Here is a 55,249-nt window from a genome sequence, read left to right on the forward strand (position 1 = left end):
AAGAGAATAACAAAAGGTCACTGCTGGCTCTACACTCAGGAATCACTCCTAGCGGTGCCCAGGGGACCATATGGGATGCTGGGAATCGAACCCGGGTCGGCCGCGAGCGAAGGCAAACGCCCTCCCCGCTGTGCTGTCACTCCAGCCCCGAAGGCGGAAAGGAATGACGCTGGCACGTGAGCGGCTGCCTTCTCCCCAGCCCTGCTCCCGCAGGCTGACGCACACGGGCACCTTGGACTCTGTCTCCACCCTGGGGGCCCTTCAAGCACCCCCCACGGTTGGCAGGTGCCCCCCGAGAGCCGCGCCCAGCGCACGGGGCCCATTGCGACATCCCCCACGTTCGTCTGGGAGTATCCATGGTGAGTGACCAGCGGCCAGTTATCTCCTGGCTGGCAGGCGGCTCGGCTTTCCTGGGCTGGGGGACTGCCGTGGTCAGCGGCCAGCGGCAGCGCCCGAGTGTCCTCCAGGACGAGGAGGAGGAGTCAGAGGGTGTTTAAAGGGAGGGAGTGACAGTTTCTGCAGAGAGAGAGACAGAGACAGAGACAGAGACGGGGCTGGGAGGAAGCCCGCTCCTCCTCCCCTCTCCCGGCCTCACCCCAGGGGCGAGGCTGGACCCCCCCTGATTCTTTCCTCTCCGTTTCCCCGGGCCCGTGGATACACCCCAACAGTCACGGTGAACCCTGCCCTGGGCCGACTCGGAAACTGTGAACGTTTGTGCTGAGGGTGGCGGGAATTCCTGGCTTCCACCGAAGCCTGATAAAACGAATCTTGCCGGGAGGGTCCCTCGCAGGCAGCCCCTGATGGGCCTTGGGGCGCTGGCCCCGCGGCCCTGAGGGCAGAATGCTCCAGCCAGGCCCGGCCCGACGCTCATCTGGCCCGGCCTCGGCTCCCGCCGGCAAAGCCAGGTTATTTTTGGCCGGGAGTCCGCAGCCACCAGCATGGCGTGGCTCTCGCTCATCCTGTGGTTGGCGGCTCTGCAGTTCTGTTGGGTTCATCCCTCGGCTCCGGCTGGACCGAACTGCCACGACGGCTCAGCCCCGGGAAGCGGGAACTCCCGCGTGGGTAAGTAACCCCGCTGGAAGGGACTGGCCGCTTTCTAGAAAACGCTCTCCGCTAGATCCCCGTTCTAGCAGAGATCCCCGCTAGATCTCCGCTAGGTCCCCGTTCCTCCGCGCGGGGCTCGGCTGAGAGCTGGGCGTTCCGTTCCGATCTCTCTGGTCTGTGCGCTTGACCGGTTTCTAGCCGGCCGCCGTGCCTCCCGGCTGCTGGAGAGAAAGCGGCTCCTGTCACCTGCAGGAGGCCTCGGCCCGGGACCCGCCCTTCACACACACCTGGCTGACTCGGCTGAGCTGGGCCCCGGCAGCGGGTGGGCCTGCTGTTAGCCACGGGGAAACAGCTTTTGGGCCACACCCCCAGGGTGCTCAGGGTTCACTCCTGGCTCTGGGCTTGGGTCGCTCAGGGTGGCGCCAGGGAACTGAACCGTGGTTAGAGGTCGCAGAGCCTGTACTCTCTCTCCACCCCAGAGATGTTTTCCAAAAAATGTACTTAGGGTGTTTTTTTTTTTCATAATGTACATGAAGGAAAAAATGCTCTCAGGTAAGTTCGTGCATGAAGTTAGGAGGGGCTGATGTATATTGGAGAATGGGCAGAGAACTGGAACATGTGTGTAACGTGACGCTGAGTTTTCAGAGAAAGCCCTTCCCCCGCCCCGACACCGTCCAGTTCTCAGGAAGCAGGGCCAGGGAAACGGGCGCAACCGCTTGGAGAGCAACCTGCCAACCTGCCACGGGCTGGGCCGCGCTGAAGACACAGGAAGTGAGCGTTTCTCTGGGGCCAACCACAGCTGCCAAGGCCCGCGCCCCACTGTCTCTCTCTGACTTGGTGCTTTGTGGTTCTGTTACGGGCTGTGCAAGCAGGAAGGTCAGCGGCAGCCTCCGGAGGCCACCGCCTGCCCTGGCTGGCTTCTCCTCTCTCCCTGTCCTTTGTGGAGGGGGCGTGGGGGGAGGAAGGGCCGTGGGGGCAGGGGAGGTGTCAGGTGCTGCCACTCAGCAGCGGGCCCACACCTGGGACACCCAGTTAGGCAGCAGAGGGGCCTCCGGGGACCCCTGTTGACTGACCAAGAGCAACCAAAGGGGGAGGGGCGACCCTGGCAGAGGCTGGACACAGCCCGGAGCCAGCTGGGAGGGCAGGGAGGGCAGGGGGTGGCCAGAGACTCGGCAGGGAGCAGTGGCAGCAGAGAGGGGCAGCGATGTCCCGGGAACCGTACAGAGGACCCCGGGAGGTGCCTGCAAGCCAGCGGGCCTGGGCCCACTCCTGGCTGAGAAGCCCCTTCCCAGGGAGCCCGGGACAAGCCGGCCCCATGGAGGTGTGAGGTGGGGCTGGGGGCTGCCACCAGCAAGAGGAACCCAGCCTTGGACGCTGCATGCGGCCCACCCCAGGGGTGACTCGGCCACGGCTGCCCCCTGTGGCCACCTCTTGGCCACGTGGGGGTCCTTTGCAAGTCGCTGGTGGGGACCCCCTGTTTGCGGGGGCCGGGGGCTACTTGGAAGCAGCAGAGCAGACGCCTCCCGGGTCGGGCCAGCCAGGGACAGCGGAGAAGCTGCAGTGGGGAGGAGAGGGGGGCCCATGGACACGGCGGCCACCAGCACCCCCACGTCAGCCCGCCGGCCTCCACCCTGGGCCCTGGCGCTGCAGGGGCGGGACGAGCGAGCGCTGTCTGTTCTGCAAGACTGACACGCACGTGACACCCAGCCACGCGACACACACGTGACTCAGACCCACCGGCCTGCCCTCGGAGTGACCCTAGGGCCACTTTCCCCCAGCTGCGGGCTCCTTAGCTCGTGGCTGCTCCGTTGGGGGTTTCTGTGCTCCGTGAACGGTTATTTGCATTTGGAAAATGCTTGAAAAAAAATAATAATAAAGTGCAACTTCTAGGTTCGGGGGCATTTTCCCGGGACCCTTTGCTTTCAACTGGCAGGGGGAAGCTTGGTCCGCAGTCTGCCAGAAATCCAAATTTAACTGGGGGAGTCCCAGCTTTTTTATCTGGGAAAGCAGGGTGAGGGGCGTCACAGAGTGGCTCTTTTCTCTCTCCTCTCTCGCTCTCCCCTGTTTTTGGAGAGTGTTTCGTCCATGCAGTCTACATGCAACTCAGAGGTGGCTCCCGCCTGTGTTTGATGCTGCAGTGGAAACAGGGGCGCATACCCCCAGCCTCCTTGGAACAGCCTCCGCCTTTTCTCCTGTATCATTGACCCCCAAGGCCCGTTCAGGGAGCGAGACCACAGGGACCCTGGCGCCATTCCCAAAGTGATGACGTCGTTCATTTTATTTCCGCTCAGCATAATTAGAGCCTCCTTCTGTGGAAAGCCTTCCCACCGGGGCCAGAGTGGGGGGCTTCTCCAGGAACCCAAGGGGACATTTCACACATGAGAGTAGAAAGTGCTTTTCTTTTTCCTCCTTCAAGTAGTTTTGTTCCCCCTCCCTAACTTGCAATACTGATTGCTGGCAGCTTATTTTGTGTCGGTGAGTTTCCAAACTCCCACTGGATGCTGCATCCACAGCCCCAGGTTTGATACCGCTCCCGCAAATCCTGCTCTTCTGAGCAGCCTGAAAACAAAATACAAACAAAATCTCGGTCCTTTTTATTGCCAATCTCTGTGTTCTTTATATCGCTGTCACCGTAGCACTGTCATCCCGTTGCTCATCGATTTGCTCGAGCGGGCACCAGTAACGTCTCCACTGTGAGACTTGTTACTGTTTTTGGCATATCGAATACACCATGGGTAGCTTGCCAGGCTCTGCTGTGCAGGCGGGATACTCTCGGTAGCTTGCCGAACTCTCCGAGAGGGGTGGAGGAATCGAACCCGGGTCGGCTGTGTGCAAGGCAAACACCCTACCTGCTGTAGTGTGAAGGAGGGGCCAGACTGATAGTACAGGAGGGGTCAAGGCCTTTGCTTAGATGCCTTTGACCCTGGTTTGATTTATTTCCAGCACAGTGTGAGCCCTGAGCACCAGCGGGCATGGCCCAAAGTCCTTCACAAATATGAAAGGCAATTAAAAAGTAACGCTGCTCATAGGGGCGGGCGTGGGGCAGTTACTTTGACTAACTTGAGTGAAATATCACTGAAAACCGCTTGGTTTGGTTTCTTTGTTCTTATTCAGGTCCTGCCCCCTTCTTAATTTTCTCCCACGGAAATAGCATCTTCAGAATTGACCCGGAAGGAACCAATTATAAGAAACTGGTGGCCGACGCTGGCGTCTCACCCATCCTGGACTTTCACTACAAGGAGCAAAGACTCTACTGGGTCCATTTAGAACGTCGGCTGCTGCAAAGGGTTTTCCTGAATGGAACTGGGCAGGAGGTAAAGGACCGTTTCTCCGTGGTGCTTGAGGGATGTTTGAACAGGGTGAATTAGGAACACGCAGACCAATGAAAATTGCGTTGCCATTCCAATGTGTGTCCGGCCCTGATTAGTATTTCTTTAGTCTGCATCTGGAATGCCGCTCATTGAACAAGTCCAGGAATGTGGTGTTGATCTTTAGAAGCCCCCACGGGGCAGCTGGCCCGGTAGGGCATCGATGCCATCTTGAAGACAGGTACACAGCTTAGTAAGAGCATCATTTTACAGTTCAAACAGGTTTCTTATTCCGTATTTTCTACTTCAGTGGGAGCAAACTTTTGTTCTGCTTGCTTTGCTGGTTTGGGGGCCACGCCAGGTGGTACTCAGGACTTACTCCTGGCTCTAGACTCAGGGATTCCTTGTGGCCGTCCTCAGGGGACCCTATGGGCTGCCGGGGGTTGAACCTGGTCAGCTGCATGCAAGGCAGGCACCCGGTGCTCTTAACTATTGCTCTGGCCTCTAGGAGAAAGATTTTGTTCCCCAGGGGACAGTGGGTGGCAATTTGTGGACACACTTTTGGTTGTCACGATGGTGGTGGGGAGGAAGCTTCCAGTGAGCAGAGCCCAACGAGGGTGGTCAGCACCTGCTGAACACAGGACCCCTCCATGACGGAGAGGAAATGGGTTCCACTGTCAGCAGTGCTGAGCTGGGGAGACGTGACTTCAGCCTTCCGCCAAGTAGCATCTGTTGACACCAGGGAGGGGTGGGGGGAATCTTCTTTTTCAGTTTCATGGTGTTTGTATGCAAGGGGGGAAATGAAAGAAGATAACAGGTGTCAATGAGTTTTCTTCAAGTTCATCAAATGATCTTTCCTTTTTCTTTCTTTCTTCTTTTTTTAACGGGTCAAACACTAAATGAGCCTCAGAAGAAACACACTCTCAGTTCTGGGAGGTTGGTTAGGAGCCCGTGATGAGGGAACCCCTCCAGCGTTCATGCTCAGCACAAAGCATTCACTGTGGATTTTTCTGTTTAACAAACCTCTCTCCAATTCTTAAAAAGCTTTAACAAGATGCTAATCTGTCTGATCACGGCTCTCGTCCTTGCTAATCTCACTTTTAACAAGGATGGCTGCTCCTTGTTCTCCTGCCATCTGTACAATAGTCGCAAAATCTTGAACCTAAGAAGGTGGGGGGTTTCTTGTCACAAAATGAAACCTTACATAGCTGTGAATTTACTTTTAAATCATTAGGAAGGGTCAGCTTGATGCCTGAAATCTACTTTGGTCTTCCTTTGGGTGATAGCATTGTTTATAAAGAACAACCGTTAGGACCCAAACAGTTTACCTGGGTGAGCCAACGTGGATATATGAGCCATCAGGAAACGGATTGGCTGGATCCCTCCCTATGCACTGGGGGGCTAGAACAGGCTCCCGATGTATCACATTGGCAGCTGGAAATGGCGATTGTGGGAATATTTGCCCCAGAAAATTCTAGTCTAGTAGCTGCCCTGCACACATGAGGCCCCAGGTTTGATCCTAGCACCATCCCCAGAAGGGAAAAAGCAAAGCATCCTTGCTTTGGGGGAGAGGTGGAGACCCCGAGGAGTTGGACAGAAGAGGGAACCAGTAAGGAAAAGGGGGGACCAGAAGGAAAACAGGCCTGAAATCTGCCTGGAGGCTCAAGGGGATCGGGTCCTGGTGAGAACCTGGGAAAATTCCACCGACAAATTAAACTGAATGTACCTGTCTTTAAAGAAATTCTTCTTTCTTTAAAGAAATTGCCGAGTTCTACTAAGCGTAGAATTATTTCCTGCTACAAAGTGATATGCCAAATACTACGCCCAGGTATATTCACAATGAGATGTCAGTGCCGCTAGGCTGAGTGTCACAGAGTCTAAACTATCACAGCATGTCCGTGACTATTTTATCACTTAATTTGGGAACCAGGCAAGGGTTTGAGAGAATAGACTTTTGTATGTGTGAGAGTAGAAGCAATTTTGCTTGAATGGGGACCTATTGATAACCATTTAAAATTTTGATTTTACAGACACTATGTGTTATACAGAAAAATGTCTCGGGAATGGCAATAAATTGGATAAATGAAGAAATCATTTGGTCAAATCAGCAGGAAGGAATCATCACCGTGACAGATATGAAGGGAAACAACTCTCGGATCCTCTTAAGCTCCTTAGAATACCCTGCAAACATAGCCGTTGATCCAATAGAAAGGTAACTTCTGGTGGTTTGGAACACTGAAATAGCTTTCGGGGGCTGGCACAATAGTAGAGCAAACAGGGCACTTGCCTGGCACGGGGCCAACCCAGGCTCAGTCCCCGGCATCCTTTATGCCCCCTGAGCACCTTCAGGAGTAATTCCTGAGTGCAGAGCCAGGAGTAACCCCTGAGCATCACCAGGTGTGGCCCCAAAACAAAACAAAAAGAAATGCTTTTGAAATCTGTAGAAAACATAACAGAGGCGTTGACACATTAGGGTCCAGGCCTGTGGTCTAGGAGCATTTTGGGGGGCAGCGATTCCCCAAGCAGCGCCTAGGCGACCTAGCGGCTATTCCAGCTGGGTAGAGCCCACCCACAGGAGTGCTCAGAGACTTCCAGGGCCAGCCCTGAGTGGTGAGGGTGAAGGGGGGACCTCCAGGGCTACACCCCCTGATGCTTGGGAAGCCACAGCATGCTAGAGATCAAGCCGGGGTCAGCCGTGCGCTCACCCCGTGCCCTAACCCCTGGGCCATCTCTTTGGCCCACAGACACCGTTCCCAACGGGAAGGCTGCTTGCGAGAGCCTAGACAGACTTTCCTTCTGAATGCCCCGGGACCTGGCTCCCAGCCGCAGTCGCAGAATTCTCCTTCCAGCTCGAAGCCACCCAAATTCCCTTAAAACGCCCATCCTTGCACCTGTAAAATGGCATTTCCAGACCTACCCCACCGAGCAGATGGCCTCCTGGTGCTGCGTCCAGCATCTCAGCGACCTCTCTGTGTGCCCACGGTGCGTTGTCTGCCCTCAGGTTCCTGTTTTGGTCCGCGGAGGAGGCAGGAGGCAGCCTGCACCGGGCAGATCTCCAGGGCACAGGCGTGAAGACGCTGCTCCGGGGGGCAGAGAAAATAGCAGCCGTGTCTCTGGACGTGGCCGAGAAGCGGCTCTTCTGGAGCCAGGAGCCGAGGGGAGGCGGCGGCCCTCACGTTTGCTCCTGCGGCTACGACGGGCGTTCCACGCAGTGCAGCGGACCTCTCCGGCCGTAAGTTCTGCTCTCAGTGTGAAATGAACCGAGGCTGGGACCCGTAGAGTTTCCTCTGTCGGCTAGTTGCTGTCTTGGTTTAGCACAGGGAGGTTGGCGCCCAGACTCGAAGTTAAGCAGCCAAGGGGACAATGCAACGTGTTGGGCTCGTGTAAGAGGCCCAGGTTGGGTCCCTGGCACACTGCGTGGCAGGCCTGGGCCCCACCGGGCATGACCCCCCCAGCTTAGAGCCAGGAGTAACCCCCAGAGCATCACCCGGGGTGGCCCCCCAAACCCCCTCAAAATAATTTTTAGAACCTGTAGGTCCAGTGCCAGGCTTACCATGTGTATTAGGGAAGTGGTTTGGGGCAGATTGCATGAGTTCTACCCTCACTTCTTGGCGGGAGTAAATTAATTATTAGATATATTATTTGCTATCGTAAAGAGTGAATAAATACAGAAGAGTACTGGGCATATAACAGCTTTCACCTATGATTCATCATGCTTAATCTCTTTGTAGTGCTGATGTTGTATATTTGGGGAAGTTAGAGTGATAGTACAGTGGGTAGGGGGGTAGGGCGTTTGCCTTGCACACAGCAGACCCGGGTTCAATTCCCAGCATCCCATATGGTCCCTTGAGTACCACCATAGTTATTTCTGAGTGCAAAGCCAGGAGTAACCTCTGTGCAGTGCTAGGTATGATACCCCCCCCAAAAAAAAGAAAGAAACCTACTCTCTACTCTCTAACTTATGGCAAGAGACAGAAATGAGTTGTGCAAGGGGCCAGAAAGATAGTACAGTGGGTAGAGCACTGCCTTGCGTGCTGCTGACCGAGTTCAATTCCCAGCATCCCACCTGGTCTCTCGAGTACCACCAGGAGTGATTCCTGAGTGCAGAGCCAGGATTAACCCCTGAGCACCACTGGTGTGCGCCCTCCTCCCCCACCCAATATGAGTCTTATGAAATTTTTTTTCCTTTTGGGTCACACCCGGTGATGCACAGGGGTTACTCCTGGCTCTGCAATCAGGAATCACCCCTGGCGGTGCCCTGGGGACCATGTGGGATGCTGGGATTTGAACCTGGGTTGGCCGAGTGCAAGGCAAACTCCCTACCTGCTGTGCTATTGCTCCAGCCCTGAGTCTTATGAAATTGACAGAACCAGAAATCCCCTCTTATACAAAAACCAGAAATCCCCTCTTATTCTAATTTTTTTCCTATTTTTTTTATGCTACTTTGTGCTGACTAGCAAAATAAAATAAGAGAGGGGGTAGATGTGGAGCCTAGGAGTGCGGTCCTATTAAGTCAGATCTTAATACGTCATGAAAAGCATTTTAAACTTAATTTTTTTAAGCTTCTAAGCTTAAGCCAGAAGCAGTAGAAAGCCAGGCAACAAATTCTGGGCAATTTATTGAAACGAAATGAAACCTCCAGAATTCCAGAAAGGTTCTGTTCTTCCTTACGGGCTTTTTCATTCTTTCTCTTTTCAGGAACCCTTTGTTCTCTATGTCCCTTTTTGGTGATCGCATCTTCTATTCTACGAGGGAGAAGACCATTTGCGTCGCCAGCAAGCACACGGGGAGGGGGCTGGTCCATCTCAGCCTCCCGCCACCACTTCTGCCCCCTGGGGGAATTAGAGTGGTACATCCGGGGCTCCAGCCCCCTGCAGAGGGTGCCACGTGCGGGTCCGGTAAGTCCTCTTGGACCTGGGACGGGGACGGGGTCCCGCTTCTGTGCCTCCACTCGCTCGTGCCACTTTGGGGTCACCCTTGGTCTTGCAGGTCATAGTGAACACAAACCCCTGTTTTCCGTCAGGTCACTTCAAGCCTTGAAGCCACGTCAGGCTCCGATGATCTTGCTAGAAAACTTTCTAGGTGGTTCCACAGGTGGACTTGTGTGCCGGGGGTCAGGGACATGACAGAAATGGGTACAAAGCAAGGAACAATGATGGCTCCAGGGCCTTTGCTGAGAGTAACAAGCACCTGTTTGTGTATGTATTTGGCAGGAGGGGGAGTTATTATTTATTTCTGAGCACACCGGGTTGTACTCAGAACTTGCTCCTGGTTCTGTGCTCTGGGATCACTCCTGACGGTGCTCCAGGGACAATATGTGGTGCCCGGAATCGAACCTGGGTCTCTGTTGCCGATCAGGTTCCTGGAGGGAGTGCCCCGAGAAGGTGCTGAGTGACCGAGTGAGGGTTAAGTGGCGGGTGTTACTGTCCTTTGGAATTCAGTGACCACCCTTGTCTTTTCTTCCTGGTTATTTTCTGTTAACAAAGAAGAATGAACTTCTGAATTATGCCATCTGGGAAGCTCTTTGAGGAAGTTGAGTCAATCAGTTATTTGGAGAACTCACTAATGAGAAAGACAGTAAACAAATGAAACAAAAGTACAGCTGGATTTGCATAGGGAAAAGAAGCATTAAATTATATTTATATTAGCACAGCGGGTAGGGCGTTTGCCTTGCACGAGGCCAATCCGGGATCGATTCCTCCGTCCCTCTCGGAGAGCCCGGCAAGCTACCGAGAGTATCCCGCCCACACAGCAGAGCCTGGCAAGCTCCCCTTGGCGTATTCGATATGCCAAAAACAGTAACAACAAGTCTCACAATGGAGACGTTACTGGTGCCCGCTCGAGCAAATCGATGAGCAACGGGATTGACAGTGACAGTGAAGAATATGATCATTTCACATATTTCATAAAATCAACTATATGTATGTCACTATAAACATATTTTACATACAGGGGGCTGGAGAGATAGCACAGCGGGTAGGACGTTTGCCTTGCACGCGGCCGACCCGGGTTCAAATCCAAGCATCCCATATGGTCCCCTGAGCACTGCCAGGGGTAATTCCTGAGTGCAGAGCCAGGAGTAACCCCTGTGCATCCCCAGGTGTGACCCAAAAAGCAAAAAAAAAAAACAAACAAACATATTTTACATACATATTTGTGTATATGCTTGTATTTGCATGTGTATGTTATACACGTATTTATATCCATATGCATCACATATGTTTGACATTTACAGTTAAGTACATATTTCTGTGAAAGGCCAGCCAGGGCCAGAGAGAGCACAAGGCCTGAGGCACCTGCCTTGCAGTGCAGCTGAGGCTGGCTGGGTCCTGCCAGGCATATGGTCCCGAAACCACCGGCTCCCTCCGAGCACAGAGCCAGGAGTAGCGCCTGGCTGCCGGGCGGAGCCCAGCCCCGGCAGCCCCGCTCTGTGCGGCGGTCAGCGCCGTGAGAGGCGGCGGGGACGGGGTTCACGCCTTTGTTCCCATGTGCCAACTCTGACTGTGGACCAGGGCGGGGTCTGCCGTCAGGGCCTCTGCTGCTCGCTGCCTCGGTGTCCTTGGTCACTCCCTGCTGACCCGTGAAATGAACGAACAGTGCTCGTGTCACCAAAGCGAAAGGTGGCCTTGTACACGCTTTACAGGGGGGCTCAGATTTCTGGGGGGGTTTTGTTTGTTTTTGTTTTTTTGCTTTTAGGGTCACACCCGGCGATGCTCAGGGGTTACTCCTGGCTCTGCACTCAGGAATCACCCCTGGTGGTGCTCAGGGGACAATATGGGATGCTGGGAATCAAACCCGGGTCGGCCGCATGTAAGGCAAACGCCCTCCCCGCTGTGCTATCGCTCCAGCCCCTCAGATTTCTGGTTGTGTGGGCCCAGCGTTGGGGGTGCACAGCGCCTGGGCGGAGAACGGTGAGGGCGGGCGGGTGAAGGGACGCTGCTACAAAGGCCGGAGCAGGGCCGAGCTCCCGGGGCCCCCTGGTTACTGGGCTGCAGCGTGGGGGCCGTGCGGGGGGCTCGGGTGCAACCCTAGCCTCTCCCCACTAACACAGCCCCGAGGTGGGGGTTTCCTGAGGTGAGCGGCGGCGCCCCAGTGCTCGTGAGCTCTGGCCTATTTTTGCAGCTAAAGAACCCCGCAGCCGATTAGGAGATTAAGAGGGAACACCCTGGCCTCCCCGGGGCCCTGCTTGGCCCGAAGGCGCTTAGCGTCTGCATTCAGGGCACGTCGCCAGCCGGAGCTGGGCCGGCTGGGCAGGCTGTGGGCGCGGGGGTGGCTAAGGCACAGCAGCTGTCCCCAGGGAAGCGACGAGGGGGCCCCCGCACAGTGACCCCGCGCGGCTCTCGTGGGTGCCCGCACGGGGAGTGTCCTGTGGAATGGCCCCCGGGGGCCGCTGGGGCTGGCAGTGCACACGTCCCCTATGCCCAGGGCTCGCCGATGAAGGAAGCCAAAGAGGCTCTTGAATGATCTGAGCCGAGAAGTAGCCGGGGCGGGGTGAGGGGCGTGGGGGGATCTTCTTAGGGCCGAGGCCTTTCGGCTTCTGAAGCAGACATGGCTCTCCGGCATTCGGCGTGCTTTGCTGGTCTCCTTGACTCTAGAAATCAGAATGAGATCACAGACAGGGCGTGTTTCACGCCTGGCACACCAAGGCGGGCATGGGCTGCGGGTGAAGGGGTCTTCGCCCCGAGCACTGGCGGGGGAAGACACGGTGGAGTGTGTGGGCAGGTGGAAAGCGCCAGCCCCGAGCCCACTGGACAGGAGGTCAGACTTCTTAAGGGGTGTGAGGTGGGCGGGGGGTGGCAGGCGAGACGGGGCAGGGGGGTGGCAGGAGAGACGGGGCAGGGGGGCGGCAGGAGAGATGGGGCAGGGTCACCACACTCGCCTTGCAGCGCCACCAGCTCTGGTTCGAGCCTCGCCGGCCGTGTCCACAGAGCACCACCAGAGTTCAGGCCTTCGCTTGGCCCGCGGCAGACGTGGGTTCGACCCCAGGCCCCGCGTCCAGCCTCCCGGGCACTGTGGATGTGTTCCCCGGGCACAGAGCCTGCAGTGGGCTCCAAGCCCAGACCCGCGCACCACCGGTGTGGCCCCGCGTCCAAACCAACAAACGAGGGAGGGAGGGAGGGAGGGAGGGAGGGAGGGAGGGGGCTCGTACGGCGAACAAGGCAGCTGCCGTGCATGTGGCCAGCCCGGGTGCAGCCCCCTTGCTCGAGTACGGTCCCCTGAGCCTCGCCACGCGTGACCTCTGAGCCCTGAGCACCGCAAGGTGTGGCCAGGGGAGCAGTAGGGATGCAGCCCCCTCCCCAGATGGAGCAGCGCGTCTCCAATCAACCGTCTTCCCCTCCAGCTCAGAGGAGCCGCGAGCCGTGGGCGGGCAGAGACGGAGACTGCGCCCGGGGCCAGGAGCCCGCAGCCCTGCTGTGCCCCTGCGCCCGGGGCTTCGCGCTCAGCCAGGATGGAAAGTCCTGTGAAGGTAACGGCACCACGGGGCCCCCTGCCCCGGCCAGACGCCCCGCAGAGCCTCTGTGCAAACTTGCAGTGTCCCCCAGCCCCAGAGAGGCATCGGCCCCCCCCCCCCACAGTGCCTGGAGGACCCCTAGTCCGTTCAGGCTTTGACCTTGGGCTGAGCTCCGAGGGAGGCCACTGGGGCTTGACAGCAGACAGGTGGCTGCACAAGTACAGAAACTTCCAGATTTTTCATTGATTTTCCAGGACTCCGTAGCAAGTGCCTAACTGGGCTTTAGGCCCCCAGAGAGGGGGACAGGGTGATGGAGCCCCGGGCTAGGGGAGTGACGCGGGGGACATTCGCACCCTTTGCTCCTGGAAGCCCAGGAGGTTGTGGCGAGAAGAACCCAGAGGCTCCACCACAGCCCTGGGCTGCACGCGACGAGGCCTCCGTTGGCTCCCAGACCTGCCTGCTGCGGGCCAGGCGGGCCAGGGAGGTGGCCGTGGTGGGGGCTGGGCCTTAGCCCCGGCCAGGGGGCCTGTTGGGGCGACCAGGCCGAGGAGCAGAGCAGAAGGGGGCCCGCCCCTGCCCAGGGCCCGCTAGGTCGGGGCTGGACCGAGAGCACAGCAGGGAGGGGGCTTGCCTGGCACGTGGCCGACCCGGGTTCGACCCCCAGCACTCCACGGGGTCCCCCGAGCTCACCAGGAGTGACCCCCGAGTGCAGAGCCAGGAGTGAGCCCTGAGCACTGTCGGGCATGGCCCCAAACCCAAAACACCCCGAAACGAGCCTCCTGGATTTCCTGCCTGGGAAGGTCGTGTCTTTCCCAGAAACTTTTCCCAAAGCAGGTTCTGGGGCGGGACGCTGTTTGAGAGCAGGAACCGTGGGCTTCCGTGACCCTGACACCCTGCCCAGCGCCGTGGGACTCGGCCGCGGCACGACTCAGTTTCCCCGTCACGCTCACTGTGGGTGTCGTTGTCGCCATGTAGACGTTGACGAGTGTGCCCTCCAGAGCCACGGCTGCACGCTGGGCTGCGAGAACACCCCCGGCTCCTACCACTGCACGTGTCCTGCGGGGTTCGTGCTGCTGCCGGACGGGAAACAGTGCCAGCGTAAGTGGACACGGGTGTGGACGGTGCGGCCACCTCCCCCTCCAATGACAGCTGGGCGGCAGGGTGCCCGGGAACTCACATTTGTTGCTCTTCAGAACTCGAGTGCATGACTGAATTCTAGTCCAGATGCAGTGAATCAAAACCACTAAGCTGGGAGATGTGTGAGTGTGTGTGTGTGTGTGTGTGTGTGTGTGTGTGTGTGTTTGTATAGAGAGAGGCGGATTCTCTGAATGACAAGCATGCAGAAGACATAGTCATGATACGTATAATCTATAAAATGGCTTAAATTTCCTACCAGTTCTAGACTATTCATTGGGAAATCTTGATGAAGATAACTTTCTTCATCAAGCCCCTTAACCGCTGTCCTGTCTCTCCAGCTTCTCACTAGCAGGCTTTCTTTTTATATTTTTAAAGTATTTTGTTTGTTTGGTTGGTTGGGGGGTTACACCCCAAAGTGCTCAGGGCCTACTCCTGGCTCTGCATTCGGGGGTCCCTCCTGATGAGCTTGGCAGACCCCGTGGGATGCTGGGGATCACACCTGGGCCAGCCGTGTGCAAGGCAAGCACCCTGCGTGCTGTACGACCGCTCCGGCCCCGCAATCATTTCTCATTCCGTTTAACGAGAAGTTGCACTCAGAGTAACAGCACCTGCTCCTCAACGCTCCCTGCGTTTCCCTGGGAGGGTCAGCAGTGCGTTGGAGTTTCTGGGGAGACTCCCAGTTCAAATGGAGACTGACGGGCTCAGCCCATCCCCTCGGTGTCTTAACTGCGTCTGCCATGTGGCTAAGCAGAGACGGGGTTAGGGTCCTGCTCGGAGCTGGGCACCAAGTCGTCCATGCGATGAGACAAGCACACGAGGGACCACCTTAGACCACCCGGCTCCCGGGCGAGTGACAGCCCAGTTCCAGTTCCTGCACCCCAGGTGGTCCCCTGAGCGCCTCCAGGAGCGAGCCGTGAGCACTCCCGGGGTGGTGCCCGGGAGCAAACAGCAAAGCCAACCCCCCGCCTCCCTCGGGCCTGTCTGTGTCCGTGCTGGGGCCCTGGGCGGTTTGCCTGCCTCCGCGCTGCCCGCTGCACGGTTTGAACCTCCTCGGAGTGTCAGGAGCGACTCCAGGGCTTCGCTGGCACACCGTTACGTGTCAGTCTCTTATTCCCGTGGAGTCTACTTCGAGGTTTGGTATAAGATGGGGATGCAACTCTCAGCACAAATCACTACTCATTGCTTCTTTCCCACTGACCGGGTGGCCATTTTATTAAAAAATTATTATGATTTTAATGAAGCACGGTGAGATGCAGTTACAGACTTACAAACTTTCACGATGTGTCCCAGTCAAACAATGTTCAAGTACCCACCCCTCCACCAGTGCCCATTCTCCACCCCCAATGTTCCCAGTATCCCTCCCCACCCCCCTTCCCACCCGCCCCCCGCCTCTGTGGCAGACACATTCCCTCTCACTCTCTCTCTCCCCCTTTGGGTGTTATGGTTTGCAATATGGTAACAAGCAGCCATCGTGTTTGGTCCACGGTCTACTTTCAGCACGCATCTCCCACCCCGAGCGAGCCCTCCGAGCATCATTTACTTAGTGCTCCTCTCTCCCTCCCAGCTGCCTTTCCCGCCAGCACACAAGATCGGCTTCCAAGCCGTGGGGCAGTCCTCTTGACCCTTGTTTCTACTGTCCTTAGGTGTCAGTCTCCCGTTACCACTGTATCACTATCATCCCTCTGTCGATTTACTCGAGCAAGCACCAGTAACGTCTCTGTTACACTCAGCCCTGAGATGTTAGCAGCCTCTCCTTACTCATCTTTCCCAATGATTGGAGGCTCTTTCAGGGTCAGGGGAATGAGACCTGTCGTTACTGTTTTTGGCATATCGAATAGGCCACGGGTAGCTTGCCAGGCTCTGCCGTGTGGGCAGGATACTTTTGGTAGCTTGCTGGACTCTCCGAGAGGTACGTATGTATCTTTTGCTGTATTTGGGGTATGAATACACCAGGGGGAGCTTGCAAGGCTCTCCCAAACGGGCAATAGACTCTTGGCAGCTTATCAGGTTCTCCAAGAGGGAGAACAAGGCTGTTAGATATCGCAATGATCTCCTATTATGTTACTTTATATTCCACAAATGAGTGCAGTCATTCTGTGTCTGTCCCGCTCTTTCTGACTCATTTCACTTATCATGATACTCTCCATGTTGATCTACTTATATGCAAATTTCAAATTTCATCTCTGTTAACAGCTGCATAGTATTCCACTGTGTTGTTGTACCTAAGTTTCTTTAACCAGTTGTCTGTTCTCGGGCACTCGGGTGTTTTCCAGATTCTGGCTGGCTATTGTAAATCGTGCTGCAGATGGCCATTTTAAAGCTTGGTGGATTAAAATGTCTTTATCCCACTCCACAGTCTTTTCTAGCACGAACTTTCTGTCTGCTTTCCTTTTCTTCTCCCGTGTTCTTTTTCCAGTTTGTTGGGGTGGAGTCTCCCTCAGCAGTTGGGGCGGCTGATGGCCCTTCCGTGAGGGTCCGTGTCTGGGCCAGGGCGCAGTGCTCAGACCCCACACCCGCTCTCCCACCTCTATCCCTGCATCCATGCTCAGTTGATTTTTTCTTGGGAAAGGGGGGAGGCACAGCTGGCCGTGTCCTGGGGGGCGACTCTGGCTCTGTGCTGGGGGACTCTGGGTGGGGGGTCAGACCTGATTCCCACATGCAAACCAGCCTGTGGGCCTCCTCTATGCTCCTTAGCCAAGGCCTTAACTGTCGCACATTTAAGATGCATTTGGAGGGGCTGGAGCAATAGCACAGCGGGTAGGGCATTTGCCTTGCACACGGCTGACTCAGGTTTGATTCCCAGCATCCCATATGGTCCCCCGAGTACTGCCAGTGGTGATTCCTGAGTGCATGAGCCAGGAGTAACCCCTGAGCATCGCCGGGTGTGACGCAAAATATAAAACATAAGAATTAATTAACTCATTGATTAAAATTAGAGCCATTATTTCTAAAACCAGAAATCTTCATTTTTCCCTTTAGATTTGCAAGTTTTCTTCGTGGCTGTGTTTGTCTCCCTCTTTCCGGGCTGGCTGAGTCTTGGGCGAGCGGCTGCTCTGGCCGAGTGTCCACTCGCCTAACACGCCCTCCCCTCTCTCCTTCCAATCAGGCTTTGTGCCCTGCCCCCGAGGCGCGCGGGGCTGCAGCCACGGCTGTGTCCTCACGCCCCGGGGCCCCACGTGCTTCTGTCCTGAGGGCTCCGTGCTTGGGGCGGACGGAAGAACCTGTTCCGGTAAGTTGACTTGCCCTTTCGGCTTGTTTGTCTGGGGCAGAAATGAAAATTCCATTCTGACTGGCACCTAAAGATCGGGCTTATTGACAAAGAGATTTTCTTCCGCTCATATTTATGGCAGCTGTTTCTGTGACCGGGGCGCAGCTTGGGTCTGACAGCACAGCGTAGAGGCTGGAAGCAGAGCATCTATGTTTTAATTGAAAACTTTTTTTTTTTAGTTTTTTGGGGGCACACCTGGCGATGCTCAGGGGTTGCTCCCGGCTCTGCACTCAGGGATCACTCCTGGCGGTGCTCGGGGACCACATGGGATGCTGGGTCTGGCATGTGCAAGGCAAACGCCCTCCCCGCTTGCGATTGCTCCAGCCTAAGAAGCGAGCGCTCTGGGAAGGGCCGTGGGCCGTGTCAGTGCCCCGAACAGCGTCCGTGGTGACCGTCACCGGCTCTCAGCCCTCCTCTGGAGGGGACGAGTTCCTGAGGCGCCTCCCCTTTCATTCCAAAGACACGGAAGCAGAGAGAGGGCTGGGCGGCTCCCACGGGCAGCACAGCGTCTTGCGTGGTGTGTTTGGGGCTGGTGCGACAGAGCAGTGGGTAGGGTGCCAGCCTTGCTCGTAGCCCCCCCTCCCCCAGCCTCGGTCCCCAGCATCCCACACGCTTTCCTGAGCACTTACAGGGCTGATCCCTGAGTGCAGAGCCAGGAAGAAGCCCTGAGCATCACCGGGTGCGGCCTCCAAACAAAAACAAACCAACCCCACAAAAAAAGAAAGCTAAAGAAGTTTAGAGACCCCAAAGTGTGAGCAAGGATTTTTTTTTAAAGTGTTATTTGTTATTTGAGTAAGAACAGATGCCAAACTCATCAAATAGATTTATTTTTTTTTCTTTTTGGGTCACACCCGGCGATGCACAAGGGTTATTCCTGGCTCATGCACTCAGGAATTACTCCTGGCGGTGCTCAGGGGACCATATGGGATGCTGGGATTCGAACCCGGGTCGGCCGCGTGCAAGGCAAATGCCCTACCTGCTGTGCTATCGCTCCAGCCCCCTAAAATAGATTTCTTATTCCAACCAACACCCAGGACCCCTAGTTTGGATCTCAGGAAATTAAAAAAGAAGCGGGGAGGTGAGGGGCCAGTTTATTGGGTTGGGGGGCATGGTTTGTACGCAGGCGCCCAAAGGCCAAGGGAGGGGAAAAGGGAGGGAGGGGGCGGGGAGAGGGAGAGGGGGGAGGGGCAGGACAGACGAAAGGCATCACGGGCACTCGAAGGGTTACTGCGCAGTGCCAGGCTACGGGGACATGGCCCCAAGTGGCCTTTGCTCCTACTCTGTGGAGAATAAACAGGACTGCAGCGGTCCGGGGGGTGGAAGTGGGTAACCACCAACAGAGCGTTGGCACGCCTTGGTGCCGGGGACACGCGGTCATGGCTCTGAATGACTCGGCACCAGGCTGCTCGTCCCCTGACCACGGCGGGTGCAGTCACCTCTGCCTCCAGCACGGCCCCGGCGCCTGGCGATGTGGCTGCTTCCCCGGCTACGACCTCCACCAGGACGGAAAGCACTGCGTGGCCTCAGGTGAGGGGAGGGCGAGGGAGGGGGGTGGGACGCGAGAGCGCCAGGCCCAGGCAGACTTCCTGGAAGAAGAGTCTTCTGCCAGCCCTGACCCACGCTGTGCTGCGGGAGCCTGAGCAAACACGGGGCCAGGAAGGAAGAGAGGACCAGGGCACGGAAGAGTCCCAAGTGCCTCAAGTCGCTATTGATGGAACGCAGTCGCCTCACGGGGAGTCGGGTGGGGGGGGCTCGTGCACCCACCCGGCTCCCTGCCCCTCTCCAGGCCTAGCCCAAGGGCAGCCATGTTAGAAACTGGTTTTGGGGGCCTCAGCAGAACAGAGAGGGCGCTTGCCTTGAGCGCGGCCCAGTGGGGTTCGGTTCCCACCACCCCACAGGGTCCCCCGAGCACTGCCAGGAGGAAGCCCCGGGCACAGCCAGGTTTGGCCGCAAAGCCACCAACCAGCCAATGAACACACCGGTTTCAGGCCCCGCGCCCTTTCTGCTGTTCACCAACGCTCACGACATCCGCCGCGTGCGTTTTGATGGAGCGGACTACAGCCGCGTGCTCGGGCAGCAGATGGGCGCCGTCCAGGCCCTGGACTACGACCCCGTGGAGAACAAGGTGCCCGTGGTGCCCCGCACGGCCCCGAGGGGCCAGCCGGCCCTCCCACACGGGCTCAGGCCGTGGCCCGGCCCCACAGGAGGGGCTTTCCTGCCCCCCGCCCCCGTCCTGGCCCGAATCCTGCTGCCTTGGGTGGGCGGGGGGTGCCTGAGCAGGGTCCACCCTGTCCACCGCAGGTCAAGGCTGCCCACAGGCCACGGAAGCCGCAGGGCTAGCGGGCCTTGGCCGGACCGGAAGTGCCTGTCACAGCAGAGCACAGGGCACGGAGCCTTTATAGACATTGCACGCAGGTGCCGGGGACATCTGCCCCCTCTCCCCAGGAGGAGACTCACGCCTGCCTCAGTTTACCCATCTGGGAGGCAGCCGGGGTGCAGCTGAGCGGCCCGTGACTGTTTCTGCCGTCCTGCCCCCCTGAAGGCTCCAGCCCCTGCCCTGCCCCGCCCGGGTCGGGTTGTGACGGGCGGCGGGGCTCCCGTCTCTCCTCCGCAGATGTACTTTGCCCACGCCACCCCCGGTGGGATCGAAAGGGCCGACCTGGACGGGTCCCGGCGAGAGAGGCTCATCGAGGAAGACGCGGGGGCGCCCGAGGGCCTCGCGGTGGACTGGCTGGGCCGTAAGCTCTACTGGACGGACAGAGGGTGCGGCTCTGCCTTCGCTCCGCCCGGGGTCGATTTGGCTCTGCAGAAGCTCGAACCCAGGGTCTCACACGTGCAAACATGACTCCTGTTCCCTGGCCGTTCCCACCCCGTCCCCCACAGTGGGGTGTGTGAGTGTGAGTGTGTGAGTGTGTGTGTGAGTGTGTGAGTGTGTGTGAGTGTGTGTGTGAGTGTGTGTGTGAGTGTGTGTGTGAGTAGGGGAGTCACACCCAGCGTTGCTCGGGGGCTCCCAACTCTGCTCTCCAAGGGTCGTGCTGGGGAGCAAGGCCCAGGCATTTCGGGGGTCGAACCCGAGCTTCCTGCGTGCAGAGCACTGATCTTAGAGCCCTCTCGGCCCCCTCCTGCGACCTCCATCCCTGTGGAGGGGGGCTGCACCCCTGCTGGCTCTGCCCCCGCACCCCGTAAGCTCAGGGGGATTGCTGGGTGCCTGTCAATACACTGGAGGGGAGACGGGGTGGGCACAGACGCCCCCATGTGAGCCTCGTGCCCCCCACACCCCTGCGCGGGGGCCGTCCTCTTTCCCGGCGTCCGGGGAGAGCTTTGAGGCCCTGGGGGTGCAGGTGAGCCTGAGTGGATGTCGTGCCGTCTGCTCTTCGGGGCGAGCCCAGCCGTGCTCTGGGGACCGTGTGGTGCTGGGCCCTCATGCTGGTGTCGTGGCCCTCGCTGCTTTCTGGGCACCCGGGGGTGTTTCTGCCGGCTGCACAGACGGACGCGCACGTGGGGGGCGTGTGAACCCCCGGGGACCCTCGAGGAGTGAGTCAGGTCGGGGCGCTACGGGGATCTCGGGGGTAGAGCGTGAGACGGCGAGGCAGCTCTGCTCTTTGTCCCTGTGCTTGTTCTGCGGCCACTTCCCGCCACTCCGAGCGGGCAAGAGGGAGCCCAGGGGCAGGAGAGCAGGCCTGGCACTCCGGGCCCGTCCCGCAGCTGGTCTGGCGGCCGAGCGGGGGTGGGTGAGGTGAGGGCGCGGCTCGAGCCGTGTGAGGGGACGTCAGGCTGCAGCCGGGCCTCCTCTCCCCCCGCGTCTAGGAAAGCCCGCATCGAACGGAGTGACTTAAACGGGAGCCAGCGCGAGACCGTCCTGAAGGCGGGTGTCACCCAGCCCCTGGGGATCGCCGTGCACCCGGCGGCCAAGTAGGTGTCCGTGAGAATCACACGCCCTGCTCCTGAGGCCGTGTGTGTGTGTGTGTGTGTGTGTGTGTGTGTGTGTGTGTGTGAGTGTGTGTAGGGACATGGGTGCATGCATGGGTGTATATGTATTTGTGTATATGGATGTGTGTGTGCATGTGTGTGTGCATGGGTGTATATGTGTGTATACATGATGTGTGTGCATGGGTATATATGTGTGTGTACATGGATGTGTACGCATGGGTGTGTGCATGGGTATATATGTGTGTGTACATGGATGTGCTTGTGCATGGGTGTATATGTGTGTGCATGGGTGTATATGTGTGTATACATGGATTTGTGTGCATGGGTATATATGTGTGTGTACATGGATGTGTCTGTGCATGTATATGTGTGTGCATGGGTGTATGTGTGTGTGCATAAATGTGTGTGTGCATGGGTGTGTGTGTATGTGTGTGTGCATACTGTTGTGTGCATGTGTTCCTGTGTGTGCTGACACGCCCAGTCTGTCTCAGGCCTTGGGTGTCACTGGAACGAGGAACCAAGATGCCTTTATTCAAGGAAACGGGCCAGCCAACATCCTTATCCTCGCAGTGGCTTTGGAGCTTCTGTTCCTGCATAAAAATTTTATTGTTTAGGTGTTCTTTCAATCTGAGCAAATTTCCTTCTGCCCTTTCTGCCTCCCTCTGCCTCCCTCTCTCTTTCTCCCTCCCTCTCTCTCTCTTAGCAGTGCTGGGGACAGAACCCTATGCTCCCACACATGTGCTCCAGCCCCTTGAAACATCTCTCTGGCCCCTCAATTTCTTGAAAGAAAGGAAGAAAGAGAGAGAGAGAGAGAGAGAAAGAAAGAAAGAGAGAGAGAGAAAGAAAGAAAGAAAGAAAGAAAGAAAGAAAGAAAGAAAGAAAGAAAGAAAGAAAGAGAGAAGGGAAGAGAAAGAAACAAAGAAAGAAAGAAAGAGAAGGGAAGAGAAAGAAAGAAACAAAGAGAGAGAGAAAGGAAGAAAGAAAGAAAGAAAGAAAGAAAGAAAGAAAGAAAGAAAGAAAGAAAGAAAGAAAGAAAGAAAGAAAGAAAGAAAGAAAGAAAAGAAAGAAAAGAAAAGAAAGAAGCTGAAACTTGATTACACATTCAATTGCTTTCTTTTAAAGAACTGACATCACTTTCTCGAGCAGAGACTGTTTGGGTTCTCTCTCTGGGGCATTCTCCTTTTTTAATCACAGGGGCAGGTAGGTGCTGGTGTCGAGCGTGTGCCTCTAGTGTGAGGCCCTTGGGGCACACACAGTGACGGGACAGAATCACCAGTTAAACCCCAGGGTGGGTTCAGACCACACCGGGTTCCTCCACCCGGGAGGAAAGAGGTTTGCCCCAACGGAGACTGATCTTCTCCTGCCCTGATCCTCTACTTGAAAAAGATCTCGTCTTCGGCCTTTGCAAACGATCCATCCACTTCCCACCGATGCGCCCTTCCCGCCTCCCTCCTTCCCGCCTCACTCTAGCTTACCCTGACGTGGTTCATATTTCCTGTGGCTTTTCCCGCACACGTTCCGTGCGGCCCCCCTTTTCTGATTCCAGGCGGTTATTCTGGACCGACACGGGGACGCAGCCCCGAATTGAGAGTTCTTCCCTCCAAGGCACTGACCGGCGGGTGGTCGCCAGCTCCGGTCTGGCCTGGCCCAGCGGCGTAGCCATTGACTACCTAGCGGACACGCTCTACTGGTGTGACATGGAGCGGGCGGTGATCGAGATGGCCAATCTGGATGGTTCCAAACGCCGGACGCTGGCCCAGAACGATGTAGGTGAGGTTGCTTCACCCCCGCTGAGCGTTGAGAACTTAGTGGTCAGTGTGTTGAGAGGACAGGCAGACTGGCAGGCCGGCCGACTCCTCTAGGGTCTTATGATCCCAGTGCGGGGAAGAGTCGCGGTGTGGAATGAGCTCTCCAAGGCAGGATGGAAATTGGGGTTCCGGTGAAGTCACAGCGTAGGGGAGGTGTACATCATAAAAAAAAATATGTATAAAATATGGGGCTGGAGCGATAGCACAGCGGTTAGGGCGTTTGCCTTGCACGCGGCCTGACCCGGGTTCGATTCCTAGCATCCCATATGGTTCCCCGAGCACTGCCAGGAGTGATTCCTGAGTAATTGATCCAGGAGTAACCCCTGTGCCTGCCCGTGTGTGACCCAAAAACCAAAAAAAAAAAAAATTATGGGGCCGGAGCGATAGCACAGCGGGTAGGGTGTTTGCCTTGCACATGGCCAACCCGGTTCAATCCCCAGCATCCCATATGGTCCCCCAAGCACTGCCAGGAGCAATTCCTGAGTGCAAAGCCAGGAGTAACCCCTGAGCATTGCTAGGTGTGACCCAAAAAGCAAAAAAAAAAAAATATATATGTCTAAAATATATATAATATATCTCCCCTAGATGAAAATTAGAGCTCTGATATATGAAGTATAAGGGGCACGAGCCAAACTTTCTCAGCAACATGTAAAGGTGCCTGGTCCAAACCCCAAGGCATGGCGTATATTTTGTTTGGTTTTTGGCATTTCGCACTGCGCCTGGCAGTGCTCTCAGGGGTCAGTCTGGCAGGGTTCAGGGAGCCACACGGGGTGCCAGGGGTCAGCAGCGCCTTGCCCACGGTGCTGTCTCCCCAGACCCTTCCGTGGGTGCTGTGTGTCGCTGGTCTGTGGCCCATGCAAGTTCTCCTTCAAGGTTCAAGGCCAGAACCGGTTCCATCGTCACAGCGCCACCTGCTGGTACACATGGGTGGTGTGTTAAGGCAAAGATGGAAGGAATTCCTTTCATGTAAAGACAGTTCCAGCTCTTATAGAAACAAAATACCGATGAGGAGGATGTCTAGGGTGGGCTCTTTCAGCTTTCTCTTTTTTTGGGGGGTGGTCACACCGGCGATGCTCAGGACTGACTCCTGGCTATGCACTCAGGCATCAGGGGACCATATGGGATGCAGAGGCTTGAACCTGGGTCGGCCGTGTGCAAGGCAAATGCCCTACCCGCTGGACTATCACTTTGGCCCCTAGCGTGGGCCCTTTTATTGAAAAAAAAATTTTTTTTAATGGCTAATTCTGCCCCACGTTACACAGCAGGCGAATGTAGGGGATTCTGCTGAGCAAGAGAACACAGATGAGGGTAAATATTGTGGGGATCACTTCCGTGCCCTCTCAGGAAGGGAAGCCTGTGGGAACAGAAAGTAGAACAGTCGGGGCTGGAGTGATAGCCCAGCGGGTAGGGCGTTTGCCTTGCACGCGGCTGACCCAGGTTCGAATCCCAGCATCCCATATGGTCCCCTGAGTACCGCCAGGGGTAATTCCTGAGTGCATGAGCCAGGAATGACCCCTGTGCATTGCCAGGTGTGACCCAAAAAGCAAAAAAAAAAAAAAGTAGAACAGGGATCGGGCCACCGAGTGGTAGTTTGACCAGTGTGACTCTACTTCAGTGCGAGTGTAAGCCACAGGACTGGGCCATTCGCTCAGGGGACGGTGGCAACTCCATCAGGAATATTCAGACTCCGGCCTGGAGCGTTAGGACAGCGGGCAGGGCACTGGCCTTGCATGTGGCTGACCCAGGCTCTATCCTCGGCATCCCACATGGTTCCCCGAGCACTGCCAGGAGGGATCTCTGAGTGCAGAGCTAGGAGCAAGCCCTCACATCGCCAGGTGTGACCCAACCAGCAACCAACAATAAATTCCCTCACTGCTTTATTTATTGGGGGGGTGTTGTCTGTTTGTTCTGCCTTTCATAGTCTCTTGCTGCCTCCATTTCTTTCTTTCCTTTCCTTTCCTTTCCTTTCCTTTCCTTTCCTTTCCTTTCCTTTCCTTTCCTTTCCTTTCCTTTCCTTTCCTTTCCTTTCCTTTCCTTTCCTTTCCTTTCCTTTCCTTTCCTTTCCTTTTCTTTCCTTTCCTTTCCTTTCGTTTTCTTTTCTTTTCTCTTCTCTTCTTTTCTTTTGTTTTCTTTTCTCTTCTCTTCTCTTTTCTTTTCTCTTCTTTTTTTCTTTTCTTCTCTTTTCTCTTCTTTTCTTTTCTTTTCTTTTCTTTTCTTTTCTTTTCTTTTCTTTTCTTTGCCTTTAATCACCTTGAGGTTCAGTTGCAAAGCTTTCATGATTGAGTGTCAGTCATACAACGATCAAATCTCACTGCTTTTATGGGTTTTAACTTGGCACCAAGGCCCAGAGGCAAAAATGCTCCTGGCCGGCTGTGGTCGATGACTGGGGGCGTGGGGCCCCGAGGAGGAGACGGCCTTCGGTCAGAGGAGGGAGGCCAGCGCAGGGGCCAACACTGGCCGGGGGAGCTGTGGGTGCGGGTCGAGTCTCCACACTTGCACCTAACCCGGGTCCAACCCCCGAGTGAATGATCCTGAGCCCTGAGCACAGCTGTGTATGCACAGTCCCAAGGAATACACAGAACTCGCCTGCCTCCCCGGCCCGGGGCGGTGTCATCTCCTCGGCCCGCTGTGCCCCGGGGCTCCAAATTCCGGGTGTCCGTGCCCACGTCTGGAGCTCGAGCCTCCCCCAGGCTCCTGGTGCAAGACGAGGCGCCGTGTCCCGGGGCTGGGACGGGTGGGGGCGCTGCCTGGCTGGTCGCGCCATTCAGGAACTGCGTCCCGTGAGATCGAGGGCTGGGGGGGACCCGCCCCCACCTTGGGGAACCTTCCTCACGGCTCTGGACCACCCGCAGGGCGCCCGTTTGCCGTAGCCGTGTTCGAGGACCTTCTGTGGGTGTCGGACTGGGCGCGGCCCTCGCTCAGCAGGATGGACAAGAGGACCGGTGGCCAGCGGGTGTGGCTGCGGGCCGGCATGCAGAGACCCTCGGCCCTGGTCGTGGTGCACCCGCTGGCAAAGCCAGGTACCCGGGCAGGACGGCGGCGGGCACTCAGTGTTGTGGGGGGAGGCGGGGGGGGCACTCGGTCCCTCTCCCGTCTCTGGGCGGGAGGTGTTAGGGTTTCCTGAGGTTCGGAGTCACTCTGGCGGCACAGGTGGCCTTCGCGCCTCCAGCTCGCCTCTGCTCCTCAGAACCAATGACCCGCTGCGTGGTCCCAAGGCGGCGTCGGGGGCTGCTGGCAGCTTCTTTCGACTTAGTTTTGTTGCTGCCGGGGCAGGTGGGCGAGGAGAAGCGCCCGGGGCCTCGCAGGAGCTTGGCGTGCACAGGGCCGCGTCCCGGCGTGCGCCGAGCAGGGCGGGCACCGTCTAAAGACCCGCGGGGGTGGTGGTCTCTGCCGGAAGTCAGACCACCTGCCCCTCGGGACAGCCAGGGGCCCAGGGGGCCAGCAGGGCTGCAGCTCAGAGATGCGGGGACCCGCACCCAGCCGGGAACCTCCCCCACAGGAGCCGACCCCTGTGTCCAGCCCAACGGCCGCTGTGAGCAGCTTTGCAGAGAGGGGTCTGGAGCTGCCCAGTGCTCGTGCCCGGAAGGCTCCGAGAGAACCCCAGACGGCAAGAGGGGTCAGCCTGCGAAGGGGCACCCGGCAGGTAAGGGGAGCTCAGGCGCCTCAGCCAGGGACGGTCTCGCCAAGCCCTAAACAACAACAACAACAACAACAACAACAACAACAACAACAACAGGCTAGGGGGCAGAGCATGCTGGCAACCCTGGGTTTGATCCCCGGCATCCCATAGGGTCCCCCGAGCACTGCCAGGAGTAACTCCTGAGTGCAGAGCCAGGAACAACCCCTGAGCATCGCTGGGTGTGTCCCAAAACAAAACCAATCAGGCTTAAGTTAAAGTTAAAAAGGCTAAAGGGTGTCTCTGGAGGCGGGGTGGAGGGTCTCACTGGCCTGCCTTTGGGGACCACTGTCTGCCATCGTGAGCTGGTTGTACTCTCAGTGTCCTGCCAATTACACCTTTAAAACAATTTTTAAGAAGGTCTCTCCTCATACACACATACACACACACTCGCACACAGACTCACACACATACACTAGCACACATACATTTGTGCACACACGCACACTGGCACAATACACACACACACATGCACACACACATTTGCACTCACCCACACCACACACATTCACATACACACACTCGTGCATATACATACTCACACATACACACACACTCGTGCACACACACACTTGTGCATATACTCACACACATACACACTCGCTCATACACACACACGCACACACTTCCATTCCTTGGTCGTCTATTGTTGCAGTGATGTGAGTTGTGCTCACACACGTACCTGCTGTGTGTGAGACCACACACTCGTGTTGTCATCCCAGAGTGTGCCTCACGCCTGCAGGCGGCCTCTTCCCCGGGTCTACAAGTTGCTTTTCTTTTTCTTCGTTTTCTATTTTGTATTATAACTTATTTATTTTATTTTTAACTGAATCATTGTGAAATACACAGTTTCAGAGCTGTTTGAGATCAGGTTTCAGTAATGCCCGTCCCTCCACCAGTGTACATTTCCCACCACCCGTGTCCCGTCTCCCTCCCCCACCCCCCACGTGGTTTGCAGTACAGATACTGACAGGTTACCATGTCTATTCCTCTACCGGCTTTCAACACTCAGTTCCGTTCAGAGTGATCATTCCCAACTATCATTGTCATACTGGTCCCTTCTCTATCCTAACTGCCCTCCACCCCTGACACTTGTGGTAGCTTCCAACCATTGACCAATCCTCCTGGCCCCTGTTTTCCCTGGCCTTGGATAATAGTCGCATACTATTTATTTTTTGTGTCCCACAAATGGATGCAGCCATTCTGTATCTGTCCCTCTCTTTCTGACTCATTTCACTCAGCATGACACTCCCCCGGTCCATTCATTTGTTAGCAAATTTCATAAATTCATTTTTCCTAACAGCTGCGTAGTATTCCACTGTGTAGATGCACCCTAGTTTCTTTATCCAGTCGTCTGTTCTCAGGCACTCGGGTTGTTTCCAGATTCTGGCTATTGTGAATAGTGTTGCATGGAAGAAAATCTAGGCAAAACCCTTCATGACATTGAAGTTAACAGCATCTTCAATGATGAAATACCACTGACCAAGCAAGTGTAAACAAACATAAACAAATGGGACTCCATTAAACTCAGAAGCTTCTGCACCTCTAAAGAAACAGTGACCAAGATGAAAAGACAGCCCACAGAATGGGAAAAATGATTCACCCAATACCCGTCTGATGAGGGGTTAATATCAAAGATACACAAGACATTGGTAGAAATTGACAAGAAAAATCATTCAAGTCCATCAAAAAATGGGGAGAAGAAATAAACAGAAATGTCCTCAATGAAGAAATTCAGATGATTAAAAGGCACATGAAAAAAAATGCTCTCTGGGGCTGGAGCCATAGCACAGCGGGGAGGGCGTTTGCCTTGCATGCAACCTACCCGGGTTCGATTCCCAGCATCCCTCATGGTCCCCGAGCACCACCAGGAGTAATTCCTGAGTGCAGAGCCAGGAGTAACCCCTGAACATCGCCGGGTGTGATCCAAAAAGAAAAATAAAAGTCCTAATCACTAATCGGGGAGATTTAGATACAATGAGCTATCCCCTTACGGCACAGACTGGCCCACGTCCAAGAGAGCAAGAAGAAGCAGTGCTGGCGCAGATGTGAGGAGAAGGGACTCAGCTTCGTTGTTGGTGGGAATGCCGGCTGGTCCGGCCCTTTTGGGAAACAATACGGGCATTCCCTAAAAACTAGAAATTGAGCTTCCCGATGACACTGCAATACCATTTCTGGGAATATACCCAGGGGCCCCCCAAAATACACGGAAGAAATGACACCTGCACTTGTGTGCCCGTTGCCCTTGTTTTTCTGCCGGTACCCGGCAGACTCCAGGGTGCCCCCGGCTGGCTCCCCACCCCCACCATCAAGCGCGCTGAGTATGGCCTGGAGGGTATGGGGTGAAAGGGGGGTCCTTATGTCCCCCCGCCCCCCTCCGGATAATGCCGAGTCTGGACTCATGGGCCACGAGCAGCCTCAGTATAAACCGGATCAAGCTGTCCTCATGGCCTGACAGTCGTTCCTTTGCCTCCTCCGCTAGGTGGTGACGCGGATTCAGGTCCCAAAGTGATGCCCTCAGAGGCCCCACCCAGCGGGAGCCCTGACGCCAACGTGACGGGGTCCCAGCCTGTGCCCGTGGTGGAGATCACCGTGTCAGGTACAGGTACGAGCAAAGAGCTTTCCCGAGGGCTCGGTGCCCGGCACGCTCAGTCCTGCCCCGGGGGCCAGACGGGCCCTCACAGGCATCTCCGGGCGACCTCCCCCCTCGGTCTCTCCCCCCGTCACCTTCTTCGGGGACATCTAACGTGCAAGCGAGGGGCGAGGCAGGAGCACTTTCGAGGATCTCCCCAGGCCGAGGTTCTGATCTTTGCTCCTCCCGACTGCCCTTCCGTTCCGGGGACTGGAGGCTAGAAATTGGGGCGGGAATGTAGATTGTTGCCTTCTTCTGCCACAGGAGGTCCTCCCCCTGCAAGTGCTCCCGCCCTCTTCTGCTAAGTTGTGTGTTCATCACAAAGGGCTAAAGGATGCACTGGTGATGAGTGTGGGATACCCAGATCTCTTGGTTGTTGTTTTGCTGTTCGCTTGGGGGCCCCGCTCAGGGTTACTCCAGGCTCCACGCTCAGGGATCACTTCTGGCCGGGCTCAGGGGACCAGATGGGCTGCTGGGGGTTGAACTGGCCTCCTAAGTACAGAATATTAAGTATCTAGGGGGCCAGAGAGATAGTGCAGTGGGTAAGGCACTTGCCTTGCACCCGGCCCCCTTGGGTTCGATCCCCGGCACCACATGTGTCAGTCCACCGAGCCCCACCGGAGTGATCCCTGAGCCAGGAGGAAGCCACGAGCACCGCCAGGCGTGGCCACTCCTCCCAAAAGTAAGACTGGACTTCCGTCCACGCTGACCCACTAGATCTTGGGCCAACGGGGTTTAAGTTCCCGCGGGCACACATGACTGGTTCGGGGTTAACTCGGCAGCACAATCCGGCCATGAGGAGCCTGGCTTGGTCAGTCCTTCCAAAATGGTGGACACAGCGCGAGGCGGTGGCCACCCAGGTCCCGGCTGCCGGCTCACACACTTCGTCCACTCCCGCTTCTGTCCCCTCGGGCTCTTTCAGCCCAGCTGTGCTTGCCCCGTGCCCAGCCTCGACTGTCCCGGGCAGGGGTGACAACGCTCTTGCAGCCCGAGGTTCCCGGGGGTCCTGAGCGGGGCGGGGCCGGGGCCGGGAGCACTCTGCCGGGAGCACTCTGCATGCACGCAGAAGGCTCCGCCGCTGGGGCTGGTGGATCCTGACGCAGGCTCTGGACTCCGCCGCCCCCTGGACTCTGCTCACCCTGTGTGGACATAGGCGACTTTTTTTTTTTCTTTTTGGGCCGCACCCGGCGATGCACAGGGGTTACTCCTGGCTCTGCACTCAAGAATTACTCCTGCCGGTGCTCGGGCATATGGGATGCTGGGAATCGAACCCAGGTCGGATGCGTGCAAGGAAAACGCCCTCCCCGCTGTGCTGTCGCTCCAGCCCTGTGGATGTAGACGACTGTTTTGTCCTTCTGTGTTTCGCTTTGTTTCTGGGGCCACACTGAGCAGTGCTCAGAGCCGGGGCGGCCACGTGCGGGGCAAGTGCCCAAACCCCGGGACTACTCACTCTGGCCCTTGTCATTCTTAAAACAAACAAAGGCCCTTATTCAGGCCAGGGGTATGAGTCCGTGATAAGCGCATCTGCACATGTTGGGGTTCTGGGTTTGATCCCGGCACCACACGCACCAGAATCACGTGTTCCTCCCCCCTCGCCCCACCCCGTGCCCCAACTCCAACAGTCCTGCAAAGAGGGAAGGACAAAAACCTGCGACCTGTTTCAGGGATGAAGGTGAGCGACATGCAGGCCTGTCCCCCGAGCAGTCACAGGAGGACCCCCCCCACACACACAGATACACACACTCACATACACACACTCACATACACACTCACACACACACACACGCGCGTGCACTCACACACACTCACATACACACTCACACTCACATACACACTCACACAATCGCGTGCACTCACACACTCACATACACACTCACACACACTCACACAATCGCGTGCACTCACACACTCACATACACACACTCACATACACACTCACACAATCGCGTGCACTCACAGACTCACATACACACTCACACATACTCACACAATTGCGTGCACTCACACACACTCACATACACACACTCACATACACACACTTACATACACATTCACACTTGCACACTCACACACACATGCGTGCACTCACACATACTCACATACACACACTCACATACACACACTCACATACACACACTTACATACACATTCACACTTGCACACTCACACACATGCGTGCACTCACACACACTCACATACACACACTCACATACACATTCACACTCGCACACTCACACACACACTCACACACACACACACACTATAGAGTCTTGCCTTTCCATTAGGCACAGCTGCCTCGAGGGCTGCGGGTTACCAGATAAATCCCGAGTCAGAGTCTAACTCACGCTAAGCCTGAGAGTGATTTAAGAGGTCTCGGGTCACTGGAGGCCTCAGCCGTGCAGACTCAGCGGTCTCGTGACGTGGGGCGCGCCAGGCTTCCAGAAACATCCAGGCGTCCAGCTGCAGAGAGCTGAGTGACAGGAGATGGCCAGGCTCACTCCCAAGGCCCGGGTCCCCACCAGAGACGCCCCCCGCCCCGGAGAGCAGAGCCGGGTCTGCCTTCCCACGGTCCCCGGCTCCTGTTGCTAGCGTCCCTCCCACCCCGACTGCCTGGGTGTTAGGGCCGCGTTCGGGGCTTCTCGGGCCTTTTCATGCAGACGAGAGGCTTACGGGGGGCGGGCGGTGACCGCTGGCAGTTTCGGTGCAGTTTCGGTGGGTGAGAGCCCTCAGACGCGGAGAGGTGTTGGAGGGAGTTTGCACGTAAATCTCTGAAGGGGGCAGAGGCGCTGTGCCGGCTCTCAGCCTGCCCCGGGGCCCTGGTGCGAGCTCCAGTGGAGTCTGAAATGCAGTGACCCTTTCCCGCATCGAGTTGCACGCTTCCCTTCGAGACTTGGTAAAAGCACCTCGAGGCTTTGCGAGCCACGGCAGAAATCCCGGCCGTAAGCGCGCAGGGATGGACAGATGCTCTTATGTCTGAAACATGACGGCCGCAGATTGACCATAAATTTTTATTTTTATGCCTGGTTCCCCTTGACCTTTGTGAAGCTGGTGGGATGTGTCTTTGGGGGGCAAGAATATATGGACCCCCAGTCAAAATGGCTGGGAATTCTCCAACTGTTCACCCCAAGAGGCCATAAACCGTTTGGAATTGGACTCCATTTACCCCTAACAATTCACATCGGCAAACGCTTTCCAAAGCCATCAGCTCCCACAGAGCGGGTGTAGACGGAGCCCGTGCCGGGAGGGGCCTTCCCCGGAGGCCAGCAGAGTGCTTTTCGCCAGACACTGCCCAGAGCCGGGAAGGGAAGCGCAGGGTGTCTCCTCGAACCCAGGACCTTCGCGCGTGTCTTCTCCCCTGAGGGTGGACAATGATTTCCTGCGCCTGCAGGGCAGGAGGACTGCGGCCCCCGGGGATGCGGGCCCAACGCGCAGTGCGAGAACGCCACGTGCCGCTGTCTGCAGGGCTTTGCTGGGGACGGCGAACTCTGTCTGGGTAAGCGCGAAGGCCCCGCCTCGCAGGGCTGGAGAGTAGGGGGCCAGCAGCGGTCGTTCTGATCACCCTGCCTCAGGGTCTCCCGACCGAAGATCGTGGGGCTGGAAGGGCTGAGTAAGGCGGAGGGCACTGGCTGAATCAACACCAGATGGCAGGGGCCGGGCGGATGGCCCAGTGGGCAGGGCCCAAGCTCGCACGCGGAGGGGCCAGGTTTCGTCCCCGAGCCCCAAGCCGGGCGCTCAGCCTCAACAGCAGCCGTGCCCTCGGTCTGCGCGCTGTCCTCCCCGCAGGCTCAGGCCCACCTCCGCCGGCAGCCAGCGGGGCGGCCAGGGTGAGAGGGGGTGCGCAGGTGCGAGTGCGGGCGCCAGGGGAGGCAGGGCCTCTCCCTCTTCCCTGGAGGCCCCAATCCTGGTGGGGAGGTGAAGCGTGGGTCGGGAATTTGCCTTGCACGCAGTGAACCCCAGCTGAATCCCCGGCACCCTATGCACACACATGCGGGCACATACACACAGACATGTGCAGGCACACACACAGAGACACGTGTGCAAACACACACACAGACATGTGCACACACTGACACACACACAGAGACATGTGCAGGCACACACACAGACATGTGTGCAAACACACACAGACATGTGCACACACAGACACACACACAGAGACATGTGCAGGCACACACAGATAGGTGTGCAAACACACACATACAGACATGTGCACACACAGAGAGACACGTGTGCAAACACACAGATATGCATACGCACACAGACACACATATACACAGACATGTGCACGCACACACAGACACACACACATAGACAGACATGTGCACACACACAGAGACATGTGTGCAAACACACACAGACATGTATGTGCGCACAGACACACACAGACACAGACATGTGCACGCACACACAGACACACACACGTTGACAGACGTGTGCACACATGCATGCACACACAGGAAACTCCTGGGGTTTTGAGAGTGAGGCCGAGCCCCGGAGGAGCTGCTGGCCACTGTGGGCGGCTCAGGCTTCCCCGTGAGGAACCAGCCACGGAGCTGGTGCCCTGCTGCCCCCGGCCCTCGGGCACTGCCCAGGACCCCTCCCGGCCTCCCGCCGGCCAGTTCAGCTCCCCCAGGTGGTGCGGCTGGTACTTTAAACTGGGCGTAGGGCGGGTCCCGGGTCTCTACCCCATGGCGCTTGCCCTGCTCACAACTGCTGGGTGCTGCCGGGCACTGTCCCCGCTCACCTGTCGTGGCTGAGATGATCAGGGGCTTCTCTCTTTGCACACACCCCGGGCACGAGCTGCTGGCCACACAGCGGTCCTAGCTTTAATTTCCATGTGTTGTATACACATACACACACACATATATACAAACACATATACATATGCATGCACTGTCATAGCACTGTCGTCCCATTGTTCATCGATTTGCTCGAGCGGGCACCAGTAACGTCTCCATTGTGAGACTTGTTACTGTTTTTGATGCCATTGGGAGCTTGCCAGGCTCTGCTGTGTGGGCGGGATACTCGGTAGCTTGCTGGGCTCTCCGAGAGGGATGGAGGAATCGAAACTGGGTCGGCCACGTGCAAGGCAAATGCCCTACCTGCTGTGCTATCGCTCCAGTCCATACATAGACATAGACATAGACATATTTGGGGGGGAGTAGGAGTTGAAGGTGTGGGCCACACCAAGCTGTGCTCGAGGTCACCCTTGGTGGGGCTCAGGGGACCCTGTATGCTATGCAGTGTTGAGGCTGGAACCTGGTTGGTCACATGCAAGGCCTTAACCCCTGCACCATCTTTCCAGCCCCTGTATTTCTTGATAAGGTGGTGGGGGGGTGGGCATTGGTTAATCCTGGCTTTGTCGGGCATCAGCTGCACGCAGGGTGAGTACCTTAGCCGCAGAGGGCTGGGGAGAGAGTCCCTTGTCCCGTGTCCTCGCCATCCTCCTGACACCAAGGAGAGGCAGCAGCCTCGGTGTCAGAGGGGGGACTCGGGGAAGCGGGAAGGGGTGAGTCGGGAGGCCAAGAGCCGCCGGCAGCCAGGTGCACTGAGCGAGGTGCCAGAACGCCGGGGTCTGTGCGGGCAGGAGCCCGGGCGGAGGGTCTGTTTGCTCACGCTGCAGCTCCAATAACGGACAAAAGGACAATGAGGCAGCATGGGGGAGCTCGGGGACAGCGTGCTGAGGGCCGCCAGCCAGAGGGACCGACACAGGGTGGGCTCCCCCCGGGTGGGACTTAGAGACACCTGCAGGGGAGCGACAAGGCACCCGAGGCAGCACGGTTGGGGGGAGAGGACAGCTGACCTGTGGAGGGCGGAGACGGAGGGGCCCAGGGCCTGGGGGGGCGCCCTGGGGCAGGGGGGCAGGTTGGAATTTACACAGTTTTGTACAGGAAGGCGGTCACTCACACCGTTCACAGCTCTGTGGGCTAGAGTCCAGTGGGGAGGGCGCTTCCCTGGCATGCAGCTAATTCTGCCCCACCCTGAGCACCCGTACAGCCCCCAGAGCCCCACCCAGAGGGGCCCTGAGCACCGAGCCAGGAGTCAGCCCTGAGCACTGCTGGATGTGGCCCCCAAACAAACAAACAACAGCCCCCAAGTCTCGTGACTCCCAATCCCTCCGTCCATAGAGATCCTTGTTTCAAGGGGCAAAGAGGACGTCGCCCGGAGCCGGGCGTGCTGTGGCTTCCTGTCCTAACCCCGCCCGGCCCAGGGACACGTGGAGAACAGGCCTGAAAGCGCTCCCGGCTGGCCCCGGGCTCTGCCCCTCTGACCCGCTCTCCTCCCCTCCCCAACCCGCTCTGCTTGGCTGGCAGATCTCGACGAGTGCCAGCTGGGCACACACGCCTGCGGGGAGAACGCCACCTGTGCCAACACGGAAGGGGGCTACCGCTGCCTGTGCGCACCTGGCCAGAGCTGTCCCGGTGAGTCCCAGGCGCGGCCGTCACCAGGCGCTGCCCCCAGGCTGGCTTTCCCGATGCCGAGCTCCGGAGTCACAAGCGGCCCAGGTCCCCTTCGTCCCGAGGCAGCTGGTAACGGCCCCTTTCTACCGCCCGCCCCAGAGAGAGGTGGAACTTGGGTGTCTGGCGCTGCGGGCACGCTGCTTTCTGGGGCTGCGGGGGCGCTCCGGGAGAAGGGGGGCCCTGGGCCCTGGCGGGTCCCTCTGTCCCTTCACTGCCAAGGATTCCTGAACGAGGGTGACCTCCCTGTCTCCTGGGGCCGGAGGGCACAACAGGTGAGGTGCCTGCCTCACCTTCCCGAGCCCCAGACGGTTCCCCGAGCACTGTGGGGGGCGGGGGGCTCTGTACCCTGCCAAGTATGACCCCCCCACGTGCCCCTGGAAGTCACAATTCCCTTACCTGGAGAAGCATTGCGGGGGGGGGGGGGGGTTCCTTTTAACCATTAATGGTCACCTGAATAGCGCCAGCAGCTGCTTCCCTCTGCCCTGGCAGGAGCTTCCGGGCCCCAGAGCCCAGAGGGGAGCTGGCTGCACCCCCCACCCCCCCACCCCTTGGCGTGCAGAAACATCCTCGGGGAAGTTTTGCCTTTGCTCAGCTCTCCCATATATATATTTTTTTTCCTAAAAGTGGGTAGTTTTGGCAAATGATCAGCTCTCCTAAAAAGCCGGGTCTTGCTGGGCCTGTGACTTACAGCAAACACCCAGACCTCCCTGAGGCAGCCGTGAGCCCCTCAGTTAAAGGGATGGCCCCCCTCTGGGGGTCCCAGAGATGCTTCCTTCCTGTCCATGGAGTTTTATTTATTTATTTATTTATTTGCTTTTTGGGACACACCTGGCAATGCTCAGGGGTTACTCCAGGCTCTGCACTCAGGAATTACCCCTGGCGCTGCTCAGGGGACCATATGGGATGCTGGGATTCGAACCCGGGTCAGCCGCATGCAAGGCAAACGCCCTACCCACTGTGCTATCACTCCAGCCCCTGTCCAAGGAGTTTTAATCTTGGAGGACGGCCCCCAACGTAAAATCATTTTCCCAAGAAAGCATTGTGTGGGGGCAGTTTTGGAGACCCCGAGGACTCTGGGGGCGATAAACTATATTGGGGGGTCTCTGAGGCCGGCGGAGGGCTCCGGGGAGAGCTCTGCAGACTGGGCACAGGCTCTGTGGGAAGGAGACCCGGGTCCACCCCTGACCCCACAGTGTCCCCTGAGCACAGCCCGCAGCGACCCCCAGCACTACGGTCGTGGCCTGACACAAACCCCATGAAAATAAAAACCACAGGAGCCACGCGGCCGTGAGGCCCGGCCGAAGCCAGCCGTGCTGCGGCATCAGGAACAGCGTGGGGAACCACGGCGGAACCGCTCCTGAAGGTTCCCCTCGTGGCCAGACACGGACCATTGTTTCTCGGGCCGCCCGAACTGCGCCTTGGCCCCTGGCAGAGATTCGTTCCCGCAGCCCGGCCAGCGCATTGGTGGGGGGCGGGGGGAGCGGCCGGGGGGGGGTGCAGAGACGCCCCAGCTGATTCCCGGGGGCCCGAGCACCGCCTGGAGTGGCCCACTCAGAACGGGCGGGTGGGCAGGAAGCCCCTGGCGGCAGCCCGGAGGTGACAGCGACGGGCGTTCCTGCTTCCCGTAGGCTCGACCCCGCCGCCCCGTGACAGGGAGGGCGGCCAGCTCGTGGTGCGGACGTTCCACCAGGACTGCCCCGAGCTGTACAAGGACTACTGCCTGCACGGGGGCCAGTGCATGTACTTCGAGGGGCTCGGAAAGGCCGCGTGCAGGTAGGCCCCGGCCCCCCCGCGTCCCCCGCATCCCCCGCATCGGAGAGGGTCTGCCTGCGGGGGTTTCCATGGATCTAATTCTCCAGAAGAAATGACGTCTAAATTCCGTGGGTCTCGAGCTGGAGATCGTACGGGCGGGCGGTGGCAACGCGGCTTCTCTCCCGGGCACCTTGCTGAGGGGCTGCTCCTGGCTCTGTGCTCACAGACACCCTGGTGAGCTGTGCGGAGCAAACGCCTCACCGGCCAGTCTGTCTCTCTCTCCGCTTTTCTTCATTTGGGAGAGATCTCCCAGAGGTGTTCGGGGGACCAGGGCCCACTGCTGGTGGCACTTAGCCCAGATCTGCCGGGGGGCTCCAGGACCACCGTGGCTGTACTTGGGGGGTCGTGAGGAGCCGGGATCCAAGCCGGGGCCCCCGCAGCCCAGGCCCGCACCCGCCCTCACAGCCCGGCACTCTTTCTGTTCCTTTGCTTTGGGGCCACACCCAGCTGGCCCAGGGGGTGCCCCAGACCCGGTGCTGGGGAAACTGCAGAGCTGGGCATCGAACCCGGGCCACTGGGCACCTCCGCACAAGCTCTCCTTTCAGAGACAGCCCCGGGGAGCAGCAGAGCCTGAGAGCCCCAGGGTCCCCCACAGCTGGTCTCCGGCACACTAACAGTTTTCTCGATGCTCGGGAGGAGACTGAAATACTCAGACCCGCCCCCCCCAAGGGGGAAGGGGTGCCCTACTGGCTCGTCCCGGGGGACGGTTCTGTTCTGTGTGCGCTTGCAGGAGAGGCCGTGTTTGCCCGCCCAGAACACCAGAACTTTAGGGAGAGTGCGTGGGACTAGATGGCCGGCACGTTCTCAGCTAATGCTAAGTGCTCCCTTGTACGCGTTTTCCTCTCTTCTGGAGTCCAGTTGTGGGGAGTGAGATCAGAGGGCAGGGTGCAATGTAGGACGCTGGGGTTCAAGCCCTGGCACCACCGCCCGGTGCGGCTCAGACAGAGTCCAGCTACCCTCCGCACTCCTCCTGTCTGGGCGCCCCATGCAGGCAGTGAAAGCAAAGGCCCATGTCGGTGAGGACGATGGTTTTGTGTCTCCTTCCAGTCCGATGCCGGCCACTAGGTGGCAGCCTCTGCTCATGCCTCCGGGCGAGACCCTCTGGATGGGGCTGCGGGACCCCCCCAAGCCACGGCCGCTGGGAGATGCCTCCCCCTCCCTTCCTCCCTCCCGGCCCCTCAGCGTGGGCACCTTCTCTTGGGTGATTTTCCAAAGAAGAAACAAGAAACTGTGTCCCGTCCCCCCTGGTCAGGCCCTGCTGCTCCAAGGGGCTGTTAGAGATCATCATTCCCTCTGCGCCTCCTCCCTGGGGGGCGCGTGCTCAGGCCCGGCTGTCGGCCTCGGCCACCTTCTCCTGGCCATCCGCACGGCCGCCTTCTCCTGGCCATCCGCACGGCCGCCTTCTCCTGGCCATCCGCACGGCCGCCTTCTCCTGGCCATCCGCACGGCCGCCTTCTCCTGGCCATCCGCACGGCCGCCTTCTCCTGGCCATCCGCACGGCCGCCTTCTCCTGGCCATCCGCACGGCCGCCTTCTCCTGGCCATCCGCACGGCCGCCTTCTCCTGGCCATCCGCACGGCCGCCTTCTCCCGCTGCCTGCCAGCTGCCCGCCCGACTCCACACTCACCCGCTATTACCGTTCTCTTCCTTTCAGCACCTCGTGGCTCTGCCGGCCGCTGCTCGCCCTCGGGGCTGGCGTCCAGCGGGAGCCTCCCCGGCCCCGCGCCCTGACCACCCGCCCCTGCAGCTCTGGGCCTGGGACTCCCGGGAGGGTGCTCGAGAAACCGGATCTCTAAAAGACGTCCGGCGGGGCCGCAAACAGCCCTGGGCGCTGGGCCACGGCCCTGACCCGTGTCTCCCCGCAGGTGCCTCGTGGGCTTCTCCGGGCCCAGGTGCGAGTTCGTGAACCTGGTGGACCTGCGCAGCGCCCGGCCCTGGAAGCCCGGGAGCGGCACGGTGGCCGCCGCCTGCCTGGGGGCGCTGCTCCTGCTGCTGCTGGCCACGCTGGGGCTGCTGCACTGCCACAGGTGAGCCCCGGGACCCCCTGCCCCCTGCCCTTGCCTCCCACATGCACCCACACACACACGTGTGGACACGCACCCACACGCGTGTACACGCACCCACACACGTGCGGACACGCACCCACACATGTGTGGACACCCACATACATGTGGACACGTACCCACACACGTGTGGACATGCACCCACACACGTGTGGACACACCCACACACATGTGGACACGCACCCACACACATGTGTGGACACACACCCACACACATGTGGACACACACCCACACACATGTGGACACGTACCCACACACATGTGGACACGCACCCACACACGTGTGGACACGCACCCACACACGTGTGGACACACACCCACACATGTGTGGACACACCCACACACATGTGGACACGCACCCACACACATGTGTGGACACACACCCACACACATGTGGACACGCACCCACGCACACGTGTGGACACACACCCACACACATGTGGACATGCACCCACACACGCATGGACACACAGACACACATGTGGACACACACAGACACACACATACACCCATACTCACACATGCCCACAGACACACACGTGCACACATAGATAAATATACACGGATGCACACACATGCACTCACACACATACAGTCATACATCCGCATGCACACACACAGACACATACACTCACAGACACACACAAAGACACAAACAAGGACACACAGGGACACACACATACACTCACAGACACACAGACACACACATGGACACACACATACACACAAATGCATGCAGACACACAAACACTCATTAACACTCACACATGAACACACAGAGACACACACATACACTCATACACACAGACACATACAGACATGCACAGACACACACAGAGGCACATACGCATAGGGACACACACTCACACACACTCACACACACACACACACACACACACACACACAGAGCCCGGCGCTCTCCCCTGCCCGCTGGCCTTGCTGGGTGTTCCGTCCGCGTGTCGGGGCCTGTCCCGGCCACCCCTGGCGCGGCCTCAGTTCAGCCCTTGGTTTCCGGGGCCGCCTGACCGGAAGCCCACAAGGGCCGATCCTGTCCTCCAGGGGCCACTGGCTGCGGCTGACCAGAGGGTCAGGCGTGAGGCCTCTGAGGGAGGAGCCTCGTCCCCGGTCCCCCTGCCCGCTCAGAAGGCCTCTGCCTGCACCTTCCCCTGGCCACCCCGCACCCTCCCTTGCAGCCCCTGCTGTGGACACCGGGTCCCGCCCACGGCCCGTCCCCTGACCACCCCAGGGCCGGGCACCTGCCGTGGCCTCCCTGGCCTTAGTGCCCAAAGCCCGTGGGACCCACAGGTCTCACACTGGACGGGGCAGGGCACCCTCGGCTGCCCCCGTCCACTTCCCTCTCCCACAGCCCGAGTCCCCACAGCGGTCCCGGTCCTCCCCTGGGCACACACTCAGGAGAGCAGGACCGAGCGTCCTGGGGGGGACCCCGAGGGCCTGCCCTGGGCTCTGCTGCCCTTCTCTCGGCGGCTGTCCCTGGTCAGTCGGGGCGGGCGGTCTGCTCTGGGCCGGCTTCAGCTGTGGCTCCCGCAGGGCTTGGAGACGGCGCCTGAACATGCCCAAGGACCCCGCTGCAGCGTCCCGGGGCGGAGAAGCCCCCGCGGAGGCGGCCCCCGGCCCCCAGCCCTGGGTAACGCGGGCGCCTTGGGCAGGGTGATGGGGACGGGGAGGGGGTGCCCGTCCACTCAGCACTGGGACCCTGCTCGGTTCCTGCCCAGGTCGGTGCTGGCCAGGGGGGCCGTCTCTCTCCAGGGGGCGGCCTTTGGGCAGCGCATGTGGCCGCGTGTTCTCCCGGGAAGCTCCGTCCCGCCGTGTGCACCTTGGGGGGAGGGGGTGGAGGGTCCTCCTGACACTGAGCACTGCTCCTCAGACACGCTTTCCGTGGAGCCTGCGTAGCGGGTGCCAGCTCTGCAGACACAGGCGTCCCGTGTGGGCCGGACCCCACGGCCCGAGCTTGCCCCGGCGCCACGCCCTGGGGTCCTGCCGGCTGTTTCCCCGGGAGCCACGCGAGGCTTCCCCTGGAACGCGGGACGGACGGAGACCCGCAGTGCCTTGTCCCCCCGCCCGAGTTTCCCAGAGGGGCCACAGGCACCGAGGGGCCTGCAGAGGGCGGAGGAGTAACCGCGGGCGCCTCTTCCTCTCTTGCTCTCGCAGTTTGTGGTTCTGAAGGAACACCGGGACCAGAGCCGCGGGGGCCACCCAGAAGCCCTCGAGGACGGGGCAGACGCTGGTGGCCACAGGGCAGGCGCTGGCCAGCTCTCAGGTAAAGGGCAGCCTCCTCCCCGCCCCGTGCCCCCTGGTAAAGTGGGTGAGGCTGGGCACGCCACGGCCGACAGACTGAGACTCCTGAGGGTCCCCTGTCACTCGGCTGCCCCCTGGGTCTCTGTGAGGGAGGGACCCCTTCCTGTGAGTTAGGGCTCACGCTGAGCCCCTCTGGGGGTCTCCACACCCCCGTTGGCGGTGGTGGGCTTCGTTCCCGTGAAAGCACAGGCGGCCCCTCGAAAGTGGATTCCTGTTTGAGGGGGAACGGGCCCAGTCGGAGGGAGAGAGGCGTGTTCGGGGCTGACGCAGGAGTGGCCCGCGGCCGACCCTGCTGAGGCCAGGCCACAGAACCATCCCAGGCGGTCCCGGGAGGAAGCATTCCCAGGCGGGTCCAGAACCCTCCGGGCTTTGGGCCAAAATGACACCCAGCCAGAGCGATAGCTTTGCAGGCAGGGGGCTGGGGATGGAGTGGACACCCCCACTCCCCCCCCCGTGGTCCTCCAGAGCACTTTCAGGAGTGACCCCTGAGCACAGCAGCCTCTGGGCACCGTGGGGTGGGACCCAACACCAAAGGCCAGGAGGACACGGCCACGTCCCTGTGAGAAGGTCCTTTTGCCAAGCCTGGGGCTAGGCTCGTCTCCGGCGTCTTGTCCTGTTCCCTAACGGCCCCAGGCAGGCTTGCCTGTACCAGGAGCCTGTAGGGAGGCTGGGGAAACTGAGGCCAGAGCAGCCGCCCCCCCAGAGAGAGGGCTTGGCTCCTCTTGTGTGCCAGCCACCTGTCCCCACACCCTCGGGCTCCCGTGTGGAAGGAACGTAGGTCTGGGCCGGTATGCAGCTGGGGGACAGGGACATACCCCTCAGGACGAGGCCCCGGTTTCCCTCCCTGGCAGCCCCGAGAGGAGGAGAGAAAAGGCTAATTGTTCGGGAAACGCCCTGATCACGACGGTTCACACACGCGGGCGGTTCTAGGGGCCAGAGCACAGGGACGCGAGCACCTGCCTTGCTCGTGGCTGACCCCCGTTCGATCCCCAGAGCCCCCCCCCTCGGGGTGAGCCTGAGTCCAGACCCCAAACCCAGACCCAGACCCAGACCCAGAGCACGGGGCGGGGCTGGCTGTTGGCAGCTGGTGTCTCCGTCCCCCGCCGACGGCAACTCGCCCAGGGTGCGAGTCTGAGGGCAGAAACGGGTTTTTCTCTCGGCCCAGGGCCCGTGCTGCCGACTGCGTGCAGGACACCGCCACCGCCGCCGAGGGCAGAGAGCACAGAGCCCGTTCTCCGCCTCGCGCCCTCTCCGCAGCCGGGCCCCGACCCCGCTCCCCAGGCGCCCACAGGGGCCTCCTAGCCGCCCGGCGCTGGGCCCCTCCCCTCCCGGGCACGCGCCCTCTCTGGCAGCGAACACAGAGCGGACTCGGGGGGCAGCCATGAAGCGAGGCTGGCGGGGCGCAGGGCTGAGTCCTGGTGCAGGGGGGAGGCGCTTGCCCGGCCCGGGCTCGCCCCGGCTGGACCCCGGCCCCCTGTGTGCTCCCCCGGGCCCCTCCAGGAATGATTCCGCAGCACGGAGCCGGGCATAAGCCCCGGGCACAGCCGGCCCCATAACCCACACGAGTGAAAGCCAAGGGCTGGGGAGGGCGTCCGGGGAAGGCACGCGCCCCAGCATGCCCGCAGCAGACAGGCCCCCGAGCGCCCCCCAAGCCAGCCCTGGGCACAAAAAGCAAAAACAGCCAGGAGGAGAATGAGCAGCAGAGAGGAGAGGACCGACCCGGATGCTGCCTCCACGGTCCTGGCCTCAGAGGGGGCCCTGCCCCCTGCCCGAGGGGCACCCGCATGCCACTGCGCCCGCTGCTCCCTCCACAGTGCTCCCCCACCAGACCAACCCTGCAGACCTGCTCGGTGCCATTAGGAGATAAAGTCGGGAGCTGCCCTTTTGTGATCTGTGTTTCTGTGTTTCTCCTCGAATCCGTAGAGATCGGGGGCCCCCTCTCAGCCCCCTCCCCGCCCCCCGGCAGCCCCAGAAGAAATCTGGGCTCACTGCAGGCAGTCACACTGATGGGGACAATTTTCTGTCCTTTTGTCTGGACAGAACATTGAGTTCAAGCTCAGGGAATGGCCAGAACACTGGAATCGCAGCGATGAGTCATTCACGCGGCCTTGCGGGAGGGACCAGGGCGAAGGCGTGCGAGTGCCTCACGCAGAGCCCGGCTCCGCCCGAACCCCACACTCTGCTCCCTCTCGTTGGAAGGTCCCTGAGTGCAGGCGGAGAGAAAGGGGACAGCGAGGAAGGCTCGGCATGGTGGTCTCCCGAGCCCCACCAGGAGGGACTCCTGAGCACAGAGCCAGGAGTAAGCCCTGGGCACCCGCTGGTGTGGCCCCAAGTCCTGCAAATCTCTGGATAAAGGGCGGAGGGAGATGTGACTCAGAGGGCCTGGGTTTGGCCCCCAGCACCACCCAGTGAAGAAGGAAGTCTCTGAAGGAAAACATTTCTCTTTTCTTTTTTGGTTTTGGTTTTGTTTTGCTTTGGCCCCCACCGACCCCACAGTGTTCCGGGGATATTTCCATACGGTGCCCAGACAGCACAGCGGGAGGGCCAGGGAACCAGGAGGTGCCAGGGCGGGGCTCAGGCCTCCAGCATGCAAAGCCTTGTCCCCCTGAACACGCGGACAGGCCCCAGTCTCCGGGATCCGGCTGCCACTCCTTTCCTTTCCCTATCGGATTTCCCAGTGAAATGTAAATTCCCTCTTGTGTGTTTGCACAGAACTTTCACTTATTTCCAGATCTGAGATTGTAAACCGCACGCCAGATTTATTTTCCTTATGGAGAACAATCAGTGTCTTCTAATTGTTGAAATAAAACCTCCGTAAGACAAAACTGCTTGTGTGAGCCTGGTTAGTAATAAACTCCGTGTTAAAGGGGAGCCGCGGGGATTTGCTAAGCTTTGGAAGCAAAATTGGCAACGCTTTACCTTCAGGAAGCAGGAGTGGAGAGGGCCTCAAAGTAAGTGCCAGTGACGTAGAGGGTCGCCATCGCGACTTGGTTTCTTCCTCCGTCTGCGTTGTGGGGCCCTAGATGACTCCACAGAGGCCCTAAGTGTCTCCCCCTCGCTTATCTTGTCTGTCGCTTCTCTTCAGTTGCTCAGACTTTGGTTATCGCCGAAGTCAGGAGGAAAAGGAGCTCAAACATGCGTCTTCCAGCGAAGGTTTCTTAGAAATTCTGGTGGCTTTGGCGGCGGGAGGTTGGCGTGTCCGTCAGTTATTCCTTACGGCCCTTGCCCCTGGTTCCTTCCCATTTTTTCCACGTTGCTGTCGGGCGAGGCCTTTGCCCTCAGCGCCAGCTGCCTCCCACCCGGGGAGCGATAACTTTGTATTTATAAGGAGTGAATCAACGTCAGAACAGGGACAGTCACGCTCTCCCGGGCAGGGCAATTGTATCCCTGGTGAGAAGGGCTCTTCTGCCCCAAACGAGCCTCCGTGCAGCGTCTGGGCTTAGAGACTTTCCCCGTGTGTTCGCGCCTCTTTCTTTTAGGAACTCGGCCACGACCAGACCCCAGCAGGCCGCACGCAGCTTGTCCTCGGAAAGCCCAGAAACGCCTCTCTCCTTTGAGCTCTCGCCCAATCTGTGCTGTGTCCCTGCCCGGCCCCTGGGTAGGAGAGGGGAGGGACAGGCCAGCGCCAGCAGGTGGCCGAGACCCAGTCTCCGGCCCAGGGCCCCGTGTCGCCACCTGCAGAATGGCTGTTTGTCACAGCATTGTCATCGACAGCGGGAAATGCACCTTTCCCCAGGCTGATCATTTGTGTCTCCTCTCGGGGTTTCATACCCAAGGAAGCCTCGACCCTGTGGCCTCCGTGTCCCTCCACAGGGTGAGTGAGGCGCTCTGCCTTCCCCAGCCCCCGGTGTAGACTCAGGGAACTACCCCAGTCCCCGGCGTAGACTTAGGGATCTACCCCAGCCCTGTGTAGACTTAGGGACCTACCCCACCCCTGGTGTAGACTCAAGGACTAACCCCAATCCCCGGTGTAGACTTAGGGATTTGCCCTACACTGGGTGTAGACTTAGGGACCTACCCCAGCCCCCAGTGTAGACTTAGGGACCTACTCCAACCCTGGTATAGACTTAGGGACCTACCCCCCCACACACACACACACTGGTTGCAGACTTTGGCACCTACCCCAACTCTGTTCTTTTGGAACCACAGAGGCAGTTCCGCCTGTTGTCCTAGATTCCCACGCAACGTCCTGTCATGTATTTATAACAGTGATTATTGTGTGATCAGCAGAAGTATCTTAGGGGACAGAGAGATAGTACATGGGGTTAGATGTTTTGTTTTTCTTTTTATGGAGACGGGTTGGAGCGATAGCACAGCAGTAGGGCCTTTCATGGGGCTGACCCGTGTTCGATTCCTCCGCCCCTCTCGGAGAGCCCAGCAAGCTACCGAGAGTATCCCGCCTGCACGGCAGAGCCTGGCAAGCTCCCCGTGGCGTATTCGATATGTCAAAAACAGTAACAGTAAGGGGAGCCGCGGGGATTTGCTAAGTGCGGGCAGAGTCTCACAATTTGCTAAGTCTCACAATGAGAGACGTTACTGGTGCCCGCTCGAACAAATGGATGAGCAACGGGACGATAGTGACAGTGACAGTTTTATGGAGTCAGCACGAGTATCCACCAACAGCAGAACGACTAACATTTTTAAATGTATTTTAGTTTATGGGGGAGCAGGGGGGCTCTCACGCGGTGCTTGGGAGGTTCTGTGGGGCCTTAGTGCTACTTCTTGACCAAGGGCAAGGGCCCAAGGATGTGCTGATGTTCGGGCCTGCAGTACCAGGGTCCTGGGCCACACGGGGCTGACCAGGCAGTGCTGGACATTGAATTCAGACGGGGCAGGGCCAGGCGCACACCCTAACCACTGCCCCATCTCTCGGCCCCGATACAGACTATTCATGATGGGCTAGAGGTAGCCGCAAAAACAGTGCAGTCCTGGGGCTGGAGCAATAGCACAGCAGTTAGGGTGTTTGCTTTGCACACGGCCAACTCGGGTTCAATTCCCTGCAGCATCCCATATGGTCCCCTGAGCACTGCCAGGAGTAATTCCTGAGTGCAAAGCCAGGAGTAACCCTGTGCATCGCCAGGTGTGACCCCAAAAAGCAAAAAACAAAAAACCAAGTGCAATCCTGCTATGCACAGAAAAATACAGCAAGCTGGAAGACAGGCTTGGTTCGAATTCACACATAGGAAAGAAGGAAGTCTTGGCTGGCAAGAAATTCCATCATGTCAAGGTTCATAAGGTGAAGTCGGGATCTGCTTTCGATGATGCAGGGGATGTGGTACGACTCCAGGGAAAGCGAGGGACTCGTTGGTCCCAGACCTGCAGGGCTCGCCCGGGCACTGGAGGGGGTGGGATGTGTTAGTGACAGTCTGGGGCTTCCCCGAGCGCTCAGGAGTACGAGCTCCTCTCCCCGAGAGGCGAGACAGAGGAGTTTCCTTCCCGAGTCTCTGAGACGGCCTCGTCCGTGCCGTCACTTGGAGGAAGAAGGCCGGAGGGAGAGCCCAGGGAGGGGTGCGCTGGTCCTGCATGCGGCCACGCCCAGTTCGACCCCCAGCACCCCCGTATGGTCTAGAGTGCTCCCAGGAGTGAGCCCCGAGCGGCGCTGGGTGGGGCCCCCACCCCAAAGGCAGAGCACAGGCGGGGACGCCCGGCTCTGCAGAGCGGAAGGCATGTCCTGGCGTTCCGTCTCACTGGACTGACGGCCGAGGGAGCCTGATTCTCGAGTGCCCAGAGGCGGGAAAGGGTTTGTTTTGCCTTTTGGGTGACACCCGGCGATGCTCAGGGGTTACTCCTGGCTCTGCACTCAGGAATTACTCCTGGCAGTGCTCAGGGGACCCTATGGGATGCTGGGAATCGAACCCGGCTTGGGATGCTGGGAATCGAACCCGGGTTGGGATGCTGGGAATCGAACCTGGCTTGGCCGCGTGCAAGGCAAACGCCCTCCCCGCTGTGCTATGGCTCCAGCCCAAGGCGGGAGAGGTCGTTCACTTCAGCCTCCCACTGTTTGGTGGCCCAGGGAGTGGAGACACAGGGGAACGAGATCCCGAAGGCTCCCCATAGGGCGACCTAGAACCGAGGAGGGGGCAGAGAAAACACGGAAGCCCGCCTTGGTGATTTCACACGGGCGAGCACCACGCTGTGAGCAGGAGTCCCACGGAGCTGCCTCGACGTCCCTCCCAGCATCTATGATCAACCCCTGTTTGGGTGCCCCTCCCCGCCACTGCCCTAAACCTCAGTGTTGGCCAGACCACTCCCCACTCCCTCTCCGAGGCGCAGAGAGGCCTGAGCGGGAGGCACGTGGACACACTTTGTTCTTCCTGCATCTGTGAGAGAGACCCCGTCCCGGGGACTCCGCCGAGAAACCCAGCCCCCAAACGGCAGAAGGGAAGCAGCAGCCCCGCCAGCTTCTGGAACCTTCTGCCGCCTGGAAGCGCCTTTGTTCCCGTCCCCTTCCAGCCGCTCTTCCCTTCCCGTTTGTCCCCCAGGGCCCCGATGACTTCTCAGTCCCTCACTTGCCTCCGGCTTGTTCAAAAATAAGGTCTGAACCGCCAAAGAGTTCTCAGAGAATATAGTAGAGAAGCCTGAGCTTGGGGGGTCACTCAGAGCCCACCCAGAGGCCTCTGCCCGCCTGGGGGAGCAGCCTGGCGGGATTCCCGCCCAGTCCCCACTCAGGAATGCCAGACAGCTCAGCCTTTGCCCTTCAGGGGCTCAGCTCGTCCTACCTGAGACAAAGAAATCACTCCGCCCCCCCTTAAGAAAACAGAAAGTAACCCCCCCACACACATCTGAGGCGAGTGCTCCCCTGGCGCCTTCCAGCGCCTCCTTGGGCACTGTCTTGCCCACTGTGGAGAAGCTGGACATGTCTACACCCTGAGGGAAATCCCCTCCGTGCCCTTGAGAAGATTTTGTTTCCTTTTTCTTTTCCTGAGGCCAGAGCCTCACGGCAGTGCTCTGGAGTCCAGCATTTCCAGGCCCCGGCTTTGGGCTGGATATTTGATTCCTCTCCCACTCCAACCGCTGCTTGGTGCTTCCAAAGGTTGCTGCGGGCCAGAGAGAGAGTACAATGGTTGGCGCTTGCTTGCTTTGCCTGTGGCAGGACTGCTTTGAATCCCTGGCACTTATGGTCAGCTATGGTCAGCTATGGTCCCTGGCCCAGCATCTACCAGGAGGGGTTCCTGGCCACAGAGCCAGGAGTAATCCCCAAGCACCGCCAGGTGTGGCCCTATGACTTTCTCCCAAATACAAGTTAAAAATCGAAGCAGGCCAGGCACGCGGCTTCATGGCAGATCTCTCTCCTTGCTGCCAGGAGACCTGGGCTCTAGGGAAGAAGAAAGAAACTGAAATAGACAGAAGCGCGGCTGGAGCGATAGCACAGTGGGGAGGGCGTTTGCCTTGCACGGGGCCGACCCAGGTTCGATTCCCGGTATCCCATATGGTCTGCTGAGCACTGCCAGGGGTGATTACTGAGCGCAGAGCCAGGAGTAACCCCTGTGCATCTCCGGGTGTGACCCAAAAAGCAAAATTAATTAATTAAATAAATAAATAAGTAAATAAACAGAAGCTTGCAATGTGGGAGGGGGTGCGCCAGGCCCCATCTGGCAGAACCAACCCGGTCCTTAGAGTGGTGACGGGCCGAGACAGCGCTCACCAACGCTCTCCTAAAAACAGCTCCAGAGCCCGAGGCCCCCACCTTTCTCATCACCACACCCAGGACACCGGGTGGGGGTCCCACCCCCTCTGTGCCTGTGACGGGTGTCACTGCGCATGCCCACTCTCTCCCCTCATCGTGAGGGCTGAGTTTCCGGACAGGACTCACTCGACAGTGCTCTGTGTTAGCCAGACCCCACACCCTGCCCTCTGGCCCTGGCTGGGTGGTCTCTCAACATCAGGCCGCTCTTCTCTTTCCTGGGCCCAGTGCCCTGGGGACCCCGGGCCAGCAGGGAGGATGCCAGCCTGGGGGCCCCATGTAGAGCGACTGAATCAGGAGGGGACCCGGGGCTGGCGTCTGTATTTTCCCCGGAGCTCCCGTGAGCCACTCTCAGGAGGACAGTGGCACTAAATAAACTCGAGGTCACCCGGCTGATCCAGGTCAAGCCCAGAGCAGTTCTAGTTTCCTTCGTTGCGGAGACGAGAACTGAGCTACACCCGGCCGTGCTCGGGGCTGACTCCGGACTCTGAGCTCAGGATTCAGGGGACCCTCTGCAGTGCCAGGGACTGACCCCGTGCAAGGGGGGCCCCTGGGCTATCCCTCCATCTGCCCGCCCCCGCCAGCCTGACGCCCCACTCCCGGTCAATTTTTTTTTTCTTCTTGGGTCAGACCCGGCTATGCTCAGGGGTTACTCCTGGCTCTGCACTCGGGATTCGCTCCTGGCGGTGGTGCTCGGGGGCCCTATGGGATGCTGGGAATCGAACAGGGCAGCAAACGCTGTGCTATCGCTCCGGCCCTCCCAGTGGCTCTGACATGAGCAGCTCACTAGACCAGCACTCGCCAGGCGGACACCAGAGACGCTTTTCTGATGGGAGAGGTTGTTTTCCAGCGCCCTTGGCTGGGCTTGCTCCTGACTCCCTTTCACTCTTGTCTACACCATCAACTGAAACTTGTTTCTGATGTTTGCCGGAGGCCCGAGCCTGTCAACTTCGAATACGCCAGAAAAGAAATACGATGAAATTATGGTTTGGAAAACCTTAAGCTGGATTCCCCGCCCCCCGCGCCCACCCCCATTTGTTTCAGTTCTGTTTTTGTCATTTCAGTGGGATTTTAGAAGAGAAGAGAAATGAGCTCTCAGCCTGAAGAGGGGTCCTTCCCACGGCATCCCTCCTTCTCTGTGCCGGGCTGGGAGCTGGCTCAGACCGCAGCTACAACAGGCACGTCTCTCTCCAGTCTCTCTCCACACAGGCTCTTCCCGGGCCGCCGACTGTGGTTCCCACCGACAAGGAAGACGAAGGAGCTCTGGGGGGAGCAGCACGTGGCCTGGGACTTCCCTGTCCCACACACAGGCACGGTGCTCCCCAGCCCAAGGGCCCCAGTGCCGAAGGCACGGGACCCACGATGGCATTTTCACTCTTGCTTTTTTTTTTTTCTTTTTGGGTCACACCTGGCGATGCACAGGGGTCACTCCTGGCTCTGCATCAGGAATGACTCCTGGCGGTGCTCAGGGGACCATATGGGATGCTGGGAATCGAACCTGGGTTGGCCGCGTGCAAGGCAAACGCCCTACCTGCTGTGCTATTGCTCCAGCCCCTCACTCTTGCTTCTTAATTGATTTGCCCCCTCTTTTGGTGCTGGGATGAAACCCAGGTCCTCCACGCACAAGGTATATTCAACCTCTGTGCCAAAACATCCCTCCTTCACTCTCACACCTCCGCCGAGAAGCCCTCCCTGGTCCCCATTCCGTTTGATGCCCCGGATTTGTCAGTTTTAACCGCACAGCTAAGGATTGCCCCCATCAAGATGGGGCGACAGGGATAAATGAAATGGGAGAAAAGGGAGAGTTTGGGGGCAGGAGACAGGTGCGGACAAAGAAGTGATTTCAGCTTGGGGAGCTTAGGAAGAAACACATTTGCAATCCATTTCAGCCCAGGACTGTCCGCCCTGGCCCTACTGTTCATTCACCGTCTCTGGAAAAAAAAAAAAGAAAGAAAGAAAAAAAAAAACCCAAAACCAGTCTTAGGAAAACCGTAGGGTCCATTTAGACTTAGCAAAAAAATAAATAAATAAATAGAAAGGAAAGGTGTTCCATCATTCAGAGCACGGGCGCTTGCGTTTAATCAGAAGTGGCTTCCTCTTCCCATCTCTTTATTTTGCCAACTAAGAGAGCCGGCCACAGGGGCCGGATTGATTTGGGAGGCAGAGGAAACTAAGTACTTTCAGAGCTTTGCTGGCCCAGGGAAAACTCCCGCGGGACTTGGCCGCAGAGCTCAGTTTACAGCAACGGTGCCCGGGAGTGTTGGCGTGTGCCAGGGATCCACCCTGGTGCCACGCGTGCTTGCCACACGGACCCTCCAACGGCTTTGCCCTTTTGGCCAAATGACCGCCCTGAAGCCCCGCTTCCTGGCGCTGCTCTTCTCTGCAGGGGCCTCTTGCCTCGTAGCCGGCAGCCATCTCCCGGCCGAGCCCTTGCAGGCATGGCTTCTCCCTTCGAGGGCTGCTTCGCAGCTCGGAGACCTTCCCGCGATCTTCACTGCAGCGACATCGTCCCTCTTGCGTCATTATCTCTTACACATCCCCCCCCATAAAGTTGCTTTCATTGTCTAAAAGAAGACTCCACCTAGGTGGATTATAAATATGTCGTTTCGGGCCCGGGAGAGAGACAGCAGGCGAGGCGCTCATCTTGCACACGCCCACCAAGTTTGATCCCCGACTGCACATCTGGTCTCCACCAGGAATAATCCCTGAGCACAGAGCCAGGAGTCAGCCCTGAGCATTTGGGGCCAGGGATGGCCCCAGATCCAGAATAAAAGCATAATTTCTTGTGGCTCCTAGAAAACCAGACAGTGATCTGATCCCTACCCTCTGCTAGTTTATACTCACACGGCCAGATGCATGCAAAGAGCACGGTGCTGTATTTTTTTTTTCTAAGAGCAATTTATTCACTTCAACGCTAGAGCATGTCAAACGCAACTTTGCGTTTACAGTAAGATTCCAATAAAGAGTCGTTCTGTTCTTCGAATGGGGCTGATTTCTGTGTTTTATAAGGCATTAGATTTTTAGATGCGAGTAGAAAGCTATGAGTCATTTTTCTTCCCTCCCCCAGATGAAACCTATCCTAATAGCACCTCAGACTCTTTTGGACCCATGGCGTTTGTCACTTGTACTTCTTGGCCCTGGATGGAGCCAGTCATTGCCGTCGCTAAGAATGATTTTGTTGATTCTTCCTGCGCCTCAAACATCCTCTTCTAGTTCAGACACTTCCTGCATTTTCTCTCCTGAGGAAGGGCCATTATTCTTGTGAATGACAGTCATGCATTTTGTCACACATGAGCTGCGTATAGCCAAACCACTCCTGGCGTGGCTTGTCATTAGACAGATCGTTGATGGCTCCACAGTCTCTTACACCTTCGCGGTCGACACTGGTCAACTTACCTCCTAGCAGCTCGGATTTTTTTTTTTTCTCATCATGCCCTTAAATTAGAGACATATTGGCACAACCACTAAGCTTTTCAGAAAGCAAATCCCCTCTCTTTTTCTAAAAGTGACCTGCGGGAAGAGGAATGTAGCCACTTACAAATTTCAGTCAGTGCTCCTTTGTTCCAGAAAGTCTGGGAATTGAGACAAATGGGCGGAAATGTGCAATTTTTGACACACAAAAAAAATGGAGCGACGAAGCTGCAGCTAAGCTGTACATTTTTCACTCGGCCGTGGAGGCTTAGGCAGAGCCCGAGTTGGCTCCTCTGCAACTCTAGACGGCAAGAAACGGGAGTTTCTGCCACGGCCGAGCCTGCGGGAGCGGCGAGACGTCTCCTGCCAAGAGCTCCCCACGCGAACAGCTCGTGCACCGGGCGAGGACTTACCCGTCACCAACATCTAATCACCGGGAAAGTCTTCTCCGTGCAGCCAAGGGGAAAGGATTCTGTCGGGAGTCCCCACGGCCCAGTTGTACCCTGCCACCCATATTTCACGTCACTCCTTCTCCCCTCCACACGCCTCGCCCGTCCCGTGATCCCGCCACCAACTCATCTCGTGTCTGTGCGTCTTATTTTCAAGGCACCGGGACCTACCCCGCTAAAACCTCCCCCTCACGCGTCTCTGACTGCACAGTCCAGACTGATCTCTAGAGTTCCCGGGTGCTATTGATTGGCTGACAAGACACAGACATCCGCCTGTATCACAGAGCCTCCCGGAAGAATACCGGGTGCGACTGTCACCCCCAGGGGCTGCATTCCCAGTCTCCCGAGCTTTTCCGTCCCAGTAAGGTCACCCATTCTGGGTCTGTCCGTCTGTCTAGGGCGGGCTGGGGGAGGCTCTGTTTGCCCGCCTTTCCTGTTCCCTGTCTGCCTCCCTGAGTGTCGCCGCTGAGGTCACAGGACTCAGGGTTCCGCGCCTGGTGTCGGCGTCTTAGCCAGCCACCCTCCCTTCTACACCTGGACTAAACCCGAGGCGTCTCCTGACCGCAGGATGCGCCTTGGGAGCCTCTGCAAAGTGTGCGTTCCCCCGGAGATCTCTCTGGCCCGCAGAGAGACAACAGTGGAAAGCGCTCCTAATTGGGTGGGTTCTATGAGCGGTCCCGATCTGAAATAAAACTGGTGAGGATAGTAAACAGGGGCTCAAGACGATACGTACCGATCAAGAGCGTCTTTATTACCAGCCATGCTGGTTTTATACCTTTCTCAGCAGGGGGTTGGTACATGAGTTGTCAATCATCAGGGAAGTGTCTTCTCAGACCAAATAAGGAAAGGTTCGGGGCGTACTTTGGTGGGCTACAATATTCTCTAAGAGTCGGTTGAGAAATAGTGGGGAGGGGAAGACAAGGGTTTATCTGGCAGGAACATCTGTCAGGAGGAACGTACAAGGTTTCATAAGCTAGGGTATGGCTTTTAGTGTAAAGGAAGGTATTGGGCCCTGAAGGTCTCGTGGTTAACTGCCCTGGGCTACTTTTACTTCTTGAGTTTAGCTATTTCCTTTGTCACAAGGGCACCTGTGCCTCAGGTTATGCAAAGCTGGTAATGGAATTTTCCGGTTTGTCCAGGGTAAAGGTTTCGGGGTCCTCTTTTGTTCAGGGTCCTGAACAGTCCCCAACAGCAAAGATCCCCAGGCCCCCATGAAAAGGTGCCTTCCAGGGGCTGCCACCCGGCCTGAGACAGCCCCGTGTGTGTCTGGTCCCTGCTCTCAGGGGTCAGGACGTGGCACCTTGCTGCGAAGGCAGACATGGGGCTTCTTTCCCAGCTGGCACCTCCCACGCTCCCGAGTCCCTGCGGGTGACGGGAGCTCTGGCCTGGAAGATGGGTGTTCCAGAAGGGAGGCGCTGGCGGGGGCAGGGCTGGGGGCGGAGGGTGCACACTGCCTTCGCGCCGCCGAGTGAGAAACCCACGGAATAAAGGGAGGAGAAGAGCGGGCGGAGTGGGGCGCTGCTCAGTAGAAGGAACCTGTGACATTTTTTCAATACTCTCTCACCACTTATTTAATTAGTTTCTGGTTTCAGGGCCACGCCCACAGTGCTCAGGAGACCCTGCAGCGCTGGGCAGGAGCCTTTGGGTGCAAGGCATGCACCCTGGCCCTCGAGCCTCTCTCGGGCCCTGTTTTTGTAATTAAAAAGAAATGTGGTGGGTAGATTTTCAGTAAATTTTGAGGTTTGATTTTGAGCCACATCCGGTGGTGCTCAGGGCTCTGTGCTCAGAAATCTCTCCTG

General features: G+C 58.2%; 1 protein-coding gene across 1 annotated transcript; it reads left to right on the forward strand.

The window, feature by feature from the left end:
• The first annotated feature begins 938 nt into the window (after positions 1–938).
• On the forward strand, positions 939–44,151 carry EGF (epidermal growth factor). Its single transcript, XM_055142765.1, has 23 exons — positions 939–1,062; positions 4,159–4,358; positions 6,383–6,564; positions 7,354–7,584; positions 9,051–9,250; positions 12,694–12,819; positions 13,780–13,902; positions 17,048–17,170; positions 18,611–18,736; positions 19,198–19,334; positions 19,824–19,972; positions 21,017–21,121; positions 22,686–22,909; positions 25,800–25,967; positions 26,447–26,590; positions 29,106–29,222; positions 32,644–32,748; positions 35,570–35,677; positions 37,345–37,489; positions 39,393–39,554; positions 41,139–41,235; positions 41,760–41,868; positions 43,072–44,151. Exons 1-23 carry the CDS (start codon positions 939–941, stop codon positions 43,206–43,208), a joined length of 3,342 nt encoding a protein of 1,113 aa, XP_054998740.1. The 3' UTR covers positions 43,209–44,151.
• Positions 44,152–55,249: the final 11,098 nt, after the last annotated feature.

The sequence above is a fragment of the Sorex araneus genome, chromosome 6 (genome assembly GCF_027595985.1).
Source record: "Sorex araneus isolate mSorAra2 chromosome 6, mSorAra2.pri, whole genome shotgun sequence".
Lineage (NCBI taxonomy): Eukaryota > Metazoa > Chordata > Mammalia > Eulipotyphla > Soricidae > Sorex > Sorex araneus.

Coding starts and splice junctions, on each gene's coding strand:
- EGF (XM_055142765.1), top strand. CDS start 939: ATGGCGTGGCTCTCGCTCATCCTGTGGTTGGCGGCTCTGCAGTTCTGT. Junction 18,737..19,197: donor AAAGCACTGCGTGGCCTCAG/GTGAGGGGAGGG, acceptor CACCGGTTTCAG/GCCCCGCGCCCTTTCTGCTG. Junction 32,749..35,569: donor GGACGGCGAACTCTGTCTGG/GTAAGCGCGAAG, acceptor CTTGGCTGGCAG/ATCTCGACGAGTGCCAGCTG.